Here is a 72,089-nt window from a genome sequence, read left to right as displayed (position 1 = left end):
AAAGCTGCTAGTATTCTTAGCAAAGAGTGGACACGGGAAATCACACAAATTGTGGTAATAATAAGAGTAACAATAGTTGTTGTTCCGATAATCTTTTGGTTTGAAGAGGATGAGCAGTTTCATTGGTGAGTGGCTTTCATTCTCATGCATCCAGAACTTTTAACTAAATTTCCTAATGAATTCTCTGGAAATGAAATAATGCATTGCTAATAATTCCTTACATGTACAGTGACAGATGTTGTTTTATTTGACATTCATAGCCTCTTTCTGGTATATTTATAAAGACCTTGTTAATAGATGATACAAGCACAGTTCAGAAAGATTTAATATCTTGCTCAAGGTCACATGACAAGTGCCTCAAACTTTGTTCTGTATTATTCTTAGCATGTTAGATGGTTCTGACCTCAGTCTTTTTCCTAGAGGCAGGATAATCCTGAGTGGAAAAGAGGAGTAAGTCATTTTAAAGATGTGACTACAGATATCCTCATGAGGATGACTTGCTGGCTTTGCTACTTACAGGTCTCTGTATTGTTAAACACATATACCACAGGCAAGCTGAGAGTGTGAAAAATGCAGCAGAAGTAGTTCCTTAATATAGCCCATATCAAGGATCTCTTGGATATTCCTTTATGAGAGCTTTTATTTTGCTTTTTAGGATAGCTTGTGTAGCTCTTTTATTAATTCTTTCAGTGTCTGTGGATGCCTATTTTGTGAAAAAATTCAATTTATGACTCTGGGAATCAGAGAGTTTGTACAGGCATTACTCAAGAAGAACTAATTTAGGAAAGCTTTCTAGGTTATATTCCCAAAGTATCTCCCTGATTTTCTCTCTGAATCAGTGGCTGTCTGTTTAATTTGACCAGGCAAGATAGAGTTAGGAAGAGGCAGAGGAGAGACTGTGGAGCAGAAACTGGGGGTTTGCTCATTTCATACTTCTTCTACCCACCCTTTTCCTTTGCCTGCCTCTCACGTAAAAGCAATGCATCAAATGCCCAGTCTCTCTTATAGCTGCAAGTAGCCAGGTTCTGCCCACTGTCTGCTGTTGCCTTCTTTCCCTTTTTTCTTTTTTCCATAGTAAACAGTTGATTTGTGGAAGCAGGCATTGCAAACATGGTACAGCAAGAAAGTAAAAAGCAGCCGAAGCACTGTCTGCCCCTTGACCTCTTGTATGAAATGAATACACTGCAAAGTGTTGGGAGTTCTGATAAGCAGCATTCCGTTATTTGCAGCTATCTGAAAGAGTCAGATAAGAGACTGCCTGACTCTCAAAACTCTGGTCTACAGATGCCATGTTTGATTCTTAGGTTTAGTGGGTGAAGCACCTGATGGGTATTTTGGGGACATATTTGAAGACAGTGTATTAAAAACGTGAAAAGAAGACTGATCTTTCATTATATGCGCTCGATAAGTAATGGTGTTTTTTTACTGCCTGAAAATAGAAATTTCTCCTCTTCTGGAGGGGAGTGATAGTCAAGAGCAAAATGCTAGTTACTTCTTATTCAAGAATAGGATATCCCTTTAGTTCATTTAATAGAAGACAAATTTTAAGAAATTAAAAAAAAGATATGTGAAGCCAGATTTCATTGTCTTCAATGGCAGTTCCAGCAAAAGGAAGGGTGATTTTGGGAAAAAGACTTTCCAGAGATGGCTGGGAACCTGGGAAACTGGGCTGTCTTTTGAGTTCCACCAATTTCTTTTCATTCATCTTTGGATAAATCAAGTAAGTTTTTATGTATAAACTTCCTTATATTTTGAATATTATCGATAGTGCTTACTCTCTCTCACCTCTTGCTCTTTAGAGGATAAATGTGTGTTATGCACTTTGAGTGTCTTTGAAGGGGAGTGGTGTTCAAGTTTCATGGATGTGTGTGTCATTAATATCATGTTCACACATATCTAAGAAAAAAATAACTCTGCCTGGTCACTGTCAAAACAGATTACAACATTGACTAGTCATCACATTGATATTTAGTGAAAATGAAATATGTTCTTTTCCAATCTAAGTTGTGGCTGAAGATCCATCTGCTTTGAGTGGTAAAAGCAAAGATCAGGGATTTTGCTGCAACTGTTGTCAATGCATCTGTCAAAATAGTCTTTGATATTTTGTCATTTAGCTAAATAAATTTTAGAGATGAAAAATCACTAAATGTTAGGAATAGAACTGTAATCATTGTAGAATTTACTCAGGCTTTAAGATTTCCTACCTCCTCTCCCACACTCAGTCTTATTCAGTCTTCCTTTGTCCCAGTAAAAGGCCCAATCATCCATTAAATCTGCAAACCAGCAAAGGTAATAATGATAATAAAGCCATCACTAACGTGTGTGAAGAAAATTTCACTTTATAAATTCTTTTACAGATGTATCCGCCCATTTGATCATTGATCATTAGAAAATCAATTAAACTTAGGGCCGAGAATATAATGCCAAATGATAAAAACTCCCTGATTTTCTAATACATCAATCCAGCAGCCTAGTGAAAGTAAAGCTGTGTGGAAATAATGTCTGAAATAATGTCGTGGAAAGTCAGGTGCATTGTTGAGGATCTACTTCATTGTTGTTCATGAATTTTAAAGAAATCATTTTTCCTGCTTCCTGTGATTTTCTCCAGCAAAGAAACGAGTGTTGTTGGGTTGATATAGGACTATGGTGTTTAGAGCCAGATGACAAAAGCACAGATGGTCAAGGGAATTTAGGGTAAAAGTAAGAAGGTTTGTGAAACAATGTACCCTGTAATCTAAGTCTGATATACTATGGAAGTGAAGAGAGGAGAGGACTGATAGCTTGATAAGCAGTTTAGGCATCACTGTATAGGAGTTCCCCGTGTGGTCAGAAAACAGAGCAAGAACAATGAAAAAAAAAAAAGTTGAATGGAGGCTTCTGTCAAAGAAAATGTTTGAATCAATGCTTTTGGAGAATGAATCTGTATGCTGGTGACATGACCAAAGATACGGCAATGGGAGAAGAGTGTGGTAAGCTATGGTTCTGGAGTGCTTGGTTATGTGGGTACTGAAGTCAGCTGGCATGATGAGTGATGATGGTTCAGATGACGAGGTGTCCAGTGAATCAGGAAATTTGTTGAGTTTGTTGGTGAATAGCAACATGGAAGATAGTGGTATAGCTAATTAATAATAGTAATACCACCTAACGCATTGGGTATAACTTAAAATATGTGAAACACTGTTTTAAGTGCTTTTCATAAGTTATTTCATTAATATTCTCAGTAATCCCATGAGTTAAGTAAAATTATTTTTCCATTATAAAATGAAGACATCGAGGCACAGAGAGGTTTGGTAACTTGACAAAGGTCTCAGGGCTAATGAGGGCAGAGAGTTTGGATCTGAATCCAGAGAGTAACATTTCAGAGTCCATGTGCTTATCAACTATGGTATAATACACAAAATCTTCAAGGAATTAGGAGTTAGCCTTTTTATTTAAAGAGCAGGAAAGAGCAATGATAAGACCATGGTAATGGGAGTCCTGGCTTTTCAGTGTGTGGATAAGAGAAAATATTTGGACCAATTTGAAAGGGCTACATGAAAATGGTGAGCTACATTTTAAATTAAAATCAAAGATGTAGAGGAAAATATCCCCCCAAATAGAGAGTCTAAGGATGTTTGTCAGTTCTTGGGGACATGTGGGAAGGGTGTGGAATGTGGAGGAAGGGTAGGTCCTAGGTGAGGTTTGGAGAGGGCACTGCGCTGTGGTTGAGTGGTTGTGTACAGTGCATGGGCAAGGTAGTGAGGGGTGAAACCCACCCCCCCTCATGGGACTGCATCCACCCACAGGGTCACCCTTTTCTCATTTATACAAAGGTGCTGTAGAGGACATTGGAGGCTTGGGGGGACTTATACTCTGTGCATTTAATGATGAAAACAAGGCATGTGATTTAGTGGGTTTAATCTCAAGTGCCTCTTTGAGGAGGGGAGGCACTGGCTCAGTGGACAAGGGACTTGTCACCTTGGAGTGAGGGGCTAATGGGCTCAGATATTGCACACTCCCTGTACTGTGCTATTAAGCAGATGGTAGACCAATTACTGAGAATTTGCCTGAGCTGCACAAGTCAGAAACCTAGAATTCATCCTTGACAGTTCCATCTCCCTCCCTGCTCTTTATCTCGTCTATTATGAACTTACAAAATTTCTCATTTGTGTTGTCTTATTTCTATCACCTCCTACTGCATGATTCCAGGCTTTCATATTAGTCCCTCTTCAATCTGTCTTCATATTGCAGCCAAAGTTAACAACCAAATTATAACACTTCCTCCTTCTTATAATACATATACGACAGATTCTGAACAATTTGACCCTTTGATTTCTGTTACCCTCATTTTCCACCAAGTATTCCCTTCATTCTTCCTATTCTAGTCACTTTGTAACTTCTTCCATCCCTTGTACTTACCGTGTTCCTCCTGCCACAGTTCCTCTGCTCATCTGTTTAGTATATTAGAATGTGCTTCCTTCCTCTTTTCAAGTAGGTTATTCCTACTTATTTTTCAGATATCAATTCAAGCTTCAATCCATCCTAGAGGCCTCTTTTGACCTTTCTGATCCAACCAAATACCCTATTGTAGGCTCTCATATCCTCTCTGTACGTCACCCTCATATTATTTGTTGCAGTGGATATTTGCTTTTTGTCTTCTCCACTAACGCTGCTAGATTCTCTAGGGCAAGATCATGTCTTGTTGTTGCCCACTGTGTCAGCAGTGTCTAGCACAGTGGCTGCCAAACAGTGGGCATGCTTATAGAACATACTTGTGAGAAAATATTCAAAACTTATTTCATTCCACTGGAATCTAATTCTCAGTGGAATATGTGGGATACTGAAACTGTCAAACACTGGCCTCCAGAAGCTCAACATCCATCATTGTTAAAATTGTGCATCTCCCTCTGGTTATGCAGATAAACAGGTCTAGATATAACACCCTGAGTGCACGGTATTTACAAGAGCATGTGTGTCCACAAAAGGTCAATATACCACCAAGAAACACAAATGGGAAAATAGGTGAAATGCAACCAGCTTCCTATGTTCCAGAGGTCAAGCCATGGCAGCTTTCTCTCATGTACAGCATCTTGTACATGTTACTGAACCAAATTTGGGTCTGCTTGCCCACATACAGTAAAGCCAAGCTACTGACACCAGGTTGTGGTGAAGGAAGGTAGAGCTTTTATTGCAGGGCACCAAGCAAGGAGAATGGGCAGCTCATGCTCAAAAGACCCAGACTCTCCAATTGGGATTTCAAAGGCAGTATGAGGGAGGGGGCTGCAGGGTGTGTGGTCAGCTCGTGCACCATTCTTGGATTGGTTGGCATCAAGGTGAAGTTTCAAGCACCATCACCCTCTGGTTTCAACTGGTCTAGGGTCTATGTGCTTGTGGTCAGCAGTTTTCATCTGCTGGAGGTCTGCTTCCTGTAAAAACAACTTAGGAATATGTGCCAGGCCTTTATCTATATCTTTCAGGGAACTGGGAGTTCGGTGATTCTGTGATGGTGTGGATTTATAGTCTAAATTGTTACCAGTTTCCAGGACCAACACCTATTCTTTGTTTCTACATCTTCACATTTCCTAATCATTAACTCTTGAACCAGCCCTTTGAGACTCAGGGGAGGCCTGTGAGACTAAAGCAAAGCCCTTTTACTTCAAAGGACAGGGACGCAGCTTGTACACAATTTCACACACATAAACTCTAATCATACAAATGTATGGCAAATCACTGCTACCCTGTCCTTGACCTGATAGGCTCTGATTGACCATAGCATGCATTTGGATTTAGCTAAATATGTGAATGGAGGCTGGGTCAACCATGTGGAAAATAGTACTTGGTCTTGGAGTCAGGAAATCTGGGTTTGAGTCATAATCTGGTATTTATTATTTGTGCTACCTTGGGTAAGGAATAGGAAATTCATTTTCTTGGGCATCTATCATGGGATAGATACTTTCATAGGCCTATCATTAACTTACATGCTCTTCACTTGCTGTGTAAGTTAATACTGTTTTACTGTATGTTAGAAATTATCATTACCTTATTTTGCTGATGAGGAAAGGAAAAGAAAAGTGAACTTGTAAAAAGTCACACAGCTCAGAAAATGAGGCTCAGAAAATGTGACCCAAAATCCAGGCTCTATTTCTTACCTTCTTTCTCCTTGGATGCTTGAGATCTTAGAATCTACCTGTCACTGTGTACAAAATGGTCATGATAATAATGGCTTTATGAGAGGATTGTTGTGATGTTAAATTCGAAAATGAGGTGAGGCAATTAGCAATGACCGAAGTTTATTGTTGTTCAGTAACTTTTAGGATTAAATTAGCAAGCACAGTGAAATAAGTATGGATGGAATTGGCAAAATTCAACTGCAAAGTACCATTTACCAAAAATTATTTAAAATTGGTGCTATTTGTTTCATTACCAAAATACTATAAGTATTTCAATTTTATATATATAATGTATATATGTGTATATATGTATATATATTTAAAACTATACAAATAAAACAACCATTACAAAAAATGGCTGATAGTTCTTGACAATTATAATTTTTAGAGTTTCTATTTAATGATGGTCATAAAATGAAAATCTTTACTTAAAAAATAAAGGAGAAAATTTAAGTTATTTTTAAGGTTTTGGAAATTTTGTCACATTTTTTCTCAACCTAATCCTAAGTTGAGATAATTCATCTGTCAAGTGAAGAAATACTATGATCTTATTTGTTGAACAAATGGACAATCTAGTATTTCTAAAATTGTTTGGAGTTAACAGGCAAAAAAGATCTGAGATGGGGAGAAAGTAATGGTTTCTTAACTATGGGAATACCAATGATCTGAGATATTAATAATATAAATTACTATAATTTCTCATTCATATTAAAGATTATTTTCCTTTTACCTATATTGGAGGTGAATACTTACATTCTGGAACCAGGTTAATTGTCCTTGTCTAATATTAGCAGTATGAAAATGTTGTTAATAACAATATAACATTGATAATTGCAAAAATCACATATCTATATGTTATAACACTTTTAAGAGCTAGAATACTTCTGATAATTGCAAAATTGAATCCCATAATTAAGACCATTGGCAAAGAAACTGAAAGGTCTGAGCTATTAAATGTTTCAAAAAAATTCTAATTAGAATATTTTCAAATTCACATTTTGTAAATCAACCTGGGGCCCTGGGAAACAAAAGAGGGCTGATACCTTGTTTCTCCAATGGTCCTGGAGGGGTTTTTATATTGCTCAAGAATATAATACAGTTGTACATCAAAATGAAATATGTGTAGCACAGGCCCCTCTAGGTATTGTTTGAGACCAGCATTTGTACTCAGTAAAACCCAAGTACATTTTTGGAGTGGCTAATCTCCATTCTGGTGGCCACCTATTGCCCATACCAGCTGAGGTTTGGGGTTCCAGCCTTAATCCAAGCAAAGGTGCAAAATTAAAACAAAATAAATAAATGAAATGACATGTCACATTGTAAGGGAATCCAAGATATGGGATAGAGCTGTATCTTTTCATGGTTAAAATCCAAGGTAGTAATTTTTAAAACATGTTGACACAAAATTACTCATAACAAGCAAACTTACTTGTAAACCTTCTCAAACTTCCCTAAGTTTTTATGGCTCTTGGTTATAAATGTTAAGTTCATCAATTGATGGAATGTTATTTACCTTTTAATGCAGCAACTATTCCTAGGAAATAGATGGTAGGTGATGAGATCTCTATCAATTTTTTCTATTGCCTTTTTTGTTTTTCAGTTTTCCAATCGAAAATAGTCTTTTTTGGATATAATTTAATAAACTCTTATTGAGCTATACTTTTTCAAAACATGCCTAGTAATACGCAGATTATCTAGAGATGATTATGTTATATAAACATACTGAATTGGGTGTACTATGCTAGTAATTTGAGTTTCCAGAGTTTCTTGCTCCTATTGACTGTCTTAACTGAAGGCATGTCTTCATCAATATCTCTTTTATAATACAATTACAGCATGGGAAAATGTATTTTGAAAACAAGATTAATAGGTTATTACAAGAATAACAACTCAATTCCCATGTTTTAAAATTAATTTATTTTTGCCTGCATTGGGTCTTCGTTGCTGTGCACAGGCTTTTCTCTAGTTGCGGTGAGCGGGGGCTACTCTTTGTTGCGGTGCGCGGGCTTCTCATTGCTGTGGCTTCTCTTGTTGCGGAGCATGGGCTCTAGTTGCGCGGGCATCAGTAGTTGCGGCACGTGGGCTCAGTAGTTGTGGCATGCGGGCTCTAGAGTGCAGGCTCAGTAGTTGTGACACAGGGGCTTAGCTGCTCTGCGGCATGTGGGATCTTCCCAGACCAGGGCTCAAACCCGTGTCCCCTGCATTGGCAGGTGGATGCTTAACAACTGCACCACCAGGGAAACCCTCAATTCCCATTTTCAAATTCCTTTCATGTGATACTTAAAGTTACAATCTCTTTTAATAGCTGCTACTACCTATATATTTATTTTGACTTTTGCCACATCCCATATTGTTGTTTTCTGATTCATTATCAGTGTTCCTGCTTTATAATATAGTCACATCATATCACATGAAACATAAAAATGAGAAGCATGAGAGAAATATTGTCATCATCTAGGTTATCGCAAAGCACTAGATTTTGTTCAGGCATTATCTTACTTATAAGGTATATGGAGTCACATAATACTACCAGCTTGCTGACTGGCCAGACCCACAGGGCTCCCTTCATTTGTTACCACCCAGAACTAAAGTAAGGGTGTGGGCAGCAGTGAAGAGCCCTGGGACAAGGTCCAAATTTGTCTGGTGCGTCCGTCTACACTGTTGCTTCCTGAACTATAGAAAACACAATGTGAAAGCTTGCCCTATAAGCACTTGACAGTGAAGAAAACTCCAAGGGAGAGTCAGTGGGGAAAAAGTGTATCACCAAGAAGAGAAGCCCTGTCCTCTTCCCCAAATGCCTCTCTGTTGCCCTCTACTGACAAATGTTAACATCATACCAGCCCGAAAAGCAAAGATTGTTAAGGGCCCAGATTCATTTTTCCAGGCTAGGCAACAAAGGATGATTTGTTGTGGAGAGGCATTAAATTGATAGCTGCCACATACCCCAATTATTTTTAGTATACATAATGATCCATTTAAGTATTTTCTAGTCGTAGAATATGTTTGTCCTGGAGCTCACATCAGTTCTTCCCAGTAACCAGAGAAAGATGATAATTTATTGGCAGCATGAGAAAGAGGCACTGGTCTTGAGGTTGGGCAAGAAGTTTACCCTTTCTCAACCTCAGTGTCCTCATCTATGACATAAGAAAGTTTAATAAGATTGGTTTTCTCAAATTTCAGTGCAAAAACTCCTAGGACTCCATAGAATCTCTTAAAGGTCAAAGATGGTTGAGAAGGCAAGATTGTTGGAGTTTTCAATTCCTCACCCATCTTCAACCAGAGCTACTCTAATACTATTTGTCATAACAGGGTTCCTATGAGGAAGAGGGAGCTTAGTGGCCAGGTTGTGACTTAGGGTGGGGTCTGGATCTGTGGGGACAATTAACAAGACACCATCTTTGTCTTCCTTTCACACTGCTTCAGGAGCTATGTTGCTGTTCCTAGTAAGGCTTTGTTTGAAGAAAGAGTTTTTCCACTTAGTGATAAATGACTAAAAAACTATGAATTAGAGGCTATCTACGTTTCCTTCCAACTCTGAATTTCAATGGCTACTTGAAATTCTTACCATTTGTTTTGATTTTTAGTACTCTAGTTGTTGTGTTTGACTAGGCCTTAGCCCAGGTGTTGTGGTTTTCTGGACTCTTCTATAATATTTGGACCTCAGCTACCTGCATAGGTCATGGCTTTGCTCCCTGACCCTTGGATGTGACTCCCTGATCTGGGGCTCCATGGATATTTGGTTAGTTCTGGTCAGTGCCCTGCTGCACCAGCCCCAGCCTCTATAAAATGATGGATTCCAGCTTTTGCTGTGCTTCTATACATTCCTAATTGATTCTTTATTATTCCTGAAGATTAGCAGAGCTATGAGGATAGAATAGAAAGGTTTGGGAATTAGATTAGATTAACACCCAGAAGATTGACAGAAGGAGATGATTGTGAATCATCAGATCAGACAGAAGGGAGATGGGTTTAGAAGCAAGTAAAACAATAGACACATATGATCTGTGAACACTCACTGATCACTGTGGATGCACCGAGAGTCAATCTCGTCTAATCTTATCTCCTACCTTACCCTTCAGTGGTCATAAACATACCCTCAACCCTTCCTATAGAGAAAGAACTGCTCAAGGAGCTCATTTAAGTCAATGGCAGCCTGCTGAGTTCACCTGCATCCCTTCCTCACGTGCTGCCCCTAAGTCTCCTCCATGAGGACACTCCATACCTTGCACATGTCCTTTTGATGTCTACTGTGGGACTGCAGTGGTTAAGAATTTGACTACAAAAGGGGCTGGTTCCTTATCACAGCACGGACGGTATTTACTAGTAGTTGGTGGTAGGGCCTACCCCTTATCTCTCACCTAGAATAGACATACTTGAGAAAAACATCTATGTAATACTCCATGCTAGATTATACAAATATACTAGGTTTGGGAGAAAATTTGTTTTCTAGACTGTATTCATTAGAGTATCTCCTAAACTTTTTCAAAGGAGACCCCCAAAATCTATCAATAAAATAGAACGTTTTTCTCGCTTAACTAATACTTCAAAATGAGTAGACAGGCTTTTCTCCACAAGGTCATTCACAGACTCAGGTGGGTAGTGCATTTGTACCCCATCTACTATAAATGCTATGGGACTTCCATTTGTGGGTCTAAGGCAGTTATTCCAGTTACCTTTGTCTTTAGGGTCAGGGGTATCTCACCAACCTTTGGGAGGGGGAAGGAGAACACGGAGGTCAAGCACCTTCACTTTAAAATTCACTGACAAAAATAAAATATATGAGCACTCTATGGCAAATTGTAAGTGAAATACCATTTGAAGTACATGTGAAAATAAAACTGTGAATTAAAAGTTGAACATTATCTATTGTTTTACAGTTGACCCTTGAACAACATGGGTTTGAACTGTGTGGGACCACTTATAAGTGGATTGTTGTCTATAGCAAATACTACAGTACTACACAAAATGGGGTTGGTTGAACCTTAATATGGAACTGAGGATCCTGAGGAACCCTGGATAAGGAAAGTCGACTAGTGGATTTTCCACTGTCTGGAGGTTGGGTACCCCTAACCCTCAGCGTTGTTCAAGGGTCAACTGTACCTGTAGTTTAAAAGACAGGCAAAAGAGTAAGTGGTATTAGTGGCACATTTTGAAATCTGGAATGCACAGTCATGCAGTCAACATTAAACCAAGAATTTGAACGAGTCAAAGTAGCCTTGGCTAGTTGAGCTGGTTGTTTGCCTATTCATGTATGCTCCTTCTTTCACCATTCTTTTTTTCCACCTTATTTTACCTCAAAAGTATCTCTTTAAAAAGAAAATTAACATCAAAGGCTTTCAGTAGATTGCAGCGAGGGAACTGCTCTGCTACAAAATCTGGACCCAGAAGCAGGTTGTCTGGGAACAGCTTAGCATCAGGTTCCCATGAATGTGCAGTTGTGTGACATGAGAGGGAGTGGCCCTCTTTCCAGCCACACCCCATTAAGCTTCCTTTGGTTATTAGTTTAATGAAACAGAGTTCCGCTTTTAATTTTCACTGTATGCGTATACCTGAATTATATTATTAATAATGGGAATATATGGGAATAGAAATGTCCCACTCAAAGATCTAGTTTCAGCTATTTATTTATTTAAATTGAAGTATAGTTGCTGTACAACATTATATAAGTTACAGGTGTACAATATAGTGATTCACAATTTTTAAAGGTTATACTCCATTTATAGTTATTGTAAAATATTGGCTATATTCTCCATGTTGTACAATATGTGCTTGTAGCTTATTTTATACCTAATAGTTTGGGCCTCTTACCTACTCCTATATTACCTTCCCCCTTCCCTCTTCCCACTGGTAACCACTAGTTTGTTCTCTGTATTTGTGAGTCTGCTTCCTTTTTGTTTTATCCACTAGTTTGTCATATTTTTCATATTCCACATGTAAGTGATATCATACAGTATTTGTCTTTCTCTGTCTGACTTACTTGACTTAGCATAATGCCCTCCAAGACCATCCATGTTACTGCAAATGGCAAAATTTCATTTTTTTTTTGTGGCTGAACAGTATTCCATTGTATATATATATATACTGTATCTTTATCCATTGATGGACACTTAGATTGCTTCCATATCTTGGTAATTAAAAATAATGCTGCTATGAACATTGGAGTGCATGTATCTTTTCGAATTAGTGTTTTTGGTTCTTTTGGATATATACCCTGGAGTGGCACTGCTGGGTCATATGGTAGTTCTATTTTTAGATTTTTGAGAAACCTCCATACTGTTTTCCACAGTGGCTGTACCAATTTACATCCCAGCAACAGTGTACAAGGTTCCCAGACCCCAAATACCCAAAATTTATTTTTAAAAATTAGCATGTATAAATCTATTTTATGTTAGTTCATTGAGTAGCCTTTCCAAAAAACAACTGATTCATTGCACACATAAAACATGATAATTTTTGTACAGCACACGGGAGTAAGCTGGAGGTAATCTAGGGGTATTTATTTCAGGTTTGATGAAAAAACCCGTAGTTTTTTTTATATATATAAAATAAGTTCGATAAGCAAGTTAATATCCAAATTAGAAAGATATTACATACTACATTCTTATACCGCTTTCAAATAAAAGCTTTTCATGAGTTTTTATTCATAATCACAAACTTTTTATAACAGATGTTGTTTGAAATGACTACATACCATTTCTAATCAGTAATTCTCATTTGGATTTCTTAAAATTCTAAGTAGCCACCCTTGATGTTCAGGCCAGGAGGTGATTAAAAATGTGACATTTATTAAAAGCATAACAATTTACAACAACTGGAAATAATTTTAAAAATACAAAACTCTTTTTTATTGATAAAGGTAATGTTGAAATTTGTCACTACACAAATGGATTTCAAATTCAATAATACTTTTTAAAACTTAAGTAAAATACTTTATATCCAGCTTTATTGATATACAACTAATATACAGTAAACTACACATATATGAACAGTTTAATGTGTTATATATATGTATATACCAATGAAGCCATCACCCCATCAAGAAAATGAGCATATCAATCACATACAAACCCTGTTCATATGCCTTTATACTCCATCCCTGTCTTTCCTTCCACTATGTCCTCAGATTACCACTGACTTGTTGTCTGTCACTATAGATTAGTTTGCATTTTCTAGAATTTTCTATGTGAAATCATACTCTTTCACTGAGCATAATTATGGAGAAATGGCTAAATCATATGGTAGGTGTATGCTTAAACTGACAGTTGGTTGTACCGTTTTACACTTCTACCAGCAGTGTATGAGAGTTCAAGTTCCTTCACACATCCTACCTAATATCTGGTATGGTAAGTCTTTTTAATTGTAATTATTCTAATAGGTGTGTAATATTTTTTCTTTGTAGTTTTAATTTGCATTTCCTCAATTGTATTGAGAATATTTTCTTGTATTTATTTGGCATTCATATATCTTCTTTGCTGAAGTTTCAGTTCAAATGCTGTGCTCATTTTTATTGGACTCTTGGTTTGCTTATTATCGAGGTATACGAGATCTATATATATTCTGGATATAAGTCATTTGCTGGGTATGTGTTTTGACAATATTGTCTCCCAGTTTGTGACTTGCCTTTTCATTTTCTTTGTAGTACTCATTGAATTTTTAGTTAAAAATCTTTTTATAAGGAAAGTGCCAGACCCAGACGTCTTCACTACAAAATAGAGTTAATAATGTATATAGAATGGGCTTCCCTGGTGGCGCAGTGGTTGAGAGTCCGCCTGCCGATGCAGGGGACACGGGTTCGTGCCCTGGTCTGGGAAAATCCCAGATGCCGCGGAGCGGCTGGGCCTGTGAGCCATGGCCGCTGAGCCTGCGCGTCCAGAGCCTGTGCTCTGCAACGGGAGAGGCCACAACAGTGAGAGGCCCGCGTACCGCAAAAAAAACCAAAACCAAACAAACAAAAAAATAATGTATATAGAAGTAAAATATATGAAAACAAAGAAACAAAGACTGAGGGAGGGGAAAAAGAAGAATTCTGTTGTAAAGGCCTTATGATATACATGAAATAGAATGATATTACTTGAAGGTATCCTGTCATAAATGTTCTAACACCACCAATTAAAAGGCAAATATTGTCCTATTGGATTTTTTCAAAAGCTGACATTATGCTATATATAAAATATTCATTTAAAATAAAATATACAAATATGTTAAAAGTAAACGTTTGGAAAAAGAAATTCCAAGCTTACACAAATCAATAGAAAGCTGGAATGGCTATATTCTTATGAAAAATATAGATTTCAGAGCAAAGAGTATTACATGGGATAAAGACAGTTATTTTTTGATAATAAAGGAGTTAATTCATAAAAAATTCATAACAAAGCTAAGTATTTGTGCACATAATAACAGAGCTTTTAAATACATGAAGCAAAACCTGATAGAACTGAAAAGTAAAATGGACAAATTCACAATTGTGATCAGATATTTCAACACTCGTCTTTCAATAATTGATGGAACAAGTAGACAGAACATCACTAGGGATACAGAAGATTTGAACAACAATGTAAACAACTTGACATAATTGACATTTATAGGACCCCCCCCATAAAACAGCAAGAAATCTTTTCAAGTGAAAATGGAATATTTATGAAGACATAACTTTCTGGGCCATAATACAGGTCTCAATAAATTTTAAATAATTTAAATATGTTCTTTGAACAAAATGAAATTAGTAATCAACAACAGAGTGATATCTGGAAAATCCGTAAATATTCAAAAACTAAATAACTTACCTCTAAATAATACATGGGTCAATGAAGAAATCACAAAAGAAATTAGAAAGTATGTCAAATTAGTTATACAGCAGAAACACACCATTGTAAAGCAATTATACTCCAATAAAGATGTTAAAAAAAAGTATGTCAAATTGAATGAAAATGAAAGCACAGTATATCAAAATTTGTGGAGTGCAGCTTAAACAGTGCTTAGAAAATTGTAAATATTTTATATTAATTATACACATATTAGAAAAGGTAAAAGGCTTCAAATCAATGACCTTAACTTTCACTTAAAAAAATCTAAAAAAAATGGAGGACCCAGGACCCAGCCCTGCACATCAGTACACCAGCCCTATCCGTGGGACCCCCAGGACCCTACAGCCAGAGACTCTGGGACCTGGCTCCATCTACCAGTGGGCTGCACTAACCCTGGGACCAGCCTTACCCACTAGTGGGTAGGCACCAGCCCAGGATCCCCTGGCAGTCAAAGGTATAAACTTCCAGGTATAAGATAAATAAGTACTAGGTATGTAATATAAAACATGATAAATATAATTAATACTGCTCTGTGTTATATATGAAAAGTGTTAAGAGAGTAAATCCTAAGAGTTCTCATCACTAGAAAAGATTTTTTTCTATTTCATTAATTTTATATCTATATGAGATGATGGATTATTGTGATAATCATTTTATGATGTGTGTAAGTCAAATTATTATCTGTATACCTTAAAATTACACAGTGCTATATGTCAATTATATATCAATAAAACTGAAAGAAAAAAACGAGCAAATTAGATGCAACAAAAGTAGGAGAAATGACAAGTAATAATGATAGAAATATAATAAGTAATAATAAAGATAAGATATAAAATTAAACAATAATTATAGATAATTTTAAAGATAAGAGCAGATATAAAGCAAAACAATAAAGTCAATAAAACCAAAATATCAATCCTTAAGACAGTCAATTGAATTGATAAACCTCTAGTCACACTGATCAGGAAAATAAAAAGTAGACTCAAATCACCAATATCAGGAAAAAGAGGAAACTCTACAGACTTTGAGAGGAAAATAAGAAATATTTATGGACAACTTTATGCTAATAAATATTAAAACTTATATGAAATTGTCAAATTCCTTAAAGACACAAACTATCGACTACCAAAATTTACCCAAGAAAAAAAACTAACCTCAGTAGCCCTAATTGAACTGTAGTTTAAAATCTTCTCACAAAGAAAATGCCAGGCCCAGAGGTCTTCACTGCAGAATTCTACCAAACATTTAAAGAAGAAATAACATAAATTGTACTCTAATTCTTTTGGAAAATTGAAGAAGAGTGGATACTTTCAACTCATTTTTTTGGGACCACATTACCCTGATACCAAAAACAGATAAAGATATTTCAAGACATAAAAGCTGTACATCAATATCCGTCATGAATATAGAAGCAGAAATTCTAAACCAAATTTTAGCAGAGAGGCAAACAATGTATAAAAAGAATAATACATCATGACCAAGTGGGGTTTATCCAGAAAATGCAAGTTCAACATTTGAAAATCAACAGCATGTTAATATTATATTAATATATTAACAGAATAAGGAAAATTTTATGATTTTCTAAATAGATGCAGAAAAAGCATATGACAAAGTTAAATGTTCATTTATGATGAAACCCCTTGAAATGCTAGGAAAAGAATAAAACTCCTTCAGTCTAATAACGGGCATTTATGAAAAACCTGGAGAATAAAATCTTCTAGCAGCAGCCTACAAACCCTTGCTGGCTTCAGAGCCAGATGTCTGGTTGGTAGAGAACTTCTTCAGTATTATTCAGTAGGTTGCTGGACCATCAGAAGTGCCACCCAGCTTATGATGATCTCCAAGGAAATCAAAGTAAGACTGCTTACAGCTGGAGGTTATTGGCCGTAGGTCTTGTCTACTGCAGGGCTTACTTGGCCGCCCCAGTGCAGAGAGACTCAGCATCTCCAAGCCCCTGTGTATCCCTATCAAGTCACACCAGTGGGTGTGGTCCATTACTGGGAAGCTTGACTCCTAGAATGCAGGCTACTTGTAATTGAGGAGATGCCTACACCCTTATCCATGCTCTCTCATGATGTCAAGCATGGCAGCTTGACATAGCCTTTAACCTGTATTTCCTTAATACATAATTATATTTGGTGCATTAAAAGTGAGAAGTTACTGTTAAAATTGTTTTCTTTCCCACCAACACAACAGTCCCTCCTGACAACTCTTCTGTTTACTAGGGCTATAGCCTTCTGGGAGGTTAGGGAGGAGTAAATAAGGAATATCTTGGAAAGAGGTTGAAATCACCAATTCCTCACTGAAAATAAATTACACTGTTGAAAGAAAACCCATAATTCCATCTCCCCTCTAATCATTGTTCTTCGGTTACTACTAAATTGTTTGTTTGATTCTTACAATAAAATGTGTGTATTTTTTCCTCTAAACCGTTTAAAAACCTAGACGATCATGAAAATTTTTGTATGCTTGAGAAGTGCCTCTTCCTATGATGTGTGTGTGTGAACTTTGGATAAACAACACTATGACTGTAAAACATTGTCAGATGACTTTGCAGATTGACTTGATTTTCACTTTTCATCTGGCTGTTTTTAGTACCACGAAGACTCTGCTTTTATTTCAGAACGAATTCCACTTAGTGACCCTTCAGCAAGCATGCTCTGACCTTTCATAATCACAGCCAAATATGTTTTTAGCTCATTATCTGCTACACTTTATAGTGCCACAGGCTACATGAAGAGCCTGTGCACTCTCAGTGACCTTCACATAGAACTGAGTTTAGAAAGGTGCACAGGTGGCATACAGTCAATGTAAAATATATATATATATTTATATATTATATAAATATTATATATAAATATAACATTTATTAACATAAATATGTATATAATATATATTTATATGTTTATATATATATATAAAATAGGTATTCACATACACACAAGTATATGTAAAATGTATTTTTAATATGTTGAACTAATTGAAAATGGAAACTGGATTTTGTTTAAGAAACTTTCAATAAATAAATAATCTTCCTTTTTCTACCCCCAAACCTATTCTCGGGAGATCCTACTGTATGATTTTAAGAGAAAAGTATATCCTAGAAATTTGAGCTTACATTTCACACACCAGACACAGACACACACACATCCCTTTATGTGGGATTAAAAATACAACCTCAGAAGTTTCCTATTTAAAAAAAAAAAAAAGATTCCCTAACTGACTACTATTGTTCATCCCCTCCAGGACTGACCTCCCAGGTTGAGAAAACAAAGCCTGGAAAGAAGTCCAAATAATCTACATTAAATTAAATCCTTACATACTTGAGGAAGCAGCTTGAGATGAGGGAACAAATTAACATATAACTTCATCTCCAGATGTGCCCTCTCTTGCATTTTTAAATCTACACAGGACCAGTTACCTAATCTTAAAAAGGCTATTTATATTAAGAGCTACTAAATTATATTTCTTGTAACTTTTCTTAAATTTAGTTTGCTTTTTAAAATAAGTTCAGTTATATTTAACACGGATCAGGCAATATTATAATTGGAGTCCTAATTAATGTTTTAAAAGTTGAGACCAAATATTCAACAGCAGCAGCAGGCACCAATAATTCTTGGAGTCCGCAAATATGTCCCGAGCAATCTCCATGTTGCATTTCTCTTGGTCTGTGGAAACAAGTGGCAAAAGTAGTTGAAAGTAAATGAGCTGTTCTTTCAATTTAATTCAAGATGTTTTCAGTAGTCTAAATAAAGGGCTTTAGAAACTGTTATTTTTTTCTTCTGATCTTTATAATGCCCCTTGAATTGAAAGCTAAGCGGGGACTTTAATTGTGGGCAGGCCAAAGCTGTGTATTCACAGACTGGAATGAATGCTAATTTGTCAGCCAGGCGAAATTATGCATGTCCTTCTATCTTCCAATTTCCCATGACTGTTCACAGTTGGAGGTTGCTTTTCTATCCCTGGTTTCACTGCCTTCTCTAGAAATCTTTGCAACTGAAATCACTGAGGTGCTTCCTGTTAGCAAGAACTCAACCTCTCTTTTTCCCCCCACCCTGAAGCTTCTGCCTTCTATGAAAATATCTGTGAATGCTGTACATGAAGGACACTGTGGATACTTCCAAAATTAACTGTTTTGAAATTAAAGTAAAAGTTATTTCCAAAGGCAAACAAAAGAGGAAATAAACCATTTAGTAATCTACAATGAGCAATACTGCAGATCCTTATTTGTTCTGGGAAAGGGTGAAGGGATCTTATTTGAAATTTATCATAACTTTATAACAAACTTGTGTGGAATTTTATTCTGAAAGAGAAGATTTTTAATAAGTTGCCATTTCTGTATATGGTTGGAGAAAAACTTTACCTTTGCAAAGCAAAAGTAAATAGTAAGTAAAATAGTAAAGACCAGTAATTGTTGAATGATATTCCAAGGAGCCCCAAGAGCCAGTGAATTAGATGAGAGAACCCCAAGCAATGGACTCACCCACAGTCAACCAGAGGAGCCCCACCTTGGACTGATTTATACCTTGAGATTTTTCTGTTGGATTCCTAAAGTAATCTAACTGCTGCTATAAAAACAAAGTTTTGAAAACTGCTGAATTCAACATAAAGATTATATAAAAAGAATGGTTGATGCAAATAAATTAATGTGCAGGCAGTTCTGAGCCTTCCAGCAAGATATCCAGTGTTTCTTGAAGATGAGGGTCCTGCTTTGTTTATTTTGTTGTTGCTTACTCTGCAGTGCAGTGACACCTCCAGAAATGCTTTTACCCTATGTATCAACTACGTGTATTGACCTTAGCCAATGTCTTTCTAGTAAAAAATCTGTCAAGCTTTCTAGCAAGGCCCCTTCACTGTTTGATTCTTCAGCAGTCCCCCATCACTGGATGGATTCAGAACATAGAAAGCAGCATGAAGCCCCAGGACTCAGGTCCCCAGGTTATGCCTGATTGGACAGGAATCACCCCTGGAAACAAAGATCTCCTTCTCTAGTACTGTGATTTCTAGAAACAATAATTGTTTAGAGATAGAAAACAAGGAAATCCAGAGTGAATAAATTTATGGGGATTTGTAGGGATCCACTATTGTGAGGACTTGAAGATTCTTTTGACCGAGGATGTGGTTATATATCAAATCAAAATGTAACTGCAATGACCATCTCCCTCTCTCTCTCTCCCCCCCTCCCCCTCCCTTGCTCGCTCCCACTCTCGCTCTGTCTCTCATGCACATTTTGCCAGAGCCTTGAAGATTTTACCTCTGTTACCCAGATTTTCAGTTTTGGCTCTCAAGGAGTTAATTTATTAGTTAGGTACTGCTCTTGCACTTTGGATTTAATATCATCAGGGGATGAAAGATTTTGGATGTACAAAACAGACCTGACCAAAATAAGAAATATAACTTTATTTTCCTACTCACACATTTTTAAACTGTATATTAAGTATCATTAAGTACATTATTAATTTAAAAATAAAACATTCAGACTGTAGTAATATAAAAAGAAAATTTCATACAGCCGTTGATCTTGTATGTTCCTTGGATGGTACAGGGGTTGGCAAACTATGGGCCACATTTGGTCCACAGCACATTATATAGCTTGTCAGCTAGGAATGGTTTCTGCATTTCTAAATGTTTGGGAAAAAATAAAAGAAAAATCGTATTTCATTACACCTGAAAATTATATGAAATTCAAACTTAGCATTTATAAATAAAGTTTTATTGGAACATTTGGGTATTGCCTATATGTCTGCTCTCACACTATAATGAAAGTTGGTTAGTTGCAACCAAGACCATATGGCTTGCAAAGCCTAAAATATTTACTGCTAGTCCTTTACAGAAAACAGCTGCCAAACCCTGGAATAACGGACGCCTTTATTTATAGCTGACTCTCCATCTTAATTTGGCATCATTCACTCTTTTCTCTGTTGTCTCTTTCTAACTTCTTGATACGATTATCAATTATCTTTCTCCTTAGACATGATTTCCCTGAGTTCACGCATGTTAACTCTGCTGGTTCTGTCATTTAAAGAAAAGTGTGAAGAAAAAGAGGGAAAGAATACCAGGTTCCCTGTACTTTGGAGGGACACAGAATCAGAGCTGAGATTTCAAGGTATACCCAGATTTAGACACTCTCCATCAGATTTGGGCTATCCTAACATTTTCTGTTTTTCCCTTCTCTGGAAAAAGTGAAACATTTTCTCTCCTTCTGTTTTGTAACCCATGCCTAATAGCTTGTCAATTGGTCTATAGTTTTGTTTGTTTCAGAGAAGTCCAAAGTTACACCTTGCAGGATATTTAGAGAAGAATATAACAATCTAGCAGTCATTTAGGAGGTCCCTTAGGGTGCATAGTGATCCATCAATTTTTGTTTCTTTGTGGTTTAAGATACAGTTTTACCAACAACAAGAATTTACTGTATAGCATAAGGAACTATATTCAATGTCTTGTAATAAACTATAATGGAAAAGAATTGGAAAAAAAAGAAATATATATACACACACACATATATGTATAATCGAATCACTTTGGTCTACACCTGAAACTAACACAATATTGTCAATCAACTATACCTCAATTTAAAAAAATTAAGATACAGTGTAGCCATTTGATATAGGACTGCTTACTAACCTACCATTTTCTAGCAGGTATTTTAGTGTATGATAAAAGTAATGCTTGATTAAAATGAACCTTGTTTCCTAGAGAAATCAACATGGCACAGCATTTTTGCTATTTGTAAGCTCCCTTTGAAACCATAACACAGTAAAACTGGGAATAAGAAGCACTATGGCCACACTGTACAGCATCTTCCTTAGGTGTTTCAGCCACAGGAACAGTTTTGGAGCTGTGAAAGCACTTCTTTAAGTGCTCTGAATTTAAATTTGTGCAATGTGTTAATTATTACTCTATTTATAGAATGTTTCTTGGCTCACATACATTTTGAAGAAAAAGATAAACTCATTGTATGGTATTTTTAAATGTACTGAATCCTGAATAAATGTTAGATAGTGCATCAATTTTTATAGCACAACTAGCTATTTTAAAGCACAACTAATACCTATTATTTTTCTTAAATGTGTTAATATTCCTAAACTTTATAAATGTATCTTTCACTACTGTTTAAAGGATTGTAGTAAAAAAAAACAAACAAACCCAAGCTCCAATGCAAATAAGATATTTGTGATGGTGAAGGATTGATTAGCAAAGTACTTTATAGCAGCCTCCAGTACTGACATATTACATGTTTGTTTCTTGTCTGTCTTCCTCATTTAATATTTCTCATTAGTGGGAGCTTCAGCCTATTCACCGTGTTCCCATCACCTAGAGTCATGCTTGATACATAGTAGGTGCCCAATAAATATTTATTGAATGAGGGAACTGTGAGGCATTAGTCTGCAAAATTAACATACAATGGATGATATGAATTCTCTGCCTAAATTACTTTAAATGTCTTTATAATTCCAAGTTGAAAAAAAGACAAGAAAATCAAAGCCCATTTTGACGAGAGGAAGCTGTAGCTTTACTGGTGATAGTAACAATGAACAAAGGACATGTTTACACAGAAGTCAGGAAAAGGGAGTATACAGGTAAGAATTTGTCAATGTTTTATTTGCCTTCAGGGAAGAGATGCTTTGAACAGAGGACTTGAGTAAATAGACCACACCCCCCCTTACCAGTAGACTTGGACTTAATTGACCAGTCTCCATGATGTCTCTACAAATACATAAATCATATTCTATTTAACTATATATGAGTTTGGTAAGAGTTTCCTGAAACTGACCACCTTTGAGCATGGTGCTTTGATTGTTGCCATTTTGCTAAACTGTGACATCTTGCCAGAGGCTAATCAGCTTTCTCAGGTTAGAGTTCTATTTTGCTACCCTCTAATCTTCCAGAGGACAGAGATCCCTACAGTACCAGAGTTTAGTATGTTATTGATATTATCTTAGTAAGATTAAGGTAGGTTATGCTGGGGTAACTAAGAAACAAAAACTACAAAACTATGCCAAACACTCTCCTTTCATTATTGCATTATCTCAGACGTGGGTTTTTCTCTGTAGGAAGGCTTTTAGATAAGAATTCAATTTTTTATACATATAGTGTTCTATACTACTATTTCTTCTTCAGTGAACTTCTAATTTTTATCTTTCAAGGTCTGTCCACTTCTTATATTTTCAAATTTATAGGCATAAAGATATTCATAATATTCCTTTACTAGTAGCCTTCAATGTAGGAAGTATAGCCAATACTCCCCATTCTTTCCATGTACTGCTAATTTGTCCTTTTTTTCTTAACCAGTGGCTAGATATTTATCAATTTTATTGATATTTTTAAAGAACCAACCTTTGTTTTCATAAATTTTTCTCTTTCTGCTTTATATTTTATGGACTTAACATTATCCTTATTATTTTCTTCTACTTGGTTGTGTTTAATTTTCTCTACATTTTTTAGTTTAAGTGGAAGCTGAGATCATTTATTTGACACATTTTTTCTTTTCTAGTACAAACACTTAATATTATGAATTTCCCTTGAAGTACTGTTCTTGATGTGAGCAAAAAATGTTGGTGTTTTCATTTTGATACCATTCAAAATATTTTCAAATTTTCATTGTGATACACTTTTTGACTTGAGGATTATTTAGTATATTTTAAAATTCCTAAATGTATTGCTATATTGTGTGTGTGTGTATATAAATATATAATGAAAATATATCCTTTTATTAATCTTAACTTACTCATTAATTTCTAGTTTAACTTTATTGTGGCCAGATAGCATCATATGTATGATTTTGATCCCTTTAAATTTATTCAGATTTTCTTTATGGACCAAAATATACTCTACCTTGGTCAGCATTCTCTGTGAACTTGAAAAACGTGACGTGTAGGTTTTATTGTTCTTGTTAGAAAGTTCTATATGTCAATTAGACCAAGTTGGTTGAGAGTGTATTTAAGTCTTCTACATCCTTATTGAATTTTTTGTCTATTTTCTACATCATTTTATCCATTACTGAAAGAAAAAAGTTGAAATCAGCATGCTCTCCAGCTCTAACTGTACTTTTGTCTATTTCTCTTTTGGTTTCTGTTTCATGCATTTTTAACATCTGTTATTAGGTGCAGATATATTTAGGGTTGTTATGTCTTCTTGATTCATTCCTCTATCATTAGGAGATGACATCCTTTTCTTTGGTAATATTGCTTATCTCTGGTAATATTTCTTATTCCTAAGCTTTTTTGAATTAACTTTTGCATGGTGTGTATTTCTGCATCCTTTTACTTTTAACGTATTTGTATCTGTATACTTATATGGGTTTCAAGCAGACTACATATAGTATCCAATCTGACAATATCTTTTTTTATTTTTATTGGAGTATAGTTGATTTACAATGTTGTGTTAGTTTCTGCTGTACAGCAAAGTTAATCAGTTATACATATAACCACTCTTTTTAGTTTTTTTTTCCCATATAGGTCATTACAGAGTATTAAGTTCCCTGTACTATACAGTAGGTTCTTGTTAGTTATCTATTTCATATATAATAGTGTGTATATGTCAATCCAAGTCCCCAATTTATCCCTCCCCCCTTTTCCCCTTGATAACCATAAGTTTATTTTCTACACTTGTAACTATATTTCCGTTTTGTAAATAAGTTCATTTGTACCCTTTTTTTAGATTCCACGTATAAGCGATATCGTATGATATTTTCTTTCTCTGACTTACTTCACTCAGTACGACAGTCTCTAGGTCCATCCATGTTGCTGCAAATGGCATTATTTCATTCTTTTTTTATGGCTGAGTAATATTCGATTGTGTATATGTACCACATCTTCTTTACCCATTCATCCATCAATGGACATTTATGTTGCTTCCATGTCCTGGCTATTGTAAACAGTGCTGGAATGAACACTGGGGTGCATGTATCTTTTCGAATTATGGTTTTCTCCGGATATATGCCCAGGAGTGGGATTGCTGGGTCATATTGTACCTCTATTTTTAGTTTTTTAAGGAACCTCCGTACTGTTCTCCATAGTGGCTGTATCAGTTTACATTCCCACCAACAGTGCAAGAATATAGTTGACTTAAAACTATAAATTTGCCCTTTTCTCCACTCCCTCTCCAGCATTTATTGTTTGTAGATTTTTTGATGATGGCCATTCTGGCCAGTGTAAGGTGGTACCTCATTGTAGTTTTGATTTGCATTTCTCTAACAATTAAGTGATGTTGAGCATCTTTTCATATGCTTTTAGCCATCTGTATGTCTTCTTTGGAGAAATGTCTATTTAGATCTTCTACCCATTTTTTGATTGGGTCGTTTGTTTCTTTGATATTGAGCTCCACGAGCTGTTTGTATATTTTGGAGATTAATCGCTTGTCGGCTGCTTCGTTTGCAAACATTTTCTCCCATTTTGTGGGTTGTCTTTTTGTTTTGTTTATGGTTTCCTTTGCTGTGCAAAAGGGTTGAAGTTTAATTAGGTCCTATTTGTTGATTTTTGTTTTTATTTTCATTACTTTAGGAGGTGGATCAAAAAAGATACTGCTGCAGTTTATGTCAGAGTGTTCTGCCTATGTTTTCCTCTAAGAGTTTTATAGTATCTGGTCTTACATTTAGGTCTTTAATTTTGAGTTTATTTTTGTGTATGGTATTAGAGAATGTTCTAATTTCATTCTTTTACATGTGGCTGTCCAGTTTTCCAAGCACCCCTTATTGAAGAGACTGTGTTTTCTCCATTGTATATTCTTGCCTCCTTTGACAGTATCTATCTTTTAATTGAAGGATTTAGATCACTCAAATCTAATGTGATTATTGATATGTTTAATTTTAAATCTACCATATTACTAAATATTTCATTTGTTCTTTGGTTACTCTTTTCTCCACTTCTTTTGCATCTATCATTATTTTATGAATACATTTTCTTCCACTATTGGCTTATTAGCATATGTTGTTTTGTGTTTTAGTTTTCTCTATTAGGTTTGCAATATATAAACTTATCACTGTCATTATCACTTTAACTTATCACTTCAACTAGCAAGCATTGTATCACTTCCATCTAGTATAAAAAACTTCTATTCTCCCTGCCTTGATGCTAACATAGTCATACATTTTAGTTGTACATATGATAGAAACCCCACAACACACTATTATTATTTTTGCCTTAAACAGCTAGTCATCTGGCACTACTCACTCCTTCGAAAAGATTCAAGTTCCCATCTGGTATCTCCTTCCTTCTGCCTGTGGAGAGTCTGATGACAACAAAGTTACTCAGCTTTTTTTTTTTTTTCTTTCCTAAAAAGTCTTTATTTTGCCTTCATTTGTGAAATAATATTTTCATTGGGTGTACAGTTGAGGGTTGACAGATTTTTTTTTCTTTCAGTAATATGAAGATGACATTTCTTGTATTCTGGTTTGCATAGTTTCTGAAAATAGGTCTTTTATCATCATCTCTTTGGTCTTCTGTATGTAATGCTTCTTTCTCTGGCTGTTTTTAAGATTATCTTTTTGTCACCATTTTTAGAATGTCTTTATTGTTTTATATAGTACTTTATGTGTTTTCTTCTTGGAATTTTTTGAACTTCTTGGATCTTAGGGTTTATACATTTCATCACTTTTGATTATTTTTTCAGTCCTTTTATTCTGTCTCCTCATACCTTTCCCCACCCTCTCTCTGTCTCCATGATTCTGGGGTTCCAATTATATACGTTAGATAGTTTGATATTGTTCAACCAGTTGCTGATATTGTTTATTCTTTTCAGTGTATTTCTCTTTGAACTTTACTTTGAATAGCTTCTGTTGCTATGTGTTCAAGTTCTCTGAACTTTTGCAGCAGTTCATATGCTGTTAATCCTATTCAACTAAGTATTTTCATTTTATATATTTTTCATTGCTAGTAGTTCTGTTGTTTTCTTTTTTACATCTTCTGTTTCTCTCATCATCATTTTTAAGTTTTCCTTTACACTCCTGAGCATATTTATAACATTTGTAATTTCTGTTTTATAGTCTCTGGCTTGCAAGCCCATAATCTGTCCTTTTTAGGTCTATTTCTATTAATTGATACTTATATCTCTTATGGGTCACATTTTCCTGCTTCATTGTATACCTTGGAATTTTGTTTGAATGTCCTACCCAATGAACTTCATGCTGTTGGTTAGTAGATTTTGTTGTATGCCTTTAAAGGGTGTTGAATGTTTTCTAGCATTCAGTTGAGCTGTTTGAGACCAAGTTTATCCTTTCATAATTTTCTTCAAAACTTTGTTAGGACTGATCCAAAGAAGTTTTTAGTCTTAGGCTCTCTTAGTTCATTCCTAAAGTGATAGCTGTTTTTGATTCTACTCAATATTCTATGAGTATATTGTGAGATTTTTCTATTCTGACTGTGGGAATGTAAAATATTTTCAACCCTCAGTGAGCAAGAGGAATTATTCAGCCATCTTCCTGGTAATTTTTCCCCCAGTCTTAGTGAGTTTTATCCTACATGTGTTCAGATACTCAGCCAAAGACTAGAGGGAATGGCTCTACATATCTCTCTCTCTCTCCACCCCCATTCCCAGCTCCCAATTCTCTTGTAGTCTGTCCCACAATTTCTAGCCATCCCTTGTCTCCCAAATTCCAATTTCTGGAATTCTGTTCTCAACTCTGTGTGGCTTAAGTTGCCCTCACCTGCTCTGAGTTCTGAGAACTACTTCCATTAAGTAACCTGGAGCAACCATAGGGGTCATATTATTTGTTTCCCTTTTCTGAAGAACCACAGCCCTCTACTGCCTATTTGAAACATCTAATAATTGTAGTTTTTATATATATTATCCAGGTTTTTTTTTTTTTTAGTTTTTAAATTTTTTATGATGGGAGAACAAATTCCTTAGCAAGTAAGTATTTAAGGACAGAAATGAAGGTCCTGTAGTCTGGTTCTGATTTGCTAATAATAAACACAGTCCATTTGTTATTTAAGGTAATGTTTCTCAAAGTGTAAGCCATGGAGCAACTGAATCAGATTAGATTCGTTGATAATGTGTATTCCTGGGATGCACATTTAACCTACTGAATCATAATATCTGGGAGGTTGTCCTAGGATGTAATTTTTTAACAAAAATCCAAATAACTGTTCTTAATAAGAAAATTAATACACTAGTCTAAGAACATTTAACGATCATTTTAGTAACACTAGGGTTTGCACTGAACTGTGTGTTTATGTACTTGTGTATGTGTGTATGTATATGCTCGTTTTCTAGAATTGTTTCAATTAAGTACCTTTTTTGAGTTAGCAACCTGGCTCTCTAAAAATAAGGTGACATTTTTAATAACATTATTGCTTAGACTTCTTTCAATATGCTGGTATAAAAGAGAGTCCCTTTTAAGTTAGTGATTAACCCAAAGGAAAAAGTTGTGCTTATATATTGAGTTTTTAATGATCAATCCACTAAAACTCACTAAGATTTACTCAATAGATTTTATTTAATTAATTTATTTAAGAAATTTCATGTAATGTCTGAAATATTTATATTAACATATTTCCATACAAATAACCCAAAGAAAGTTTAGTATTAGTTGTGTTTTTGTTTGTTTTTTTATACTGCAGGTTCTTATTAGTCATCAATTTTATACACATCAGTGTATACATGTCAATCCCAATGCCCAATTCAGCACACCACGATCCCCACCCCACCGCGATTTTCCCCCCTTGGTGTCCATACGTTTCTTCACTACATCTGTGTCTCAACTTCTGCCCTACAAACAGGTTCATCTGTACCATTTTTCTAGGTTTCATATACATGCGTTAATATATGATATTTGTTTTTCTCTTTCTAACTTCACTCTGTATGACAGTCTCTAGATCCATCCACATCTCAACAAATGACTCAGTTTCATTCCCTTTTATGGCTGAGTAATATTCCATTGTATATATGTACCACAACTTCTTTATCCATTCGTCTACTGATGGGCATTTAGGTTGCTTCCATGACGTGGCTATTGTAAATAGTGCTGCAATGAACATTGGGGTGCATGTGTCTTTTTGAATTATGGTTTTCTCTGGGTATATGCCAAGGAGTGGGATTGCTGGATCATATGCTAATTCTATTTTTAGTTTTTTAAGGAACCTCCATACTGTTCTCCATAGTGGCTGTATCAATTTACATTTCCACCAACAGTGCGAGAGGGTTCCCTTTTCTCCACACCCTCTCCAGCATTTGTTGTTTGTAGATTTTCTGATGATACCCATTCTAACTGCTGTGAGGTGATACCTCATTGTAGTTTTGATTTGCATTTCTCTAATAATTCGTGATGTTGAGCAGCTTTTCATGTGCTTCTTGGCCATCTGTATGTCTTCTTTGGAGAATGTCTGTTTAGGTCTTCTGCCCATTTTAGGATTGGGTTCTTTGTTTCTTTAATATTGAGCTGCATGAGCTGTTTATATATTTTGGAGATTAATCCTTTGTCTGTTGATTCATTTGCAAATATTTTCTCCCATTCTGAGGGTTGTCTTTTCATTTAGTTTATGGTCTCCTTTGCTGTGCAAAAGCTTTTAAGTTTCATTAGGTCCCATTTGTTTATTTTTGTTTTTATTTCCTTTATTCTAGGACGTGGAACAAAAAAGATCTTGCTGTGATTTATGTCAAAGGGTGTTCTTCCTATGTTTTCCTCTAAGAGTTTTGCACTGTCCGGTGTTACATTTAGGTCTCAAATCCATTTTGAGTTTATTTTTGTGTATGGTGTTCGGGAGTGTTCTAATTTCATTCTTTTACATGTAGCTGTCCAGTTTCCCCAGCACCACTTAATGAAGAGGCTGCCTTTTCTCCATTGTATATTCTTGCCTCCTTTGTCATAGATTAGGTGACCATTGGTGCATGGGTTTATCTCTGGGCTTTCTATCCTGTACCATTGATCTATATTTCTGTTTTTGTTCCAGTACCATACTGTCTTGATTACTGTAGCTTTGTAGTATAGTCTGAAGTCAGGGAGCCTGATTCCTCCAACTCCGTTTTTCTTTCTCAAGATTGCTTTGGCTATTTGGGATCTTTTGTGTTTCCATACAAATTGTATAATTTTTTGTTCTAATTCTGTGAAAAATGCCATTGGTAATTTGATAGGGATTGCATTGAACCTGTAGATTGCTTTGGGTAGTATAGTCATTTTCACAATATTGATTCTTCCAATCCAAGAACATGGTATATCTCTCCATCTGTTGGCATCATCTTTAATTTCTTTCATCAGTATCTTATAGTTTTCTGCATACAGGTCTTTTGTCTCCCTAGGTAGGTTTATACCTAGGTATTTTATTCTTTTTGTTGCAGTGGTAAATGGGAGTGTTTCCATAATTTCTCTTTCAGATTTTTCATCATTAGTGTATAGGAATGCAAGAGATTGCTGTGCATTAATTTTCTATCCTGCAACTTTACCAAATTAATTGATTAGCTCTAGTAGTTTTCTGGTGGCATTTTTAGGATTCTCTATTTATAGTATCATGTCATCTGCAAACAGTGACAGTTTTAATTATTCTTTTCCAACTTGTATTCCTTTTTCTTTCCTGATTTCTGTGGCTAGGACTTCCAAAACTATGTTGAATAATAGTGGTGAGAGTGGACAACCTTGTCTCGTTCCTGATCTTAAGAGGAAATGCTTTCAGTTTTTCACCATTGAGAATGATGTTTGCTGTGGGTTTGTCGTATGTGGCCTTTATTATGTTGAAGTAGGTTCCCTCTATGCCCAGTATCTGGAGAGTTTTTACCATAAATGGGTGTTGAATTTTGTCAAAAGCTTTTTCTGCATCTATTGAGATGATCATATGGTTTTTATTCTTCAATTTGTTCATTTGGTGTATCACATTGATTGAGTTGAGTATATTGAAGAATCCTTGCATCCCTGGGATAAATCCCACTTGATCATGGTGTATGATCTTTTAATGTGTTATTGGATTCTATTTGCTACTATTTCGTTGAGAATTTTTGCATCTATATTCATCAGTGATGTTGGTCTGTAATTTTCTTTTTTTGTAGTATCTTTGTCTGGTTTTGGTATCAGGGTGATGGTGGGCTTGTAGAATGAGTTTGGGAGTATTCCTTCCTGTGCAATTTTTTGGAAGAGTTTGAGAAGGATGGGTGTTAGCTCGTCTCTAAATGTTTGATAGAATTCCCCTGTGAAGCCATCTGGTCCTGGACTTTGGTTTGTTGGAAGATTTTTAATCACAGTTTCAATTTCATTACTTGTGATTGGTCTCTTCATATTTTCTGTTTCTTCCCAGTTCAGTCTTGGAAGGTTATACCTTTCTCAGAATTTGTCCATTTCTTCCAGGGTATCCATTTTATTGGCATATTGTTGCTTGTCATAGTCTCTTAGGATGCTTTGTATTTCTGCGGTGCCTGTTATAACTTCTCCTTTTTCATTTCTAATTTAATTGACTTGAGTCCTCTCCCTCTTTTTCTTGATGAGTCTGGCTAATGGTTTATCAATTTTGTTTGTCTTCTCAAAGAAGCATCTTTTAGTTTTATTGATCTTTGCTACTGTTTTCTGTTTTTCTATTTCATTTATTTCTGCTCTGATCTTTATGATTTCTTTCCTTCTGCTAACTTTGGGTTTTGTTTGTTCTTTCTCTAGTTCCTTTAGGTGTAAGGTTAGACTGTTTATTTGAGATTTTTCTTGTTTTTTGAGGTAGGCTTGTATAGCTATAAACTTCCCTCTTAGAACTGCTTTTGCTGCATCCCATAGGTTTTGGGTCATCGTGTTTTCATTGTCATTTGTCTCTAGGTATTTTTTGATTTCCTCTTTGATTTCTTCAGTGACCTCTTGGTTTTTGAGTGATGTATTGTTTAGCTTCCATGTGTTTGTGGTTTTTACGTATTTTTCCCTGTAATTCATTTCTAATCTCATAGTGTTGTGGTCAGAAAAGATGCTTGATATGAGTTCAATTTTCTTAAATTTACTGAGGCTTGATTTGTGACCCAAGGTGTGATCTATCCTGGAGAATGTTCTGTGCACACTTGAGAAGAAAGTGTAATATGCAGTTTTTGGATGGAATGTCCTATAATTATCAATTATATCTATCTGGTCTATTGTGTCATTTAAAGCATCTGTTTCCTTATTTTCATTTTGGATGATCTGTCCATTGGTGTAAGTGAGGTGTTAAAGTCCCCCACTATCATTTTGTTACTGTCGATGTCCTCTTTTATAGCTTTTAGCAGTTACCTTATGTATTGAGGTGTTCCTGTGTTTGGTGCATATATATTTATAATTGTTACATCTTCTTCTTGGATTGATCCCTTGATCATTATGTAGTGGCCTTCCTTGTCTCTTGTAAAATTCTTTATTTTAAAGTCTATTTTATGTGATATGAGTATAGCTACTCCAGGTTTCTCTTCATTTCCATTTGCATGGAATATATTTTTCCATCCCCTCACTCTCAGTCTGTATGTGTCCCTAGGTCTGAAATGGGTCTCTTGTAGACAGCATATAGATGGGTCTTGTTTTTGTATCCATTCAGCAAGCCTGTGTCTTTTGGTTGGAGCATTTAATCCATTCATATTTAAGGTAATTATTGATATGTGTGTTCCTATGACCATTTTCTCATTTTGGATTTGTTTTTGTAGATCCTTTTCTTCTCTTGTTTTTCCCACTTAGAGAAGTTCCTTTAGCATTTGTTGTAGAGTTGGTTTTGTGGTGCTGATTTCTCTTAGCTTTTGCTTGTCTGTAAAGCTTTTGATTTCTCCATCAAATCTGAATGAGATCCTTGCTGGGTAATCTTGGTTGTAGGTTCTTCCCTTTCATCACTTTAAGTATATCATGCCACTCTCTTCAGGCTTGTAGAGTTTCTGCTGCGAAATCAGCTGTTAACCTTATGGCAGTTCCCTTGTATGTTATTTGTCATTTTTCCCGTGCTGCTTTCAGTAATTTTTCTTTGTCTTTAATTTTTGCCAGTTTGATTACTATGTGTCTCAGTGTGTTCTCCTTGGGTTTATCCTGTATGGGACTTGCTGCACTTCCTGGACTTGCGTGGCTATTTCCTTTCCCATGTTAGGGAAGTTTTCGACTATAACCTCTTCAAATATTTTCTCGGGTCCTTTCTCTCTCTCTTCTCCTTCTGGGACCCCTATAATGCAAATGTTCTTGCATTAATATTGTCCCAGAGGTCTCTTAGGCTGTCTTCATTTCTTTTCATTCTTTTTTCTTTAGTTTGTTCCACAGTAGTGAATTCCACCATTCTGTCTTCCAGGTCACTTATCTTTTCTTCTGCTTCAGTTATTCTGCTGTTGATTCCTTCTAGTGTAGTATTCATTTCAGTTATTTTATTGTTCATCTCTGTTTGTTTGTTCTTTAATTCTTCTAGGTCTTTGTTAAACATTTCTTGTATCTTCTCAATCTTTGCCTCCATTCTTTTTCCGAGGTCCTGGATCATCTTCACTATCATTATTCTGAATTCTTTTTCTGGAAAGTTGCCTATCTCCACTTCATTTAGTTGTTTTTCTGGGGTTTTATCTTGTTCCTTCATCTGGTACATAGCCCTCTGCCTTTTCATCTTGTCTATCTTTCTGTGAATGTGGTTTTTGTTCCACAGGCTGCAGGATTGTATTTCTTCTTGCTTCTGCTGTCTGCCCTCTGGTGGATGAGGCTATCTAAGAGGCTTGATGGGAGGGAGTGGTGGTGGATAGAGCTGACTGTTGCTGTAGTGGGCAGAGCTCAGTAAAACTTTAAACCGCTTGACTGGGTTGACTTCTGTGCTATAAGTGTTCACCAGTCTGTGAGTCACCCACCCAGCAGTTATGGGATTTGATTTTACTGTGATTGCGCCTCTTCTACCACCTCATTGTGGCTTCTCCTTTGTCTTTGTATGTGGGGTATCTTTTTTGGTGAGTTCCAGTGTCTTCCTGTTGATGATTGTCCAGCAGGTAGTTGTGATTCTGGTGTTCTCACCAGAGGGAGTGAGAGCACATCCTTCTACTCTGCCATCTTGTTTTTGCCATCTACTCACTAGATTTTAAATTCTGGGAGATCAAGGACCCATTCCATCTTCTTCAGCCCTTTTATAGATTTTTATAGATTTTTGTGGATTGTGGCTGGAACATATGGGTCTTTAGTAAATATTTGTTGAACAAATGAATAATAAGAACATATATGTTAGTTCTTTTTTAAAGAACTAACTATATGTTAGTTCTATAACATATAGTTAGTTATAGAACTATATATAGTTCTATAGAATATATATAACTATGTTAGTTCTTTTTTAAAGAGCTAACTATATATGTTAGTTCTTTTTTAAAGAGCTAACTATATATGATAGTTCTTTTTTAAAGAGCTAACTATATGTTAGTTCTTTAAAAAAAAGTATGTGGAGATTTAGGCATGCCACCTAAGAGCTAACAACTTCATAGAGTATAAATGATCTTAAGTTCATAAATCATTAATTATTATATATTTTCAAATTTTACCTGGAAATCAGGATTTGTTTCATAAAGAAGCCAATGTTACCAACATCTGGTCATCTTTTTCTTTTTTTAAAATGAAATTATTTTATTATGATATACTGAAGTACACATCTCTAAATTTTTATTTATTTATGGTTTCTTTTGCTATGCAGAAGACTTTAAGTTTCATTAGGTCCCATTTGTTTATTTTTGTTTTTATTTCCATTACTCTAGGAGACAGATCTAAAAAAGATATTGTGATTTATGTCAGAGTGTTCTGCCTATGTTTTCCTCTAGGAGTTTTAATTATCCGGTCTTACATTTAGGTCCTTAATCCATTTGGAGTTTATTTTTGTGTATGGTATTAAAGAATGTTCTAATTTCATTTTTCTACACAGAAATGTCCATTTTTCCCAAGTCACTTATTGAGGAGACGGTCTTTTCTCCATTGTGTATTCTTGGCTCCTTTATCAGAGATTAATTGACCATAGGTGTGTAGGTTTATCTCTGGGCTTTGTGTCCTGTTCCATTGATCTATATGTCTGTTTTTCGAGTCAGTACCATACTGTTGTGATTACTGTAGCTTTGTAGTCAGGGAGCCTGATTCCTCCAGTTTGTTTTTCTTTCTCAAGATTGCTTTTGTTATTTGGAGTCTTTTGTGTTTCCATACAAATTTTAAATTTTTGGTTCTAGTTCTGTGAAAAATGCCATTGGTAATTTGATAGGTTTTGTGTTGAATATGTAGATTGTCTTTTGTAGTATAGTCATTTTGACAATATTGATTCTTTCAGTCCAAGAACACTGTATATCTTTCCATCTGTTCATGTCATCTTTGATTTCTTTCATCAGTGTATTACAGTTTTTGGAGTACAGGTCTTTTGCCTCCTTAGGTAGATTTATTCCTCAGCATTTTATTCTTTTTGATGTGATGGTAAATGGGATTGCTTCCTTAATTTTCCTTTCTTATCTTTTGTTGTTAGTGTATAGGAATGCATATCAATATAAAATCCAAAGAAATGAAATTGTGTGTAATTTCTTATTAAATTTTATCAAGAACAATATCTGGATGGAAGTAGGTATGCTTTAACTAATATGACCTAGGCTCAATGATAAACAAGAATACAATAAATGAGGAGAAGGCTTGAATAGACACAGTAACAGAGGGATGAAAAGTTTATGAATGATCAGTAAGATGTAAATCAATAAGCAGGTAAATAATCATCATGGAAATGCCGATTATTTATTTGAACTTTTTTTTTATAGTTTTTACCGAATGTACTTTTCCTGTCCCAGGATCTCATCTAGCATTTCACATTTTATTTAGTTATCATATCACCACAGCCTCCTCTAGATTATGACAGTTTCTCAGACATTTCAGTTTTTGATGACCTTGAAAGTTTTGAGAACTACTGGTCAGGTATGTTGTAAAATGTCTCTTAATATTGAATTGTCTGAAGTTATTGTCATGATTAGACAGTGGTTATGGGTTTTGAGAGGAATGCCAAAGAGGTAAAGTGTCATTCTCATCACGTCATATGGAGGGTACATACTATCAACACATAGAAAAATAAAAATGCTATTTATGTTATTAAATTCCATTTACTTCCAGATCAGTTAACACTTGGGTTTTCTTGCACATGATACTTACTCACTCTCTACTTGATTTACGTCAATAACATGAGTTATTTAAAGACTAGTAAACAATTCCTTAGCATGAATAAATTAACCTCTTATTTTCAGTTTTATTGTTGTTTCATGATTTGTTTGTTTAGTTTTTATTTTATTTTTACATTCTATGGAAATTCTCTAGGACAATGCTTAATAAAGCAGTGTCTTAGCGTGTGGCAGAAATATTGGTCTCAAATAAGCTTTTAGTTGCAAGGCTCAGAAACATCAACAGAAGCATCTGGTCAGAGGTTGGTTTTCTGGCATTGTGCTGAGACTGGTAGATTGGCATTTTCTAACCTTCATTATTCAGGTACCACTGGATTTTTGGTATGGGGGTTGACAATGTTAAATACTGTTTTGGAAAAATAAATTTGCCTGGAGTTAAGTACATTGTATGCTAAAGAATGACACTAAGAAAATAAATTTAGTTGCTGAGGGACTTATCTTCTAAAAATTACATTTGTTCATTTAACTCAGATTTTTAAGAGTGGGGAATTATAAAAATTCGTTTTAATCTGATCATCTCTTTTGAAGGATGCTACAAATATCTGATCACACATGCACACTCTGCATGTATGTGCATACTTTCTCATCCCCATATGAAGTATGAAATATTTGGCCATACAAAGCAATATGAAAATAAAGGTGAAATTACTCTTTCATAGATCTTACTTTGCGATCTTAATTGTGATTTTATATTTTAAAATAAAGCACATTAACCCATATGAGATAGCATATCAAAATAGCTCAGTTGTGGAAAGGGTATTAACGTACTTTTCCAATCTATAACTTTAATGACCATAAGAGGATACACAGGATAGAGTAAATGCAAAGATAGGTGTAGTGTGTGGTTGAATAGCAGGCTTTCCAACATCAATCTGCCACCTCCTTCAATAACCTTTCGCCTGACAAAGCTTTAGTTTAACTGGCCTTAAATCTCAGTTCTCTGCAGGAGGCATGGATCATTGCCAGGAGCATCTCCTCTTATTAATACAGTCAGCTGATACACTTTGACAGGCACTTATGCATATTTCAAAATATTGAAAGGGGTCAATCTCGGCTAAACCAGAATTTGCCTAATTGCTCTTGCTAGCTTCCCATGGGATATTAGACAGCAACAATGTGGGACGGAGCAGTATCAAGCTTTCCTAACAAGTTCTGCAGCTTAGTGACCCTGCTGACAAATGACCTTTCAACGCTCTACTGTCAAATACCTAAATAGCAACTCTTCCCTCAGCATGAAATGTTTGGTTCATTAGGAGTGTGAAACTTTATGGAAATCTCTAATGGGGTTTTGAGTTTTCAGCAAGATGAATTATCACTTAGTTAAATATCACCTCCCCTCATACCCCATCTCCACTGCTTCAATTATAATTTTTCTAAAACCATAACACTCAAGGCAACACGTGCTTACCTAAAGCTTTTCCTCTAAAGATTCACTACATATGAAATTGCTTGTCACCTCATAGCTATAAGGTGAAGGTAGCAGAAATAAGCACATGGATCCTTTTAAAAGCAAAGAGGTATATTTAAAGTTACTGAAAGTTGCTCCCTAAAAAACATAAACAATCAACTTCATTGTTTTAACCATTAAAAGATTACTAATACACAAGTCCCTTTGTCAAACATACAAACAGGACTACAGTCACCATTGTAATTTGTAGACGTGAAAGGGTATCTCAAACACCCACACAATCAAAATTTCACTAATTCATTCTAGTTGTGGTTTGAGTTCATGAAGTTAGGTTGAACTTATGAAGTTAGGATTACAGAATATTCTCATAATATAATTGGATTTATTAACTTAGTTCCATAACAAGAATGCAAATTAGCTTAACAGTGTTTTATAATAGACCCCTTTAGACTCAATAGAATAGCTCTGCTGTTCTTGTTGTTTTCAAATGGTTGCTGCTAAGGCTATGTATCTTTTTATTTAGGTTAATGCTTTTCTTACACTATTATTAATACTATCAATTTGTTTAATGTATCTTCTTTTTAATAAACCTATGCTGATAGTGTGAAAGCCTTTTGCTTAAATGAGTTCTCTTAACTATTTCCACAGTAACACATGCCCTTTAAAAAAAATCCTTTCTGCTGCTTTTTATTAAAATGTGATTTATTTTCTCTAAGAAATGGGCATATTTGGTAAAAGAGAAAAATAATATACTGTAAAGTAGTTATGAAAAAGAAACGAAGGAAAAAGCAGCATATCAACTTCATATTTTGAAGTTTATCTTGTTTCTATTGCATTTAATAGTAAATGTAGGTCCATACGCACATTTATGGTAAAATGCTGCCATTCTTGCTCTGGGAGGTGATCTGGTGATATAAGTATCCATAGATATATATCCATCTACATATATATACCCGCACATTTGTATGTATCCACATACATATACACACACTCACATACACTTAATATTGGGTTGGCCAAAAAGTTAGTTTGGGTTTTTCTGTAACATCTTACAGAAAAGCCTGAATGAACGTTTTGGCCAACCCAGTATATAAAACATATACGGTAGCCTACTATTGGTTTAGTTAATCTTTTAACATAATGAGCAAAAAGTGTATTTTAATGTGAAGTATTATAGATACTGGAGTTGTGGTTTAGGATTAGTCTTTCTTTATATTAGAGTATTGACATAGTGATTAGTATTGACAATAGTGAAATGGTAAATAAATGTCCAATCTGATTTTCTAATCATTGACCTGTATTTAAAAAGTGCCCAACAACCCACTGATCCTTTCAATTCTCTATTACCTGCCGTATTTTCTAAGCATCCTCTGTTAATTTAGAATAAACAATGATTTCAATAAAACTGAGAAATTTTCTTGTGAGGAGTCATTTCTTGCTAATTTACTGCTTCATCTCTTGAGAGAATTATGCAATTCTCAAGCCACTGAGCTGCCTTTTGCATTCCAACCAACCCTATACTTACAGAATGAGGGAAGAAAGGATAATCAGATAAATATGATGTTTAACTATTTCAATGTATTTATAAGGATTTCTGTTGCATGGCAACTTTCATCTTCATTTAAAAAAGTTTTCTCCATTTGGATATTTTTCTCCTATTTGCTTAAATGAGATTTCTAAGTTTAATTTTAGCAATGCAACACACAGCCAAAGACATATACAACTAGGGTTCAGATAAAAGAACAGAATGCCCCAGTAAATTTACATTTCTGATAAACAAGGAATTTTTTTAGTATAAGTATGTCCCAAGTATTGTATGGTACATGCTTATAATAAAAAAAATATTACTTATTTACCAGAAATTCAAACTTAACTGGGCCTTCTCCCCTATCCTTTTTTAAAAAGTCACTGAATCTGGCATGGCACCTCTATAAAAGTGATCTCTGACATCATTGACAGATCATGATTCTTCTGTGTAAATTTCAACCCACAGAACAAAATACGTGAGGAATGATATTACCGCTAAAATGTTAGGACACGACACACATTTCTCATTTTATTGTCTCAGAGGCTGGTTGATTTCATTGAAAATGACCAGAGTCTTCATTAATTGGATTATTAAATCCCAGTCAGGAGAAAGATGTATGGGTATGAGTGATTTTTTAAAATATAAAAATCTAAACTAAACATCAAGTAAAAGCCTTCTTTTTTTTTTTTATTTTTTTATTTTTTGATTACCTCTTTGATTTCTTCAGTCATCTCTTGGTTATTTAGTAATGTAGTGTTTAGCCTCCATGTGTTTGTGTTTTTTTCATTTTTTTTTCCCTGTAATTGATTTCTAATCTCATAGCATTGTGGTCTGAAAAGATGCTTGATATGATTTCAGTTTTCTTAAATTTACTGAGGCTTGATTTGTGACCCAAGATGTGATCTGTCCTGGAGAATGTTCTGTGTGCACTTGAGAAGAAAGTGTAATCTGCTGTTTCTGGATGGAATGTCCTATAAATATCAATAAAATCTATCTGGTCTGTTGTGTCAGTTAAAGCTTGTGTTTCCTTATTAACTTTCTGTTTGGATGATCTGTCCATTGGTGTAAGTGAGGTGTTAAAGTCCCCCACTATTACTGTGTTACTGTCAATTTCCTCTTTTATAGCTGTTAGCAGTTGCCTTATGTATTAAGGTGCTCCTATGTTGGATGCATATATATTTATAATTGTTATATCTTCTTGGATTGATCCCTTGATCATTATGTAGTGTCGTTCCTTGTCTCTTGTAACATTCTTTATTTTAAAGTCTATTTTATCTGATATGAGTATTGCTACTCCAGCTTTCTTTTGATTTCCATTTGCATGGAATATCTTTTTCCATCCCCTCACTTTCAGTGTCCCTAGGTCTGAAGTGGGTCTGTTGTAGACCACATATATATGGATCTTGTTTTTGTATCCATTCAGTAAGCCTGTGTCTTTTGGCTGGAGCATTTAATCCATTCATGTTCAAAGTAATTAGTGATATGTATGTTCCTATGACCATTTTCTTAATTGTTATGAGTTTGTTTTTGTAGGTCCTTTTCTTCTCTGTGTTCCCCACCTAGAGAAGTTCGTTTAGCATTTCTTGGAGAGCTGGTTTGGTGGTGCTGAATTCTCTTAGCTTTTGCTTGTCTGTAAAGCTTTTGATTTCTTTGTCAAATCTGAATGAGATCCTTGCCGGGTAGAGTAATCTTGGTTGTAGGTTCTTCCCTTTATCACTTTAAATATATCATGCTACTCCCTCTGGCTTGTAGAGTTTCTGCTGAGAAATCAGCTGTTAATCTTCTGGGAGTTCCCTTGTATGTTATTTGTCGATTTTCCCTTGTTGCTTTCAATAATTTTTCTTTGTCTTTAATTTTTGTCAATTTGATTAATGTGTGTCTCAATGTGTTTCTTCTTGGGTTTATCCTGCCTGGCACTCTCTGCACTTCCTGGACTTGGGTGGCTATTTCCTTTCCCATGTTAGGGAAGTTATGGACTATAATCTCTTCAAATATTTTCTCGGGTCCTTTATCTCTCTCTTCTCCTTCTGGACCTCTATAATGCGAATGATGTTGTGTTTAATGTTGTCCCAGTTGTCTCTTAGGCTGTCTTCATTTCTTTTCATTCTTTTTTCTTTATTCTGTTCTGCAGCAGTGAATTCCACTGTTCTGTCTTCCAGGTCAGTTATCTGTTCTTCTGCCTCAGTTATTCTGCTATTGATTCCTTCTAGTGTATTTTTCATTTCAGTTATTGTATTGTTCATCTCTGTTTGTGTTTGTTCTTTAATTATTCTAGGTGTTTGTCCTTTAATTCTTCTAGGTCTTTGTTAAACATTTCTTGCATCTTCTCGATCTTTGCCTCCATTGTTTTTCCGAGGTCCTGGATCATCTTCACTATCATTATTCTGAATTCTTTTATGGAAGGTTGCCTATCTCCACTTCATTTAGTTGTTTTTCTGGGGTTTTGTCTTGTTCCTTCATTTGGTACATAGCTCTCTGCCTTTTCATCTTGTCTATCTTTCTGTGAATGTGGTTTTTGTTCCACAGACTGCAGGATAGTAGTTCTTCTTGCTTCTGCTGTCTGTCCTCTGGTGCAAAGCCTTCTTTTTTTTGTTCCTTTTATTTTTTCTTTCCTTTTCTTTTTCTTCAGCTTTACATAAAGACCTTGCTGAAGGCTGGAGGCTGTCAGGTAGACATGAGAGGGGTCACCTTATCCCAGTAACAGGTGCCTCAGGCAGCCACAGCAACTTGACTCCAGGCACAGGGCTCTGGGCTCAGACCTGAACGTGATGGGCAGAGGCCCTGGCGATGGACCCACCAGGCAGTTGTGGCCCCTTAGTCCTGAGATAGCTCTGGAGCAAGGGGGTGCAAATAAAGTTTTTATGGTACTATTTTCTGGGTCCAGGGAGGATGAAGTCAGATCAACAACTATTCATCTATTTTAGACTTTATAATGAATATTCATACAAAGGTGAGATATCTGCCAAGCAGCCTGCCTGGTGATTAGAAGTCTAACAGAAGGACATTTTCTGCAGCAGCTGTTAAAATTAAGCTTGGAAATGAAAAATCCCATTACAGATAGAATTACTTTTTCACGTAGGACAGTGCATAAAGCTCCTAAAATAAAACTAAAGGTTCAAATCCATCTGTCTTAGTGTTGGCTGAGAGTTGAAAATGAAATGGCTTAAGTCAGAGCCATCTTGACAGGTCTGTGCTTTATGAGCACAGTCACTGTCTCCATTTTTCAGTTATATTCCAAAAGGCAGAGAGAAGAAATTATCCCTCTTAAGAGGGCAAATGACATTCCTCCCCTACTGTAAATTTTCTAATAAACTCTGTGAAGTATATTTGCATTGAGAAACAGAGCCCATTAATAATTACTATGATTCAGGAATTATTAATAATAATTATTAAAGTGGTACCTATGTAAAGCAAATTAGGATGATGTTTAAAACTCAAATGCCTTACTTGGAAATGTTATTTTTGTATAATATAGCCTGCTTATAGACAAACTTCTCATTTTCCAATGATATTAAAAGAGAAAACTTTTATTTTGCTTTGACGTTTGTAAACAGAAGTACTTTCTAGCTGCAAACTAGTTCTCATTGTATCCTGTCAACGATTCAACAGGAGACACACACACACACACACACACACACACACACACATATGCAGAGGGGAGGGAATAGTATATAAATTTGTAATTATTAGAAAGAAGAAAATTGTGACTTTTAATATGTAAAAAGTATCTAATGAAGGTTTGCAAGTGAACATGCATGGTATCCCAGTCCTAAAACAGAAATCCAGCCATCCACTTATGACCGTGTGCTTGTACATATTCACTTATTATGACTATTGAACATGATTGCACTTTTTGAATCACATTAAACACCTTTATCAAATATTTTTGTCATTGTTATTCCTCTTATGGGAATTATGTTTTGTTCTGTCCTACCATATAACTTTATAATAAACTCTAGATTGTAGGCTCTACTCATAAAAATATAATCCCCATTCCATTGAGAGAACAGATCCAGCTCCATTTTACTTCACTGTTTATAAGTCAGATACATTCATTATTATCATTCATATGTAGATCCAAGAAGAGTCCTTGTAGGTCCTTTGATTTTCATAATAAATATCAGTGCTTTATAAGTGTGAAGTAAAAACTAATTAAGACAGTCTAGCAGCTCCTTAGTGTGCTAGAGTGTATCCTTCTTTTGAAAACAGTGCCTACCTTGTTTGTTTTAATTGTATTGATAGTTGGTTTACAATATATATTAGTTTCAGGAGTACAACATAGCGATTTGATACCTTTATAGGTTATACTGCATTTAAAGTTATTATGAAATATTGGCTATACTCCCTGTGCTGTACAATATATCCTTTGTGCTTATCTATTTTATACAGAGTAGTTTGTACCTCTTAATCCCCTTCCCTTATCTTGCTCCTCCCCCTTCCCCACTGGTAACCACTAGTTTGTTCTCTGCCTCTGTGAGTCTGTTTCTGTTTTGTAATATTCATTCTTTTGTTTGTTTAGATTCCACATGTAAGTGAAAGCATACAGTATTTGCATTTCTCTGTTTGACTTACTTCACTAAGCATAACACCTTCCAGATCCATTCATGTTTTTCCAAAGGGTAAGATTTCATTTTTTTTATGGTTAATATTACATTGTGTATATCTTGGCTATTATAAATAAGTGCCTGCCTTTTAATAAATGGAATGAGAATGAATATAGGGCTCCACCACTAAGTTGTGGGGTCTTTTGTTATGCAGCAACAGGTAGTTCGAACAGACTTCTCCTCTACTAGAAACCACAATTGGTTCTAGAGCAGGGCAGGTCTCTGTGTGAATGACACCTCAACTACACAGCTTTTGACCTTCCATCCTCTGGGTGTGACTGGCCTTACTCCCAACAATTGGAAATATTCATATCTAGGTATAAGGTAGGGCTGGAACAGACAATTCCCCTTCTGTTAAAAAAAAAAAAAAAAGTTACTATTTGATTTTCTATTTGCTTTAAGTTCTGGCCCTCTCATGCCCTTACTACTTCACCTTAAGCTAGAGCTGTGCCTTTGGCTCTCAGATCAGCATTTGGAACTGGCTAGCTACTGCCAGACACACTGATGATCTGGCTGAAACTCCACATAATACCCGTTCATAATTACCTTTCTCCTTGCTCAGCCTCTCTGATGGGTATGCACTGAAGCCAGAATACTGCTAAAATACATTAAGACAGAAAAGAAGGTAATCAGCTTTGGATGCTGTCTTAGTTTGCTGGAGCTGCTATGACAAAATACCATAGACTGGGTCGCTTAAACGACAAACATTTCTCACAGTTCTGGAGTCTGGAAGTCTGAGATCAGGGTGTGAGTATAGCTGGGTTCTGATGAGGGTTCTCTTCTGGCTGTGTGCTCAGAGGCCCTTTCCTAGGTGCACATGCAGAGAGAGAGACAGAGACAGAGAGAGAGAGAGAGAGACAGAGAGAGAGAGAGAGAGAGTGTTATAAATGGACTTATTCTCTCAAGAGGGTCAGACCCTCATGACCTAATCTAAATCTAATTATGTGCTGAAGCCCTTTCCTCCAAGTACTTATCACACTGGAGATTAAGACTTCAAGATATGATTTTGGGGGGATATAAATATTTAATCTGTAACAGATGGTATGCAAAAAAGGCGTTAACATAGCAGTCCTGAGACTGCTGTCCTTAGAAAGGCCTGCTTGCAAGGTTGGCCCTTGGGTGATGTTGAAGAACTTAGATTTTGGGATTGCTCCAACCAATCCCTTACTCATAAGAGGGGCTCACTGTGCTTGAACTTTTTGAGCAAACAATGTGGTTTATGCTGAACAACTGCTTTCCTTCTGAAAGTCTGGAACTTTGGTATGTGCTCAGCCGAGGGTGCCCATGTGACCAGCCCCTAGTGGAAACCCTGGGTAATGAGTCTCTAATGATCTTCCCGAGTAGACATTTCACACCTGTTGGCACAATTTGATGCTGGAGGAGTTAAGCATTTCCTGTGTGGCTCCACTGGAAGATGACTAATGGAAACATGCACCTGGTTTCCTCCAGACTTCACCCCATGTGCCTTTTCCCTTTGCTGATATTGCTTTGCATCTTTTCACTGTAATAAATCATTGATGTGACTGTGACTATATGCTGAGTCCTCCTGGTGGAGGTTTTGGGGACATCTGATGGCAAGTAGAGAACCAAAGAGAATCCCTCCCCCTCACCAGCCCTTCAGCAGACACACCAATATTCCAATTAAGACTGTTGCTAGAAAATTTTAAGATCTTTAATGAAAGGAGATTTGGATTTTTTTATTAATACCAGTAACATGCAAGTTTCAATGATTTATAGGCTTGCTTAACTTAACTGTCTTCATTTCTTGTCTGCTTTTCCTAACCTTGAATCACTCCTCAATCTACTTCAATGAGATTCTTTCTCAATCACTCTGCTGAAACAGCTCTGGTCCAGCTCACCCTCAGCCTCCATCCTGCCAGTTGTCACTCCTCATCCTTCATCTTGCTCCCTCAGCATCATTCCCCTCTCTCTCCTTGAAATACTTTCTTCTTTGGGTATTGAAATACTTCCATTTCCTGATTTTCCTCTAACCCCTCTATCTACTTCTTTTCTGTCTCCCTCCCTAATTTTGCCTCCTATTTCAAAGCTTCAGATGTTGGAATGACTTGGCTCTGAGCCGCCTTCTGTTCTTTATTTAGACACTCTTCCTAGTCTCATGGCTTATAGTCTCATGGTTTTAAATATCACCCATAAACCGATACCACTAAAATTTACATCTCCGCATTGAATTCTCCCTTGAGCTCCAGACTCTTATATGAAACCACATAGTCTGGCTCTCTGCTTAGAAGCATAAAGGCTTTCAAACTTGGAATGCTCAAAGCAGGATTCCTGATTCTTTGTCCCAGTTTTCCTATCTCTGTCCAAATCTCCTATCTTCCTTTCTTGATAAATGCCATTTATCAGGAACATTTAGCATCTGCTCTGCTTCAGGAGCTACCCATCATTTTTATTCTCAGTAATCAGGGTTCCACTCAAGAACATCACCACGTAGTTCTTTGGCTCCAGTGGGGTTCAGGTGTCTGTATTGTACCCTAGAAACTCCTGATCGGGACTCTCTAAACCCATGCTCTTAAACTTTTGTGAGGATACAAGACTCTTTGAGAATTTATAACTATAAACCCTCTTGGTAAAATAAATGTACCCACATAAATAAAGCTGTATATATATGTTTTATATATTAATTTATCTATTATATACTTATATAATTATAATGTATATATGTCTAATGGATATATAAAATTTCAAATGCATTAAAAGATGATATGGAAAAAGAATCAAAATCATAAGAAAGGATAGTTTAGGTATGCTAGAGTAACAAGTTAATTCCAAAAATCTGTGTTTCCTTTGCTTTGCTTTCACAGGATACATGTCCACTGCTGTGTTTGGCACTTGTCTCTTATACCACACCTTCAATATGTAATTACAATCTGCTCTAAGCCTAGTCTTAGCCACTATCATCTCTTGCCTGATTGGCAAGAGCCTTATAATGGTCTCCCTGCTTCCATCATTGTCCCTAACCATAATCAGTTTTTGTTACTCTGGAGTATAGAGTAGGGGGTAGGGGAGTGAGTGCAGAAAGTAGACTGTATGAATGAGAATCTTGGACCTGACCTGACCTCTAACTAGCTCTGTCAATTACCTTATCTTTAAAATGATGACCATTATAGTATCTATTATAGAGTCATTGTGAAGATTACATAGATTGATATATGTAAACATAAAACATTTGGATAGCATCTGGTACAAGAAACACTTAATGTTAGTAATTATTATTACTGTATTATTCAGGGTTCTCCTGAAAAACAGAACCAACAGAATATATAGACACATATTTAGAAAGAGATATATTATAAGGAATTGACTCACATGATAATGGAGTCCGAAAAGTCCTGAGATCTGCAGTCCGCAAGGCAGAGACCCAAGGGAGCCAGTGGGTAGCACCTAGTACAAGAAACAGTCAATGTTAATAATTTTTATGGTATTGTTCCAGTCCAAGTTCAAAGGCCTGAGGACTAGGTGAGCTAATATTAATAGTTTAAACTTCAGTCCAACTTCAAAGACCTGAGAACCAGGAGAGCCAATAGTGTAAGTTCCAGTCTGAAATCTGACAGGCTCAAGACCTAAGAGGAGCCGATTTTTCAGTTCCAGTCTTAAAGCAGGAAAAGACTGATGTCCCAGATCAAACATTCAGGCAGGAGTTCTCTCTTACTCAGCCTTTTTTATTTTATTCAGGTGTTTAATTGATTAGATAATTGCCACCCATATCAGGGAAGGGAATCTTCTTTATTCAGTCTACCAATTCAAATGTTAATCTCATCCAAAAACACTCCACAGAACTCCCAACACTGAATTCTCCCTTGACTAGATCATTAGGTGCCCAGAATAATGTTTGACCAAATGTCTGGGCACCTAATGGTCTAGTTAAATTGACACATAAAATTAACCATCACAATTACGATTATTATTAATCCACTCCTCAGCCTGAGTCAGCTTTTAAAAGTGTAAATCCAATCACATCACTTCACTTCCTAATCTAAGTCCTCCAACAATCTCCCATCACATTCCCTACACACAGACACAGACACACACACACACCTCTGACTCTGTCAAAGAGTCCCATCTACACTGATGTCACAGGCTTCTTCAGCCAGGTTCTTTATAGTTAGATATCTTAGGTTTATCAGATGCTCCTCTACAAGGCCACCCCTTCAATGCCCATTGACCACCAACTCCGAGAAATCACACCAAGCTTTCCGAGTTGCCTCTTTAAATCATTTCTCACTACTCCTGAGGCATAAAAAGACTAGCACCACCCCCATGAGACCACAGCACCTCCATGTTTCTCCAAATAAATCCTCTCTTAAGCCTTCAACTTCCATAATTAAATTATTGGTCTTTGGTTATATAGCCAGGAGGTGGGTGATGTGTTGAGTTCTTGGATACTTGGACACTTTCTTTGCAAGTTATGCAGATGGTCTAGCACTTTACTATAGAATAAGGGGTCAGTTATCATCTATTCTCTTGAGACCCCAACCAAAACTGATAAACAAAGGGTCCCATTTTATATCTTATTACATAAGCATTGCCACATTCTTTCTAAAGTGGATATTTTTCACTGTCACCAACAGTATTTGAAGATGTCCATCCTCACCAGTATTGGATGCTTTTATTTGTCAACTCTATACTTCATTAATAGCTAAAAAACTACTAATAGAAATATCCCACTTCTTTTATTATTTATGTATGCATATGACCTCTTTGTCTAAAGTATGTACAGTGTTTACATATTTATATATAATTTAAAAGTATAATACCAATGAGCTTAGACAATTTTTCATTTCTTTTATCACTAGATAACTTAAACATATGATTTTTAACCAAAGACAAAATAATTTAAGTCCTATATCCAGTTACTTATGCTAGTCTTGGTGTTTCTTTTGTGTGCCTGTACGAAATATGTATATTTCCTTTGTAAAACTTCCAGAAATTTATTTTCAATATTTTCTTTTTTTAACTTATTATTTTTTCTTATATCACCATAGTTTATTTATAAAAACTGAGAAATTAACAGTGGTATAAAACTACTAAAGGAAGTCTGGACTTTCTTGATATTTTATCAATAGGTTTGCCAACTAAGGTCATTTTTCTTTTCCAATATTCCAGGACACAACATTACATTTATTTGCCATATGTATCACATAATTTTTTTGCTAATAATAAATTACCACATAATTTAGCATCTTAAAATTACACACATATTGTCTCAAAGTTTGTGTGGGTGAAGAATCCAGATGTAGATAATGTGCAAGGATAAAGTTTCAACAGAAGGCTCAAGGAAGATTACCCTTCCAAACTCACATGATGGTTAGAATTCAATTACCTGCAGTCTGTTGGACCAAGGGCCTCTGTTCCTTACTGGCCATTGTCTAGAGGTTGCATTCAGTTCCTTGCCATGTGGGAAAGTCACAGTTCCTGCCCACACACATGAGCAGGGATTAGAACACAAAGTGGTATACCAAGAAGTGGGGATCATCGGGTACCATCTTAGAGTCTACCCGCTACCTCAGGTATTCTCCCAATCTGCAACACTTTCTCAGTCTTCACTTATTTTTCATGCACTTTACCCTTTTGAAAAGTACTGGTCAAATATTTTGTAGAATGTTCCAAAATGTGGATTTGTCGCATGTTTTCTCATGATTATGCTAGTGATATGGATTAATTTATACACTTATATTTATCTAAGTTTGAAGATGAGCAAAGCTGAACAGTATGTTATTTGGAAATAGAAATGTAGAGAGAAAAATAATAAGAAGAAATAAAGGAATGATGAATAGAGACTTCAAAATAATAATAAATAACACCTTCAGTGGGTAGGGAAGAGGATGAAGTTGGGGATATGCATACAGGGAATATTACAATATTGCTAATGTTCTTTATATTAAGCTCAGGAATGACTTCTCAAAAATAAACTTTTAAAATTTAGAACAGTTTTAGATTTATAAAACAGTTGTGAAGACAGTACAGAGATATATTTCAGAAATATACATACACCCGACACACATTTTCACTTCACCAATTTTTTTTTTTTCTTGCGGTACGCGGGCCTCTCACTGTTGTGGCCTCTCCCGTTGCAGAGCACAGGCTCCGGACGCGCAGGCTCAGCGGCCATGGCTCACGGGCCTAGCTGCTCCGCGGCATGTGGGATCTTCCCGGACTGGGGCGCGAACCCGTGTGCCCTGCATCAGCAGGCGGACTCTCAACCACTGTGCCACCAGGGAAGCCCCACTTCACCTATTTAATCATCCTCTTTCTCAAGCCCCTGGTAAACACTAATCTGCTTACTATCTCTATAGTTTCCCCTTTTCCAGTGTCATATAAATGGAATCACACAATATATGGTCTCTTCAAACTTCTTCTTTCCTTTAGCTGAATGCCTTTAAGACTTGTGAAGTTTACCTCACTGTGCATAAGTTTGCATTTCCCTAATGGTCAAAGGTTTTGAGCATCTTTTTATGTGCTTACTATATGTATATATCTTCTTTAGAGAAATATCTATTCAAATTATTTAACTATTTTTAATTGGAATATTTGATTTTTTAATTTTTGAGTTGTAAGAGTCCTTTATATATTCTGGATAAGACACTCTTATCAGCTTTATAATTTACAAATATTTTATCCCATTCTTTGGGTTGTCTATTCACTTTCTTGATAGTATGCTTTGAATCACAAAAGTTTTAAATGCTGATGAAGTTCAATTTATTTCTTCTGTCACCTGTCCTTTTGGTGTTATAAACTAGAAACCATTGTTTAACTGAAGGTCATGACAATTTACTCCTGTGTTTTATTCTAAAGTTTTAGCTTTTATATTTAAGTCTATGTTCCACTCTGAGTCAATTGGTATATGGTGTGAGGTTGGAGTCCAACTTGCGTGTGGATATCCACTTGTCCTAGCAACATTTGTTAGAAAAATAATCCACATTGAATTGTCTTGGCAAACCTGTAAAATCAACTGGCCCAAATGTAAGGATTCGTATTTGGTAACTAAATTCTATTCCATCGATCTATATGTTTAGCCTTATGCTAGTGCCACAATGTCTTGATTATCATAGCTGTATGTGAATTTTGAACTCAAGAATGGTAAGTTGAGTACTCCAAATTTTGTTCCTTCTCAAGGTTATTTTGATTATCCTGGATTCCTTGCATTTTCAATTAATTTTATATCAGCTTGTCAATTACTGAAAAAAAGAGGCAACTGGAATTTTGACACAGATTCATTGAATCTGTTGCTCCATTTGGAAAGTATAGTTACCTTAACAGTATGAGGCCTTCTGATCAATGAACCTGGGATTTTTTTCCCATTTATTATGTCTTCTTTATTTTCTTCCAACAATATTTTGTAGTTTTCTATGTACATGTCTCATGCTTATTTTGTTAAGGTCATGCCTAAATATTTTATCCTTTTTGATGGTATTTGATTTTATTTTATTTTTTAGTTTACTCAGATTTTATTCTGTTGTGAGGATGGAAGTGACAACTCCTGAGCTCTTTTTTTTTTTCCAAAACTCACACACACACATAGAGATAAATAAACTGACACCAAGCATTGTAAATGGATGACCACAACAAGAGCAACAATGATTGCAATTACCAAATGCAAAACATGCTCATACTATGTCATGATATTGACATTCAGTCCAGTAATCCTCCACTGTAACAGCTCCTTTACTTTGCAGTGAAAATTGATTTCTATATTTTTTGCCTCTGAGTCCTTGTGGGATTTTTTTTTTTTATTCAAACAGAAAGACACCAAAATTATAATCATCCTCATCAGTTCACTCAGTCCCATGTAATTCATTTTTTTTCATCTTGATCTTTTGTTAGCATTTTTATGAATTCATCAGTTTTCCATTAGAGTTCTGAAAATGCATATTCATTTCTGTTACCAGAAACCTGTACTTGTCAGTCTTTTCCATGAATTCCTTAAAGATGAAACCCTTTTATAGGAACATTTTTGTGAAAGCGTCAGAGTACACCCAGAACTGTCTGTAAATGACAAAAGACTTAAAAATGACCATGGTTAAAGATTTGATGAAAGTTCATAATAATGCAATTGACAAGGAAATGTAGTTACTTCTGAGATATACATTTTAAAGTAATAACTTGAATTATGACTTATAACATTATACCAAAACATATAAGATTTTTAGAAATTTCATGTAATGTGTAGAACATTTATATTAACATATTTCTATACAAATAACCCAAAGAAAGCTTAGTGTTAGTTTTTTTGTTTGTTTTTTTATACTACAGGTTCTTATTAGCCATCAGTTTTATACACATCAGTGTATACTTGTCAATCCCAATCGTCCAATTCAGCACACTACAATTGCCACTCCACCGTGGTTTTCCCCCCTTGGTGTCCATACGTTTGTTCTCTACATCTGTGTCTCAACTTCTGCCCTGAAAACCGGTTCATCTGTACCATTTTTCTAGGTACCACATACATGCGTTAATATACGATATTTGTTTTTCTCTTTCTGACTTCACTCTGTATGACAGTCTCTAGATCCATCCATGTCTCAACAAATGACTCAATTTTGTTCTTTTTTATGGCTGAGTAATATTCCTTTGTATATATGTACCACAACTTCTTTATCCAGTCATCTGCCGATGGGCACTTAGGTTGCTTCCATGACCTGGCTATTGTAAATAGTGCTGCAATGAACATTGGGGTGCATGCGTCTTTTCGAATTATGGTTTTCTCAGGGTATATGCCCAGTAGTGGGATTGCTGGATCACATGGTAATTCTATTTTTAGTTCTTTAAGGAACCTGCATACTGTTCTCCATAGTGGCTGTATCAATTTACATTCCCACCAACAGTGCAAGAAGGTTCCCTTTTCTCCACACCCTCTCCAGCATTTGTTGTTTGTAGATTTTCTGATGATGCCCATTCTAACTTGTGTGAGGTGATACCTCATTGTAGTCTTGATTTGCATTTCTCTAATAAATAGTGATGTTGAGCAGCTTTTCATGTGCTTCTTGGCCATCTGTATGTCTTCGTTGGAGAAATGTATATTTAGGTCTTCTGCCCATTTTAGGATTGGTTTCTTTGTTTCTTTAATATTGACCTGCATGAGCAGTTTATATATTTTGGAGATTAATCCTTTGTCCATTGATTCATTTGCAAATATTTTCTCCCATTCTGAGAGTTGTCTTTTCATTTTGTTTATGGTTTCCTTTGCTGTGCAAAAGCATTTAAGTTTCATTAGGTCCCATTTGTCTATTTTTGTTTTTATTTCCATTACTCTAGAAGGTAGATCAAAAAGATCTTGCTGTGATTTATATCAAAGAGTTTTCTTTCTATGTTTTCCTCGAAGAGTTTTATAGTGTCCCGTCTTACAGTTAGGTCTTGAATCCATTTTGAGTTTATTTTTGTGTATGGTGTTCGGGAGTGTTCTAATTTCATTCTTTCACATGTAGCTGTCCAGTTTTCCCAGCACCACTTATTGAAGTGACTGTCTTTTCTCCATTGTATATCCTTGCCTCCTTTGTCATAGATTAGTTGACATTGGTGCATGGGTTTTCTATCTTGTTCCATTGATCTATGTTTCTGTTTTTGTGCCAGTACCATATTGTCTTGATTACTGTAGCTTTGTAGTATACTATGAAGTCAGGGAGTCTGATTCCTCCAGCTCCATTTTTTTCCCCTCAAGACTGCTTTGGCTATTCGGGGTCTTTTGTGTCTCCATACAAATTTTAAGATGATTTGTTCTAGATCCGTAAAAACTGCCATTGGTAATTTGACAGGGATTGCACTGAACCTGTAGATTGCTTTGGGTACTATAGTCATTTTCACAATGTTGATTCTTCCAATCCAAGATCATGGTATTTCTCTCCATCTGTTGGTATCTTTAATTTCTTTCATTGGTGTCTTATAGTTTCTGCATACAGGTCTTTTGTTTCCCTAGGTAGGTTTATTCCTAGGTATTTTATTCTTTTTGTTGCAGTGGTAAATGGGAGTGTTTCCATAATTTCTCTTTCAGATTTTTCATCATTAGTGTATAGGAATGCAAGAGACTTCTGTGCATTAATTCTGTATCCTCCAACTTTACTACATTCATTAATTAGCTCTAGTAGTTTTCTTGTGGCATTTTTAGGATTCTTTATGTATAGTATCATGTAATCTGCAAACAGTGACAGTTTTAATTATTCTTTTCCAATTTGTATTCCTTTTATTTCTTTTTCTTCTCTGATTGCCATGGCTGGACTTCCAAAACTATGTTGAATAATATTGATGAGAGTGGACATCCTTGTCTTGTTCCTGATCTTAAGAGGAAATGCTTTCAGTTTTTCACCATTGAGAATGATGTTTGCTGTGGGTTTGTCATATGTGGCCTTTATTATGTTGAGATAGGTTCCCTCTATGCCCACTTTCCGGAGAATTTTTATCATAAATGGGTGTTGAATTTTGTCAAAAGCTTTTTCTGCATCTATTGAGATGATCATATGGTTTTTATTCTTCAATTTTTAATATGGTGTATCACATTGATTTGCAAATATTGAAGAATCCTTGCATCCCTGGGATAAATCCCACTTGATCATGGTGTATGTTCCATTTAATGTGTTGTTGGATTCTGTTTGCTAGTATTTGGTTGAGGATTTTTGCATCTATATTCATCAGTGATGTTGGTCTGTAATTTTCTTTTTTTGTAGTATCTTTGTCTGGTTTTGGTATCAGGGTGATGGTGGCCTCATAGAATGAGTTTGGGAGTGTTCCTTCCTCTGCAATTTTTTGTAAGAGTTTGAGAAGGATGGGTATTAGCTCTTCTTTAAATGTTTGATAAAATTCCCCTGTGAAGCTATCTGATCCTGGACTTTTGTTTGTTGGAAGATTTTTAATCACAGTTTCAATTTCATTACTTGTGATTGGTCTCTTCATATTTTCTGTTTCTTCCCAGTTCAGTCTTGGAAGGTTATACCTTTCTCAGAATTTGTCCATTTCTTTCAGGTTGTCTATTTTATTGGCATAGAGTTGCTTGTAGTAGTCTCTTAGGATGCTTTGTATTTCTGCGGTGACTGTTGTAACTTCTTCTTTTTCATTTCTAATCTTATTGACTTGAGTCCTCTCCCTCTTTTTCTTGATGAGTCTGGCTAAAGGTTTATCAACTTTGTTTATCTTCTCAAAGAACCAGCTTTTAGTTTTATTGATCTTTGCTATTGTTTTCTTTGTTTCTATTTCATTTATTTCTGCTCTGATCTTTATGATTTCTTTCCTTCTGTGAACTTTGGGTTTTGTTTTCTCTTCTTTCTCTAGTTCCTTTAGGTGTAATGTTAGATTGTTTACTTGAGATTTTTCTTGTTTCTTGAGGGAGGCTTGTATAGCTATAAACTTCCCTCTTAGAACTGCTTTTGCTGTATCCCATAGGTTTTGGATCATCATTTTCATTGTCATTAGTCTCTAGGTATTTTTTGATTTCCTCTGATTTCTTCAGTGATCTCTTGGTTATTTAGTAACATATTGTTTAGCCTCCATGTGTTTGTGTGTTTTACGTTTTTTTCCCTGTAATTCATTTGTAATCTCATAGCGTTGTGGTCAGAAGAGATGCTTGATATGAATTCAATTTTCTTAAATTTACTGAGGCTTGATTTGTGACCCAAGGTGTGATCTATCCTGGAGAATGTTCCATGCACACTTGAGAAGAAAGGGTAATCTCCTGTTTTTGGATGGAATGTCCTATAAATACCAATTAAATCTATCTGGTCTATTGTGTCATTTAAAGCTTCTGTTTTCTTATGAATTTTCATTTTGGATGACCTGTCCATTGGTGTAAGTGAGGTGTTAAAGTCCCCCACTATCATTTCGTTACTGTTGATGTCCTGTTTTATAGCTGTTAGCAGTTGCCTTATGTATTGAGGTGCTCCTATGTTGGGTGCATATATATTTATAATTGTTATATCTTCTTCTTGGATTGATCCCTTGATCATTATGTTGTGTCCTTCCTTGTCTCTTTTAACATTCTTCATTTTAAAGTCTATTTTATGTGATATGAGTATAGCTACTCCAGGTTTCTCTTCATTTCCATTTGCATGGAATATATTTTTCCATCCCCTTACTTTCAGTCTGTATGTGTCCTAGGTCTAAAGTGGGTCTCTTGTAGACAGCATATAGATGGGTCTTCTTTTTGTATCCATTCAGCAAGCCTGTGACTTTTGGTTGGAGCATTTAATCCATTCATGTTAAAGGTAATTATCGATATGTATGTTCCTATAACCATTTTCTTAATTTTTTTGAGTTTGTTTTTGTAGATTCTTTTCTTCTCTTGTGTTTCCCACTTAGAGAAGTGCCTTTAGTATTTGTTGTAGAGTTGGTTTGGTGGTGCTGATTTCTCTTAGCTTTTGCTTGTCTGTAAAGCTTTTGATTTCTCCATCGAATCTGAATGAGTTCCTTGCTGGGTAGAGTAATCTTGGTTGTAGGTTCTTCCCTTTCATCACTTTAAGTACATCGTGCCACTCCCTTCAGGCTTCTAGAATTTCTGCTGAGAAATCAGCTGTTAACCTTATGGGAGTTCCCTTGTATGTTATTTGTCATTTTTCCCTTGCTGCTTTCAATAATTTTTCTTTGTCTTTAATTTTCGCCAGTTTGATTACTATGTGTCACGGCATGTTTCTCCTTGGGTTTATCCTGTATGGGACTTGCTGTGCTTCCTGGACTTGGGTGGCTATTTCCTTTCCCATGTTAAGGAAGTTTTTGACTGTAATCTCTTCAAATATTTTCTCTGGTCCTTTTTCTCTCTCTTCTTCTTCTGGGACCCCTATAATGTGAATGTTGTTGCATTTAATGTTGTCCCAAAGGTCTCTTAGGCTGTCTTCATTTGTTTTTATTCTTTTTTCTTTAGTCTGTTCTGCAGCAGTGAATCCCACCATTCTGTCTTCCAGGTCACTTATCCATTCTTATCTTATCCGCCTCAGTTATTCTGCTATTGATTCCTTCTAGTGTAGTTTTCACTTCAGTTATTGTATTGTTCATCTCTGTTTGTTCTTTCATTCTTCTAGGTCTTTGTTAAACATTGCATCTTCTCGATCTTTGCCTCCATTCTTTTTCCGAGGTCCTGGATCATCTTCACTATCATTATTCTGAATTCTTTTTCTGGAAGGTTGCCTATCTCCACTTCATTTAGTTGTTTTGCTGGGGTTTTATCTTGTTCCTTCATCTGGTACATAGCCCTCTGCCTTTTCATCCTGTCTATCTTTCTGTGAACGTGGTTTCTGTTCCACAGGCTGCAGGATTGTATTTCTTCTTGCTTCTGCTGTCTGCCCTCTGGTGGATGAGGCTATCTAAGAGGCTTGATGGGAGGGACTGGTGGTAGGTAGAGCTGACTGTTGCTCTGGTGTGCAGAGCTCAGTAAAACTGTAATCCACCTGACTGTTGATGGGTGGGGCTGGGTTCCCTCCCTGTTCGTTGTTTGGCCTGAGGCAACCCAACACTTGAGCCTACCTGGGCTCTTTGGTGGGGCTAATGACAGACTCTGGGAGGGCTCACGCCAAGGAGTACTTCCCAGAACTTCTGCTGTCAGTGTCCTTGTCCCCAGGGTGAGCCACAGCCCCTGCCCCACCCCCCACCGCCTCTGCAGGAGACCCTCCAACACTAGCAGGTAGGTCTGGTTTAGTCTCCCCTGGGGTCACTGCTCCTTCCCCTGGGTGCCGATGCACACACTACTTTGTGTGTTCCCTCCAAGAGTGGAGTCTCTGTTTCTCCCAGTCCTGTCGAAGTCTTGTGATCAACTCCCACTAGGCTTCAAAGTCTGATTCTCTAGGAATTCCTTCTCCTGTTGCTGGACCCCCAGGTTGGGAAACCTGACGTGGGGCTCAGAACCTTCACTCCAGTGGGTGGGCTTCTGTGGTATGTGTTCTCCAGTCTGTGAGTCACCCACCCAGCAGTTATGGGATTTGATTTTACTGTGATTGCGCCCCTCCTACCATCTCATTGTGGCTTCTCCTTTGTCTTTGGATGTGGGATATCTTTTTTGGTGAGTTCCAGTGTCTTCCTGTCGATGACTGTCCAGCAGCTAGTTGTTATTCTGGTGTTCTCGCAAGAGGGAGTGAGAGCCCGTCCTTCTACTCTGCCATCTTGGTTCCTCTGTTATTTTTTAATGATCAAAAATTATTGTGTGTGTACAAAATTGTTTATCTTTTATTTGGATTTTATCCCATTATCTCTAATGTTAGATATTATGCCATTCCTAACATTTGATATTTTTAATTTCTATTTTCTTCTCTCTGTAATTTTTATATTTACCTTTTTGATTAATCTATATTTATTTGAAAACACTGAGGTAAAGATTTTAAAAGGATAAGCAGTTTTTTCCAACATCATTTATTGAATAATCCTGTCCTTCCACACTTGTCAAGTAGTTAATATGTGACTTTCCTATAAATGAAGCTATTTTGAGACTATTATTTTATTTTAGAAAGTACCGAAATTTTGTTTTGTTTTATTTTTTTTTAATTTTTATAGGGGTATAGTAGATTTACAATGTTGTGTTAGTTTCAGGTGTACAGCAAAGTGAATCTGTTATACATATACATATATACACTCTTTTTTAGCTTCTTTCCCATATAGGCCATTATAGAGTATAGCATTCCCTGTGCCATAGAGTAGGTCCTTATTAGTTATCTATTTTATGTATAGTAGTGTGTATGTGTCAATCCCAATCTTCCAATTTATCCCTCCCTGCCTTTTACCCCCCAATAACCATAGGTTTATTTTCTGCATCTGTAACTCTATTTCTGTTTTGTACATAAGTTCATTTGTAGCCTTTTCTTAGATTCTACATATAAGAGATATCATATGATATTTGTCTTTCTCTGACTTCACTCAGTCTGACAATCTCCAGGTCTATCCATATTGCTTCAAATGGCATTATTTTGTTCCTTTTTATGGCTGAGTAATATTCCATTGTATATATGGACCTCATCTTCTTTATCCATTCCTTTTTGATGGACATTTAGGTTGCTTCCATGTCCTGGCTATTGTAAATAATGCTGCCATGAACATTAGGGTGCTTGTATCTTTTTGAATTATGGTTTTCTCTGGATACATGCCCAGGAGTGGGATTGCTGGATCATATGGTAGCACTATTTCTAGTTTTTTAAGGAACCTCCATATTCTCCATAGTGGCTGTACCAGTTTACATTCCCACCAACAATGTATGAGGGTTCCCTTTTCTCAACACCCTCTCCAGCATTTATTGTTTGTAGATTTTTTGATGATGGCCATTCTGGCTGGTGTGAGGTGATACCTCATTGTAGTTTTGATTTGCATTTCTCTAATAATTAGTGACGTTGAGCATCTTTTCATGTGTTTTTTAACCATCTGTATGTCTTCTTTGGAGAAATGTCTATTTAGATCTGCCCATTTCTGACTGGGTGAGTTGTTTTTTTGATATTGAGCTGCATGAGCTGTTTGTATATTTTGGAGATTAAGCCCTTGTCAGTTGCTTCACTTGCACATATTTTTGCCCATTCTGAGGATTGTCTTTTTGTTTCATTTATGATTTCCTTTGCTGTGCAAAAAGGTTTGAGTTTAATTAAGTCCCATTTGATTTTGTTTTTGTTTTCATTACTCTAGGAGGTGGATCGAAAAACCATTATCAGTATTTTAAAACTATTATTGCCTTATAAAATTTGAAAACCTTTGCCATTGACTGTTGGTACTACAGTTAACCCTTAAACAACACAGGTTTGAACCACGGAAGTCCACTTCTATGCACATTCTTTTCAATAAACACATATATGTAGTGTAAATGTATTTTCTCTTCCTTATGATCTTCTTAGTAACATTTTTTTCTAGCTTTATTGTAAGAATAGAGTGTATAATACATATAACTTATAGAACGTGTTAATCAAGTGTTTAGGTTATTGGCAAGGCTTCTGATCAACAGAAGTAGGCTATTAGTAGTTAAGTCCTTGGGGAGTCAAAAGCTATAAGCGTATTTTCGACTGTGTGGGATGGTTGGCACCCCAAACCCCTGTGTTGTTAGAGTCAACTGTATAGAAAAATTAAGAACTAAAGGATTGTGTGTAGAAATGGGATCAGAATAATGGGCAATGTGAAGAAATCCAGTTGATAGAGTCAGAGTCAGTGTATGGACTTGCCATAATCCTGTGTTTTAAAAACTTATTAGGAGTTGGTTTTTCTTCAGCTGATTAGAACTCCCAACAGACAAATTTATTCTGTACCTTGTTGATTATCTGTGAACCTCTGAATGGAAAATCAGTAGATGAATGCACTCAGCGATAGTCTTTATTTAATTTGTGTTCTTCTCCCCATCTACAACCCAACTACATTTAAAGAACTTAAAAGAGTTAGCTCCATACCAGTAAGATCCTCTATGCTATGGATAAAAGCTAAAAATGAAAGCCACGCTCTCTGTCAATACCCCTGGAATAATTTATAGAATAATTTACTGAAGGCTTTCAAGGAGGACTTGGGAAGTAGATTTAGCATGCTGAGTCTGACTTTGAAGTATAAAATGGCAGGCTTGCTTTCCCATTCCTTTTATCTCCTGATAGGTAAGAGTTATGAGTAAATTCAGACACCCAAATAAGGGTAATTAAAATGGAGACCAGAAAACAGGAGCAGAAATGAGCAAATTGTTTAATTTGGGTTTGGGGTAGAATTCTTTTTGAAAAATAATCACTTCTCCCTTTAAATGAATACTTACAAATAGCTAGATTTTAGTGTTGGTACAGGAAATATTGGCTTAGTCTCAACTTCTCTATTAAGAAAAATGTGTAAAATTTAAAGTTTTGGCAATTTAAACACTTTCACTGTGTCATCACTAATCACTTGGCATCTTAGGAAGACTAAAACTGATGATAAAATGAAAAGTATTGGTATTAACTACCAGATATTTTGGGCCAATAGCTCTTGGGGTCCCAGAAGTGATTTGATTCCAAGGCCCTGAAGCCTTTGGTAATTAGTGGGAATTACCACTAGTGGGAATTACCATTAGTGGGACCTGTTTCTCATGGTCATTTCATTTAAAAGACCCGGAAGTGTTCAAGTGGCTTTTTAGGTCCTCTGCAAAATAAGGATAGCTTTTGATGTATTAATGCACCAGAGTAATGCTTATAACACAGAAGATTAATGCATATTAGTGAAACCAAAGGCCAATCTTATATTTAGTCCACTCTAAAGCATAAGATGCACCAGGGAAAGAGGACTTGCCTTTGCTAATATCATTGCTAGCATCTCAAAGACAGTGATGCCCAGAGGAAGCCAATAATCCAGGCAGGTGTGTGCTTGTGGGTAATTGGACAGGAAGAGGAAGGAAGAAAAGGTGTCATAAAAGAAGGAGAAAAAGATAGGAAGAAGAGGGCATTTTGGATGCTTATGAGCAGGGACCTTGATATAACCAAAGGTCAGTCAAGTGGGAAAAATGAGAAATGTCTGTACAATATACTGGTTCTAACTGTATTCCTAATCATCTCTGCAGTAAGATGGAGTCCTTCCTGGTAAGGGACTAAGCCCTTGTACTTTACTTACCCTTCTAGACAAAGTCAAAATTACATTTAGTGCATGTACTGCTTTCTTAGGGGGTAACCGTGAACTTGCACAGAGAGGCACTAGTGGATTTGGCTTTGAGATGCTTATAACACAGCTGATGATGGTAACTGATAAATTGAGTTTAAAACAACTGTCCCTTCAATAAAAAAGTTAAGCTAAATAGGATGGATATTTGTCAACGAAAATAATGTTTGTTGACTAAAGTTTTCCCATTTTAAAGTTCTCCTCTGACAAACTAGAGGCAGAGTCCCTAGTGCCAGAGAAAATCACACACATGAAGAAGTAGCTTCAAGCTTTTACCAAGAGAAGTGTCTTCCCAATTAAGGACGTAATACTAGCATGATGGCAGACATGACTCTAGGTTTTGAAAATCTATCTTAAAGAAGAGATCCAGAAAAGTGATTGAAACATACTTACCTTTATTAGGATGCACTTTTTAGGCTAAGATGTTTTATGATACCAAAGCATTCCCATTTGTAGCACCAAAAATTTAGCATTAGCATTTTCTTTTTCCTTTCAACAGTGTTCTAGAATTTGTTATAACTTCAATATATTCCAAGTCATGTATCAACTTGGCATCTTAGTCTCTGTGAATTATGTGAAAAATGTAGTTTGATCCTAAGCAAAGATTGAATACATACTTCTTTCGTGTGGCTTTTCCTCTTGATTTATATTTCCTTTTTACAACAGATTTTGCTTTTTCAAATCACAGAATCCTTTGGACTGTTCATTTATTTCTCAGGAGCTCTCAGGATCATGTAAGAAATATGTATAGATTTATACAACTTCAGACAAAATTTAAAGAAATTAATGCTATATTCTCTCACTTAATATGTATTAGGTAGATTATTTTAATTCTGAAATTGATCTAAAGTGGCAAGAGAGAAATGCCTGCTTGTATGTTAACAAAATTATATAGGAATGGCATTATATAAGTATGCTACAATTAACTATATTGTAAGTCATAATTCACTATAACATAAACTAGATATTAAGGTTACTAAAGCAATTTTGTATAATAGGGAGATGGGTTCATTCAATGGTTTAGTTTTATTATTCACTATATTTGAATAAGAAAATAAACTCCCCCAGTATACATACAGATAGATCTCAAATTCTACTTCCAACCTGCTTGTCTGGGCAATTTAAAATTCCCTAAACTGGGCAACATAATCTGTTCTATATATACTATTTCAGCACGACAGAACAGAGAAAGGACAAATTTTCTCCCACCACTTTTGAGACAAGTGTCACCCCATTAAAACTATTTGGCTCTTTTATTGTTTTCATGACACTACCCCCCCACAGCTTTTATTCTATCACAGCCAGTGAGCTGGTTTTAGGTTATAAATAGCTGTAAATCTCTTTGGGACCAACTGAAACTTATTTTACCTATATTCTTAGAAAGCTCCATATGGCTAACTTTTGATGTGCTATTTTAATACTTACAAAGGGAATTGATACTATTGGAAAAAATATTTAAGCTATATAACTATACTTCATGGTTAGCATAGTTGGTTATTGATCCCTACCACCTTCATTCCTTGTGTCCTTCCATGGATAGGCACGAGAGAGAGAGAGAGAAATGCAGAGAGAGTTGAGGGAATTCTGCTATCCCACATTTCCTTGAAGTTGGATGGAAGGTCATTATTTTGAACTAATAATTGCTCCTTGGTTTCTCCAACTCCATTAAGCTCAATGGTCTGGTTTAATTTTCTTGGCTGGTCTTCACTCTAAAAATACCTTCTTCTCTTTTTACTTTTCCTTCCCTGATAGGAACAGACAAGGTCTGATTTTAATCCACAGTACATAAAGTTACCAAAAGGAACCAATGAACATTCTATTGGTGAAAAAGAAGAGTGTGATTGCATGGCACATGCAGTGTGGCCAGGCAGATTTTGATGATGTAATTACCAAATTTTACCTCTTTAGTTGGTGTAAAAACTAGGTCTTCAGGAATTAAGTATCCTTTTCACAGGAGATAAGAGGTAGATTTTAGAATGCCAACTTCTTTCTTACTAAACAACTACCTGTGTGTTGGTCTAAATCTGCCCTTAATGTTCTTAAAGGTTCTCACAGATGCTATCTTATGCTGATGCGTCTATATACCAGTTTTCTGTAGTAAAGTCCACATGCATAAAGCAGAGGAGCACAGGGGACAAGAACATGAACTTGATATCTTTTGTCATTATCAAAAGTAGGCAGTGTGAGTTTAAAGCCAGAAAATAATGGCTTTTGCCAAAAAGAGAAAGGTACTCAATTGAATAAACCCATGGTTTGAAGAGAATGGAAAAGGAAAACATAAACATATTCCAATTTTCTCTTTATGTTGGCAGTCGTTTATGGATTTCTTTAATTTTTTTTTTGATTTCTTTAATTTTTAAAAAATTCCAGGTCAATTTTATCTATAAAATGTTGTATTTTTCAAAATTCCATATCGTTAAATATTCATCACTCATTTCTTTTCAGCACATTAAAAAATAAATGTATAGTTTTATTTTAAACTTGAAGCTATTTTTTTAAAAATCCAAATTTTTGAAACTAATATTTCCCTTTGGTGTTGGGAATCAAATTACTTGCTTTCAGAAGTCTTCAGTAAAGTTCATACTTGAAAGACATATGGTGTAACATAAGTGTTTCCCTTGGGTTTTTGTTGTCTTCCTTTGTTTTCCAGACTTGTTCATTTCTCCTTTGTACTATACAAATATCAATCAATGCTTGCTGGGAGCAGAGCTGGTCAAATAGTGGTATGCATAAGGACTCCTGTAGGTGGCGCTACAATCCTGTGAGAATAATGAGAGAGCCACCAACAGGCCTACATTATGGTTTACCTAGATATGGATTTGGGAGTCCTTCAGATAAATGGAAACACTAATAAAAATGTAGTTAAGTCTAAGCAAGAGTGATTTGTCCAATTTAAGGAAAAAATGAGAAATTATGTTGAACAAATCTGGAAATAAATATAAGCATATACATCACATTTTAAACATCAACACCAAGGCTTTCCAATTTATCCTTCCTAGAACTCTTGGCAACCACAATTCTCACACATTGAAAAATGACAAAGGAATAAAAAAGCTGCACTGGATTCCTCAACTGAGTTTTCAAAAGCATGGAAAAACATTATTTGTCAGTAATATATATATATATATATATATATATATATATATATATTTTTTTTTTTTTTTCTTTTTTTGGCGGTACACGGGCCTCTCACTGCTGTGGCCTCTCCTGTTGCGGAGCACAGGCTCCAGACGCACAGGCTCAGTGGCCATGGCCCACGGGCCCAGCCGCTCCGCGGCATGTGGGATCCTCCTGGACTGGGGCACAAACCCGTGTCCCCTGCATTGGCAGGCGGACCCTCAACCACTGCGCCACCGGGGAAGCCCTATATTTTTAAAAAATTAAGTCTTTCTGGAAATACAAGACACTAAACAGGTCCTGTAATGAAATTACTGTATTTGCCAAGTAACTGAAATAGTTCCCATGTTAGCACTTCTAAAAGACTGATAGAATGTGGCAGATTAAAAAAAAAAGAAAGATTATAACAGTTGAATAAAAGCCTTAAGTTCCTGATTTGTAATGAGAGGAAGCGGAGAAAAGTATCCTTTAGCATTTTCATAGACCTGGTACAGAAGGGAATGGGAACATGCAGTTTACAGCAGGGTTTCTCAGTCTTGGTGTTACTGACATTTGGGGACGATTATTCTTTGTTTACAGGGGCTGTCCTCTTCATTGTAGAATGTTTAAAAGCATCCCTGACCTCTACCCACTAGGTGCCAGGAGCACTTCCCCCACCCTACCCCCAGTTGTGATGACCAAAATGTTTCCAGACATTGCCGCACGTTCCTTGGCAGACAAAATCACTCCTGGTTGAGAACCACTGGTGTAAAGTCATGTGTTTTTTTATACACAAAGGAGAAAATAATTTTGAGGAGTATCCTGGTGATAATCTATTCATGAAAATAGTGTGCTAGAGTTCATTTTCTAAATGATGACCTGGAGGACTTAGAAATTCTGTGCTTTTGTCATAGACATGGTAGTTCATATCTACCACTTGTATACACCCAAATACACAAACATTCCCGAATGATGTTTTTCTGTTTGAAATGAGAACATATTACCCTTTAAAAACTTATCAGGCAATAAAATGGTTAATGAAGTTCCTGCTATATTAAAACATCTACAGCAGAGATTGGAGACAAGATGGTGGAGTAGCAGGACTTGAGATCACCTCCTCTCATGAAAGCACCAAAATCACAACTAATTGCTGAACAACTATGGACAAAAAAACCCTGGAACCTACCATAAAAGATATTCTACACCCAAAGATGAAGAAGCCGCCACAGTGAGATGGTAGGAGGGGCACTTTCGTGATATAATCAAATCCCATAACTCCTAGGTGGGTGACCCACAAGTTGAAAATAACTATCCCAGAGGTTATCCCACTGGAGTGAGAGTTCGGAGCCCCAGAGCATTTGGCTTTGAAGGCCAGTGGGGCTTGAGTGAAGGAGCTCCACAGGACTGGGGGAAACAGAGACTCCACTCTTGGAGGGTGCACACAAGGTTTCACATGCACTGGGACCCAGGGCAAAGCAGTGACTCCATAGGAGCCTTGGCCAGACCTACCTGTGGGTCTTGGAGGGTCTCCTAGGGAGGTGGGGGTTGGCTGTGACCCACCATGGGGGCAAGGATACTAGTGGCGAAGGCTCCTAGGGAATACTGATTGGCGTGAGCTCTCCTGGAGGTCGCCATTTTGTCACAGAGACCTGGCCCCACCCAACAGCCTGCAGGCTCCAGTGCTCAGTGCCTCAGGCCAAACAACCAACCAACAGGGTGAGAACACGCCCCACCCATCAACAGACAGTCTGCCTAAAGTGGTTCTGGGCCCACAGACACCTCTAGACACTCCTCCTGACACAGCCCTGCCCACCAGAGGGACAAGATCCAGTCCCTCCCCCGGGGAAGCCTGCACAAGCCCCTGGACCAACCTCACCCACCATGGGGCAGACACCAGAAGCAAGAAGATCTACAATCCTGTAACCTGCGAAATGGAGCCCACAACAGAAAGTTAGACAAAATGAGATGGAAGAAAAATATATTCCAGATGAAGGAACAAGATAAAACCCCAGAAGAACAACTAAGTGAAGTGGACATAGACTATCTGCCTGAAAAAGAATTCAGTATAATGATAGTAAAGATGATCCAAGATCCTGGAAAAAGAATGGAGGAACAGACCAAGAAAATACAAGAAATGTTTAAGAGCTAGATGATTTAAAGAACAAAGATGAATAATACAATAACTGAAATGAAAAATATACTAGAGGAATCAATAGCCCAATAAATGAGGCAGAAGAATGAATAAGTGAGCTGGAAGACAGATGGGTGGAAATCACTGCCGTGGAACAGAATTTAAAAAAAAATGAATGAAATGAAGGCCATCTAAGAGACCTCTGGGACAACATAAAATGCACCAACATTTGAATTATAGATGTCCCAGAAGGAGAAGACGGAGGGAAAGGGCCTGAGAAAATATTTGAAGATAAAATAACCAAAAACTTCCCTAACATGGGAAAGGTAACACTCAAGTTCAGGAAGCACAGAGAGTCAGATACAGGATAAACCCAAGGAGGAACATGCTGAGACACATATTAATCAAACTGACAAAAATTGAAGACAAAGAGAAAATATGAAAAAGAACAAATAACATACAAGGCAATCCCCATAAAGTTATCAGTGAATTTTTCAGCAGAAACTCTGCAGGACAGAAAGGAGTGGCACAATATATGATGAAAGGGAAAAACCTACAACTCAGAATACTCTACCCAGCAAGACACTCAGAATACTCTACCCAGAAAGGCTCTCATTCAGATTCCTTGGAGAAAACAAAAGCTTTACAGACAAGCAAGAGCTAAGAGAATTCACCACCACCAGACCAACTTTGCAACAAATCCCAAGGAACTTCTCTAGGCAGAAAAGAAAAGGTCACAACTAGAAACGAGAAAATTACTAGAAACAAGAAAATTATAAATGGAAAAGCTCACTGGTAAAGGCAAACATAAACAAAGGTGGGAAACTGTCCACACACAAGTATGATATCAAAACCAGTGATTGTGAGAAGAGGAGAGTATAAATGCAGGATGTTGGAAATGCATTGGAAATTAAGAGACTAGCAACTTAAAACAATCTTGTATATATATAGACTGCTATACCAAAACCTCATGGTAACCACAGACCAAAAATCTACAGTAGATAGACACACAAAAAAAAGCAATCCAAACACAATACTAAAGATAGGCATCAAATCACAAGAGAACAAAAGAGGAAGGGAAGAAAAAAGACCTACAAAAACAAATATAAAACAATTAACAAAATGGCAATAAGAACATACATATCAATAATTACCATAAATGTAAACTGATAAAATCCTCCAACCAAAAGACATAGACTGGCTGAATGGATACAAAAACAAGACAGGTATAGATGCTGTCTACAAGACCCACTTCTGATCTAGAGACACATTCAGGCTGAAAGTGAGGGGATGGAAAAAGATATTCCATGCAAATGGAAATCAAAAGAAAACTGGAGTAGCAATACTCATAGCAGACAAAATATAATTTAAAATAAAGACTGTTACAAGAGACAAAGAAGGACACTACATAATGATCAAGAAATGAATCCAAGGAGAAGTATAACAAATGTAAATATATATGTACCCAACCTAGGAGCACCTCAATATATAAGGCAAATGCTAACAGCCATAAAAGGAGAAATAGTAACACAATAATAGTGGGGGACTTTAACACCCTGCTTTCATCAATGGACAGATCATCCAGACAGAAGATCAGTAAGGAAACAGAGGCCTTAAAGGACACGTTAGACCAAATCCATAATTCAAAAAGATACATGCACCCCAGTGTGCATTACATCACTATTTACAATAGCCAGCACATGGAACCTAAATGTCTATCGATGGATGAATGGATAAAGAAGATGTGGTGCATATATACAATGGCATATTACTCAGCCCTAAAAAAGAAGAAATAATGCCATTTTCAGCACATGGATGGACCTAGAGCTTATCATTCTTGTAAGGCCAACGGGCCCGAGGCAGGGGAACGCAATCAGATTCACAGGTTGCATCAGACTGAAACTCTCCGGAGCACCCAGTTCCAGGAACTGACCTGGGGACTTTCCACCCGGCCCAGCCTTCCCGCCTTTCAAGGGGCGGGACTAACGGTCCCCCACAATACCCGAAAAGACCACCAAATAAGGAATACCCTGCGCCCTCCCGGATTCACCACACCCCTTTCCCTTCTTCCCCTATAAATTCTGCCCAAACCCTCACCTGGGCGCAATTTCTCTGGCCCCTTTCTCTCGGACCAGTGAACCTCGCCCAGGAGCTCTCCCTAATAAAGCTCACTTGAAGCTTTCCTCTGTTTCGCGGTGCCGTTTGTTAAGATCTGACCTTACCTTTGGTGCCGAAACCTGGGAGGGGTACCAAGCCCTGCGGGTTACCGTGCGGGCCGCTCCTCCCCTCCCCTCCCCCAGGAGACAACCAGGGAACCTCTACTCATCCACCCGATCTGGCAGAAAACAGGGTAAGTCCCCCTCGTTCCCTCCGACCCCCAGAGTCCCTACCCACCGGACTCCCTGTCCCTAATCGCCGCCATGTCAGGGACTCCTCCGTCCTCTCTCCGGGCCTCGGGCAACTGTGGAGACGTCCCAATCGCCTGACCGCCCTCCGACCTGCCGTGAATTGGAGACTGAGACCAGGGATGCCTCTCTCCCTCTCCATTCACTCAGGGACAGACTGGGGGTCATGGGAACCTCACAATCGAAACCAGATTCTAAGACGCCCCTGGGGTGTCTCCTAGCCAATTTTACAGCCCTCAGTTTCTCCCAAGATCTCCATCGCCGACGGCGTATTTTCTATTCCACTGAGGCCTGACCACAATATCCTCTAGACAATCAATCCAAATGGCCTCCTGAAGGGACTTTCGATTTTAACATCCTCCGTGATCTAGATAATTACTGCCGCAGGACGGGCAAATGGTCCAAGGTCCCCTATGTTCAGGCCTTCTGGTATTTACGCTCCCGCCCTTCCCTCTGCGTCGGTTGTTCCACTTCCCAGATCCTTCTCGCCAAACAGACATCTCCTATATCCAAGCCCCTAATTTCCTTTGACGATGACCCCTCTCCACTAGCCGACCCACCCGAATCTCTCACCTCTCCCCCCTCCAGAGCTCCTCTCCAACCTCCACCCTACCCTGAAGCAGTCCCTCCTCCTCCCGAACCCGCTCCGGCCCCTCCAACCGCTCCCCCGCCTCCCTCAATGGTTTCTCCTCCCATGCCCCTTGCTTCACCAATTAGTGCACATACACGCTCTCACGACTCCCAAAATCCAAAGCTCCACTGCCCTCTGAGGGAGGTAGCAGGAGCAGAAGGATTAGTTAGCATTCATGTTCCCTTTTCCCTCCAAGATGTCTCTCAAATAGAAAAGCGATTAGGCTCCTTTTCTGCCGACTCTTCCCGCTACATCAAAGAATTTCGCTACCTCTCTCAAGCTTACGATCTAACCTGGCACGATATCTTTGTGATCCTGTCTTCTACTCTGACCCCTGACGAGAGGGAAAGAATTCAAACTGCTGCCCAAAACCATGCAGATCAGGTTCACCTTACCGACAACTCCATGCCTGTGGGAGCGACTGCCGTACCTGGCACCGATCCAGGCTGGACTTATCAGGATGGCCAGGATGGCCGTCGTAAACGCGACCTCATGATCTCCTCAGCCTCCTGGCTGGCATGCAGGCTGCCGCTCATAAGGTAGTCAATTTTGAAAAACTAAAAGAGATAACCCAAGAACCTAACGAAAATCCAGCTATCTTTCTCAATCGCCTTACAGAGGCCTTAACTCTCTACACCCGGCTGGATCCCGACACCCCGGCAGGGGCAGCGGTCCTAGCCACCCATTTTATCACCCAATCAGCCCCAGACATCCGAAAGAAATTAAAACAGGCAGAAGACGGCCCTCAAACCCCTATTCGAGATCTGGTAAAGATGGCCTTTAAAGTCTATAATGGCCATGAGGATTTGGCAGAATCCAGCCGACAGGCTCAGATGCACCAGAAGGTGGCCCTCCAAACCCAAGCTCTTGTAGCCGCCCTAAGGCCGGCCATCTCCCATGGATCACAGCATCCACGGGGTCCGCAAAAGGCAACCCTGCCGGGGGCCTGCTTCAAATGCGGAAAAGAAGGCCACTGGGCTCGCCAATGTCCCAATCCCCAACCTCCTTCTAAGCCCTGTCCCAGCTGCGGGCTAACGGGCCACTGGAAGAGTGACTGCCCTACGACTGGCCCTCCCTCAGCGTCTCCACGCGGGGGGCAGGCCGACCCAACGGCATTACCACTCGAACTGCTAGGATTGGCTGACAACTGACAGCGCCTGGACTCAAAGACCCCCATCACCCTCGCCGAGCCCAGGGTAACGCTACAGGTAGTGAGTAAGTCCATCTCATTTCTGGTGGACACGGAGGCTACCTATTCGGTCCTGCCTACTTATTCCAGGCCAGTTTCTCCTTCCCAGATCTCGGTCATGGGTATTGATGGCAAACTATCCTTCCCACTCCAGACCAGTCCACTCCCATGTCATATTGAAGGACTCCCTTTTACTCATTTCTTCTTAGTCATACCATCCTGCCCAGTTCCCTTGCTAGGACGAGATGTCCTTTTCCACTTAGGGGCCTCCCTCCAGCTGGTTAGACTTGACCCTAAGGTCCCCTCCTCCCAACTCCTGCTTCCTCTTCTCGGCCTGTCTCTAGAACCCTCCCCCTCCTATCCCCCTCTTCCAATCACACAGAACCCAATCAATCCCCAAGTCTGGGATACTTCTAAGCCCATAATAGCAACACACCATTCCCCCGTTCTCATCCGCCTAAAGGACCCCTCCAAATTTCCATCAAGGCCCCAATTTCCCATCTCTGAGACTCACCTTAGGGGCCTACAACCTATTATCACCAGACTCCTAAACCAGGGACTCCTTATCCCCACTGACTCTCTCTGCAACACCCCCATCCTGCCTGTCCACAAGGCCTCTGGGGGTTATCACCTGGTCCAGGACCTCCGACTAATCAATGAGGCCATAATTCCTCTCCACCCAGTAGTACCAAACCCATACACCTTTCTCTCCCATATCCCCCCATCCACAACCCACTTTACGGTTCTGGATCTCAAAGATGCCTTTTTCACTATCCCCCTACATCCCGACTCCTATTTCCTCTTCGCCTTTACCTGTACGGATCCGGATACTCATACTTCCAGTCAGCTCACCTGGACAGTTCTTCCCCAGGGCTTCTGCAACAGTCCTCACCTCTTCAGTTAGGTGCTGGCACGGGACCTCACCTCCTGCTCCCTTACCCCCAGCACACTCCTTCAATATGTAGATGACCTCCTCCTTTGTAGCCCATCTCTCAGCCTCTCAAGACAACATACTGCAGATCTCCTCAATTACCTTGGCTCTCACAGTTATCGGGTCTCCCCAGCCAAGGCTCAGTTATCTGTATCTTCTGTAACCTACCCGGGGCTCCACCTTACCCCTACCACAAAAGGTCTAACAGCCGATCGCACCCGGATTATCCATGAACTCCAGCCTCCGGAAACAGTGGAACAAATTCTCTCCTTTTTGGGCATCATAGGATTTTTCCGACACTGGATCCCTAACTTTGCTCTCCTCGCTAAACCCTTATATCTAGTCGCTAAAGAAACCCCTCAAGGACACCTCACCTCACCTTCCGCCATTCGACAGGCCTTTCTCACCCTCTGTAACGCTCTGATATCGTCTCCTCCCCCTTCTCTGCCCAACCCAAACCGACCTTTTCACCTTTTTGTGGATGAACGGGCCAGAATAGCCACTGGACTCCTTGCCCAGCCTGTAGGGCCTTCCTACCGCCCCGTGGCTTACCTCTCCAAACAGCTAGACCCAGCCATTCGGGGATGGCAACCACGCCTTCGGGCCCTA

At 37.1% G+C, this 72,089-nt stretch overlaps 2 long non-coding RNA genes across 2 annotated transcripts in view; both read right to left on the bottom strand.

The window, feature by feature from the left end:
* The window catches only part of LOC125960710 (uncharacterized), a 9,518-nt gene extending 3,280 nt beyond the window's left edge, over positions 1-6,238 (bottom strand). The window contains exon 1 of the long non-coding RNA XR_007470653.1: positions 2,205-6,238. This is a non-coding gene — a long non-coding RNA (uncharacterized LOC125960710). The remainder of the gene's footprint in view (positions 1-2,204) is intronic.
* A 6,910-nt stretch (positions 6,239-13,148) lies between these two features.
* Positions 13,149-56,613, bottom strand: LOC125960698 (uncharacterized). Its single transcript, XR_007470634.1, has 3 exons — positions 48,883-56,613; positions 46,869-46,943; positions 13,149-18,621 (listed from the first exon to the last, which is right to left on the bottom strand). It is a non-coding gene; the product is annotated as an uncharacterized LOC125960698 (long non-coding RNA).
* Positions 56,614-72,089: the final 15,476 nt, after the last annotated feature.

The sequence above is a fragment of the Orcinus orca genome, chromosome 12 (genome assembly GCF_937001465.1).
Source record: "Orcinus orca chromosome 12, mOrcOrc1.1, whole genome shotgun sequence".
Taxonomy (NCBI): domain Eukaryota; kingdom Metazoa; phylum Chordata; class Mammalia; order Artiodactyla; family Delphinidae; genus Orcinus; species Orcinus orca.
Note: the sequence above shows the minus strand (reverse complement) of the source record. Positions and strands in the feature narration are given on the sequence as shown.